This window comes from Lolium perenne, chromosome 2, assembly GCF_019359855.2.
Source record: "Lolium perenne isolate Kyuss_39 chromosome 2, Kyuss_2.0, whole genome shotgun sequence".
Classification (NCBI taxonomy): Eukaryota; Viridiplantae; Streptophyta; class Magnoliopsida; order Poales; family Poaceae; genus Lolium; species Lolium perenne.
The window spans coordinates 121,202,612-121,274,700 of NC_067245.2; the positions used below are offsets into that span (position 1 = coordinate 121,202,612).

Genomic DNA, 72,089 nt, shown 5'->3' on the forward strand with positions numbered 1-72,089 from the left:
GAACGTGTAGTGGGATCACAAACATACACGTGCCCTCGTATCGCCCTGATCCGTAGGGCAACAGCACAGGACTTTCTCCGGGGTGAAAAACCTATGGTCTTTGATGTGGGGGATGAGAGCGCTTGCGCACTGTTCCCTTCTTGAAGGCATCGCTTTTGGAGTTGATGAAATCCTGGTGTTGTTTTGGTGGTGGTTTGTCCGCTGCTGTAAGGAATTGGTTAGGACTTTTTCTTTTCTGTAATTCTTGTTTTTTTTAGCTGTGTGCATTCGTGTATGTCTATTAGGACAGTACGTTGTTATAGAGTGTATACATAATTAGCATTTTCGTGTTATAAATATATTTCCTTGATAAAAAAATTGGCTAGTGGACCGAAGATGCGAGTTTGTGCCCCAGGCCCAAGAAGAAGGACAAAATGAAAAGACCGCACATGCGAAATCCCGGGGATACCCCTACAAACCCGCACCAAAACGGCAAAACCCCACCACCACCTCCACCTCCACTGCCACCCTCCTCGCTTCCGCCGCGGCGTACACCACCGACCAAAATGGCCGGGGCAAAACCCCACTTTGCACCGCACGCCGCTTACGCCGCCTCCGCCTCCGCCCCCGCCCCCACTGCCGCCCCCGCCTCTGATTCCAGCTCCAGCGCAAGCGCCGACGCCGGCGCTGACGTCATCGTCTTCCGCCTCCTCCTGCCCAGGGCCTTTGGCGACGAAGACGCCTTTCACCTCTACGCCGCCATCGCCCCGCTCCGCCGCAACGCCGCCGCGCTCCAGGTCCGCGTCGATGCCCTCCAAGGTTACCCCGAAGACTCCGCCAGCCGCGTCGCGGTCGTCCTCGGCCCCACCTCTCCCAGCCGCCGCGTCGAGGCCTCCTCCTCCTCCTCCTCCGGCGAGCCCCTGCAGCTCTCGCCCGTGCAGGAGGCCCTCGTCGCCCTCGTCGACGTCGGCGGGGTCCTACACCGCGTCGTGGGCCGGGGCCCCGAGTTCGTGACATGCCTGGTCCTGGTCGAGGCCGCCCGACTCGACGACCAAGGGAGGTGGACTCTGAGGGCAATCACCAGCGAGACTGGCGCTGAGATTCGCTTCAAATCGTTGGCAGGGGACGCGAAGCCGAGCCTGCATTCTCCCGACGAGGTCCTTGAGGTATAAAGCTCCTCCCTTGATGATTCAATTGCTATCGTACGTGCACCCCTGGTGCTGGCCGGTGGCATGGTGCGCCATTGAACCTATTCCTTGTCAAGGGAAAAAGCATGATCCTAAATTTGTGAGTGCTAATTGCTCTGCAATTGTACTTCTCCAAGGGGAACTGCAGGTTGAGGCCAAACAAGGGGAGGATGCGTACTAGTTGCATGCTGTGAAAATTATTTCTTTGTAATTCTAGCTAGGGATACCTGCTGCCAAAAAAAACTGCTGCTTTCGGACTATGGATATTCCCACTATGATTACTCTTTCACATGCCTTCCGTTTGAATTCTGGTTTGCTAATCAAATTCCATGCGGACTTCTCAAGATTATGCATGTTTTTCTCTAGTGTGTGAAGGTGAAGCATCTTTGCATGTTAATGTTATACGTAACTGTTGTTACTGCCTTGTTTTGTAATCAATGGAAATTTTTCCAGCAGCTGTAGGTGTTGTTTTCAGTTATTCACTTTTTTGGCATGTGCTCCATAATTTGCTGTAGGAGTATTTGTTATGATGCATTTCTTACTATGAGAAATTAGGTGAGTATAGTGCATTTTTGTTTCACTTCTGAATATATGCATCACAAACCTTTTCATCATTCTCACCAGGACAATAGAGCAATCATTTTTTTTCCAGATATTGTGTTCTGTTATTTTGTTGTACTTTTGTGCGGTGCATGTCTTATCTTCTGGAACGTAAATGGCGAGTGTTGTTTTTTCCCTTTTAGTTATGAGTATGTGGTTGGCCACCTTTTCCATTGTTCTCACCAGAATAGTGCTTCAACAATAAGCTAATCCAAGTTGTGTTATGTGAACCAAGGCAAGTTTTGTGAAGTTCATATAACTGAACCACGTGGTATTGTGGAGTGCAAAGAAGCAGAGAGCAACTTGTGGATGCCCAAGCTTCCATTTATTTTAGAAAGATGAAGTTGGTTAGGAAGATACAGACAAGATATGCTTGATTAGTGTCTCCTCTCCCAAGTTTGTTCAAGTTCTTAGGAAGAAATCTATGTATCCGCTCCTGAATTCTTTATAGAAATTAAGCAATAGTTATACCAAGTTATTTGTCTATCTCGCTCCCTCCCTGCCTGTGGTGTAGCTGGCTCATGGTGCCATATGGCTACTTCGGTTCACAGCCAATTAGTTCATAATGTGTCATATCTATCTCTCTATTTCTATGTTATCAACCTAATTTTGAAATGATTGCAGTACAATTTTAGCGGTTTGTAAGATGAATACAGAGTCTGGAAGACCTTAGATTATTCTTAACTTTGACCATGTTCGATTTTGTTGTACTGGATACTTAACATATAGAGTCATGGGGAAATTTGGTTAGGATAAAATGAAAAACTTAACAGGGCATTAAGCATCTTTCTCCTTGTCCTGTGCACTTTCTAAATCATCCTATGGTTTTTTTTTTAATATTTCACGTCTTCCTTTTGAAAATTTCAGATAACTGGAGATAGAACTACCATAAGGAAAGCTATTGTTGCTTTGTCTAGCTATGTTCAAGGTGATTTACACGCTGGCACCTTAACAAATTCTGTTACGACAGCAAGCGCAGAGCTCCCGAGGACAACTTTGGAAGTGCCTGAGACGAATTTCGGAGCTTTGCACTCAGGGGGGTCCACTCAGTATGCAAAGAGCAGTATCCCTAGGATTGATAGTCCACAAGGTGTTACTGGAGATGTCAAAAGTAAACATCAACAACAGATTTCGTTTAGACTTCTCTGTCATGTCAATCTTGCTGGAGGTTTGATTGGCACGAAGGGCCTGCTTATCAAAAGCTTTGAATCCGAAACTGGAGCTTCGATTGACGTCGGTAATCCTTACAGTGGTTGCACGGAACGTGTGATAACAATCTCTGCCCTAGAGGTTTGAACATTAAAAATAGCACTTCCTCATTTTTTTGTTCTATATCTTGTCACGAGTCTAGGAACTTTTTGCTTATATTTATCATCTTAAATGTCTTATTTTGAGATTCGTAACCAAGACGTTCTTATATTTTGGTTAATCCTATCATGCAGTCCATCCATTATGTTTTTTGTTTCTATTGCCTCATGTAGAGTCCAGGACCATACTCCACAGTGCAGAGGGCAATGCTTTGTATCTTCGAAAGAATGGAGGAGGTGGAAAGAAATGGGCACTCTACATTCGGCAAGCCAGGGTACTCAACCAGGGTGCTTGTGCCCAAAAGCCAATTTTATTGGTTAGTTGGTTTAGGTGGTGCGGTAATCCAGGAAATTGTGAAGTCAACAGGAGCAGGAATTGAGATAATGGATGAGGCAGATGTTCCAGCTTGTGCCTCACACTGTGAACGTGTTCTGCAGGCAAGTATTTTTCTTGAGCGAAAAGGCATCATAACTGTACTCTTTTTATATTTTCTCGTCCTTGTTTCTGTTTTGATGATAGTCTGTTGATCTTCAAAGAAACATCAGTCACAAACCAGTAGTAACATGATCCATGTGAACCTAACCTTTTGTTTACTGTTTACTTCCTAAGCAATGATACATAGAAGTCGTTCTTGTTTTTGTTTTCCATTTCATTAGATACCAAATGCCTTGCTGCTCATTTAGTTCTTCTCATAATGGTCGTGGCTTCCCTCAGATTTCAAGAGCTATATTACTACCAGAGTACTTGGTCCACTCTTATGCTTCATGTTGTCACCCCTAGTTATCTTTGACTCGTGATTGCTGCTGTTTTCTGATGCCGCTATTCCCATGGTCGTGTTGGATAGCTCCATACTTTTTTAAATCTTCTTATCTTACAGATCACTGGGGAATTAGTGGATGTCAGAAAGGCTTTAATAGTTCTTAGTGACAAACTTCGTGATTATGCTTTCTCTTCTAAGAGCACCAAGTACGATGATGCTAATGCTACATCTTCAGATATTACTGAATCAACTCCAAGCAGACAGGTCAAAATTTTTTCAACCAGCTACAGTTCAACTGTGAATTTCCCAATGATTGATCATGGGCCCTCTTTAAATCAAATGAACTCAGTAGAGAACTCCTTCTGTGCCTTCCACTTGGGATCTCCTGGTTCTTCAGAACTTGAGGTCATGTATTACACAATGTTATGCCTATCTGCTTATCTATAGTTCAACTATTGCTTGTACCATGTTCGGAATTTTCATCCTTTATGAGTTTGTTTGTGACAATAGATGTATTTTGATATTACTACTGTTTTGAGAAGAACGTAGTTGTGGAATGGACATAGTGTACTGAATTTTTCAATGGCATTAAATGCAAAAGGTCAATTTAGTGAAATGTTGTATTTAAAATTTGTGTTAAAGGATCATAATATTTCATTGGGCAAACTTCCTAGGAATAATTTTATTTAATCCACATAGAATACCTGTGAACTTATTTTATTCGTTGCAAATTAGCATTGGAGGTAGCACTGAAACAAATTGTCAGAAGGTAAATTTTAAACCAGGCCCATATTCTGGTGTTACAAATATTATTTAAGACATCATCTCATAGAAAACGATGCAAGCACTTATAGGTCGCTCTTACTTTTTAATCTGGAGCAGGGTTCGTAAATAGATGTCCTTGTATTTCTTTCTAAAATTTGTGCGAAGTAATTTTTTATTGCTATGTACTCCCTCAGTTTCAAAGAATAAGGCGCCCTCGTTTTTCATGCTTTTTTTTACCAAGAATTGCTTCAAATATAAAAACATTGTTTCCATGAAATCAGCATCATTAGAAAGTACTTTTCAATACGAATCCAACGATACTAATTACATATAATATAATCAAGATTTTGTTACTTATTTTTATGGTCAAAGTTCGTCTTGGAATACGCGTGCGCCTTATTCTTTGAAACGGAGTTAGTAAGATACATCAAAACTCCTGCCAATTATTTGCCAACTATAAAACATTTTCAGTCCTTTTGGAATGACCTGTAATCTCTTTTCAGCATTAAGTTCTGATCCACATTTTCTATTTTTTGGTACTAAATAAGTATTTGGATGCAGAAATCTGCTAATGCGAATGACGTTGGTATCATGAAATCAAAAAATGCGGTACAGAAATCTGCTGGCGGGAGTGGTGCTATTACTATCACTGGGGTGCAGAAACCTGCTGATGGGAGTGGTGACAGAATTAATAACTCATGTATCGGGATTACATCTCCAGAGGACAACAAATTTTCGAGGTGATAGTTTAACTGCTTCTTTACTACCTAGTAGTGTGCCTTCACCTTTAGAATTTGATCTCTGCAAGGAGGTTACGATTATTTTATTTCAGAAATGGGATATGTGCTACTTCAATATTGCTTGTAAGTCGAGAATCATCTGGGATTGCATTCTACTCCCTCCGTCCCATAATATAAGATGCTATTACAACCAATATAGTATTTGTTGTAATAGCATCTTATATTATGGAACGGAGGAAGTAGTTAGTAACAATCTCTACTATCCAGCTGCTGCTGCTGCCTGCTAACACTCTAGCAGCATACAAAAACCTAGAGCAGTTAGTAATTGCTCTTTTCAAATATTTCCTAGCTCTCTTATTTACACTATCTTAGAAATCCACGCCATTTATACTCTTGGTTAAGCGTTGTCCAGGAAACATGAGGCGTTAAACTTCAAACAGATCATCAAGCATTTTCCAAATGAGATATACCCTGGTAAAAATGAAAAGAACAGCTTTCACTTAGTGTTCTGCTAACCTTATGGTGGTGGAAAAAATTAACTATTGAATGTGCTATCTATGTTTCTGTGTCAACTTTACCACTTTATCATTTAATGTTTAAGATTTTTGAAAAACGAAAGTTGTTACTACAGTGATGAATTTGCAGCCATGAGCAGATTTACGTGTCCTGCTGTTAGAGTACGTCATGGGCCTGGCTATAGCCCATTAGTCTTAGGGTTAATTAGAGATAAGGGTTGCTTGCTTAGGGGTCAAGTAAACCTCTCTATATAAGGAGAGGAGACGTATCAATCTAATTAAGCAAGAATTAAGAAGGAAATCCCTTCCCTCTTGCCACCGGCCGTGGGCCGGCCGGCCCTCTCGCGCCATCCCTCTAGCAGCACCATAACACCTGCGCTTTTCTTTTTAAATAACATACATACCTTTTCATGTTAGTTGATCCTGAAATAGGGTGGCTCGTGTTCTAGCTTGTGAGGCTGAACATATTTCCGTGGCTGTATGGGTTAGTGTGGTTCTCCGGATGCAATCCATGCTATTATTTGTAACGACACTAGGATACTTACACCTTAGCTAATGATCGGAACTGATGTACAAACTACCAATTGCATCAATGCTCAAACTCCAGGTCCTTTTGTTCTTTGTGCTGTGCACGTTTTGTATGTTACTATGGTGCAGAAATTAATTATTTCTATCTGACATCTCACTGTCATAATTCCTGTTTCCAGTCACCAGAGAATCAAGGATCCTGTTGTAATTAGAATGACATACGAGGTTGCTGCTTGTCAGAGGGTTTTATGTATTCTCTATGGAGATGACGGATACTACCTGGCCCAGCTCAGACAGGTCTTGCTACTGAACTATGAAACTTCATATGTTTATATCATCACCTTATTAGATTCAGTTCATCAATCTGGCTAAAATCCTGATTGGTATTCGTTATTTTAGTTCTAAAACTAACGAAAACACACTTAATATCTCTTGTTTAAAATTTCATATTTGGCATCCCTGACATTTCTTCATTTCAAGTCTGCTGCTTTGGGTTTTCCTAGAGTTACTACATGTAGGCCGGGGTAGGTACCATATCAAATAAACATCTAAAGTTGTATAACTCTTACTAAAAGTTGTGACCTCTTAGGATTTGAAATCCAATTACTAATACTATGCCTTTTCTGTTATGAAAAGGCTTACTGCAGTTACCCTTTAATATTATATTGTCAATTTTCTATCCCACCCCACCTATTTTATTATTGTAGGGTTTCTTCATGCTGTCCTGTAAGGTAGGAGGACTGTATTTTATAGTGCATAATTTGTATGAAACCATAGGAACTTACATTACCATCATAGAAGTGACAATTGCTGGATCTCAACGTTTACTTTTTGTGAAATTCAGATCTCTGGTGCAGACATTACCGTTTACGATCCACCTCCAGAGACCAGTGATGGTAGCATTATTGTGATATCTGGAACGCCAGATCAGGCGCAATTAGCCCTGGCTGCACTCATTGACCTGACCAAGAAAATGACGTCATCATCATCAGATCCCCAAGCTTGAGCACAGAGTCTGCTAACTTTGTGATCATAATTTTTGAGGAATGAAGATGCTAAATTTGTGTGATGCCAATAGATATTACTGGCGTAAACTTGCTATATTTTATATGTAAATGTGCCTGGTGGCGAGGGGGGATATCTGGAATCACGTGGCAGAGTGGTCTCTGACATGCGTTTTGACAACGACTATTTTTCGTCTCGTCACCTGTTACGTACTTGCATGTGGAGCTTGCCTCTTTGCAACAGTTTATTTTTGTCGTCTAGAGTTTTCGGTGTCCTTGCGCTTGCACAGTTGCACTCACAGTATTTTTGAAGTACTCAAAGAATACTTTAGATTCTAAAAAATACTGAAGTGTTAAATGCTTCAGGATGTTTGGATCCAACAGTACTATGGTTTAAAAACACCTTTCCTAAATTTCAGCTAGCTGAAATCACAATTCGTGTCAAGTCAGATCGCTTCCCGCTCGTTTCTGAACTATGGCACGGATCTCGTCGTGCACTTGTCTCCCCACCGTTTTTGTGATCCTGGTTTTGTTAGTTGGTCCGGTTTTTTCCTGGTCTCTCTTGTCGGCAGCTATTCCCTTCATGTTCCGTCTCCCCTTATCTCTTTCAGGGGAGAGAGAGTGTCAGTCGGGGTGGTGGTGAGCTCTCTCATGGCGGAGGGATGGGGTTCTCCCGCTGGGGGAAGGTGAAATCGGTGAAGACCGACGGAGCGAGCAACCGGGAGGAATCCGCTCGCTCTCTCATCCACATGTTTTATCGCTGTCTGGGTGTGCGAAGAAGAATGGGTTTGCGTGGAGGCTGGGGAGCTTGATTCCTCCATGCCGAAACTTCGAGCAAGGACCACTGTTTCGAGGCGGTGGTATGAGGCAGCTTCCCTGGGCGGAAGTGTACCTTTCTTCTTCCTTTGCGTCCCTTTCTAATCTCGGATGCATGCCCCCGTGATATTTTCCCCCAATTTTTTCTACTGTTTTTAGGCCATGCTTGCGACTGCAGCTGCTAGGCGTGTTGCGAGGTTCAGTTAAGAAGTTCGGTTTAGAAGGAATGTTCTTCAATACGACAGTGATTGTAGTGCTAGTTTCTAATATGTACACTTGCATCACCTCAGCCAGTGTATATTTATATGAAAATTCCGTTCTCCTCTTCCTCGCCCAGTTACGCGGACAAAAGACTTGTTTGAGAAGTACCCAGTTGTTCACTTACAGGAGATAGAGCAGTTTCAGTACATGAAAAAATGTACTTTCATTTGGTTTATTTCCTTTCGTATAAGAACAAAGACTGTGATCAGTTTACCTTTCTATGTGATGCCGTGAGCATCTGAAGATTTGATTGCCTCAATATTCAACTACCCGTACCCTTGATTCAGAATGCTATTCTATTTGTGAAGTTGGCGAGTTGCCGCGCCATGAGGTTTTTGCTGGGTCAAACTCTTATTGGACAATACTTATAATTTGCCCGTGGACATTGAATGGAAAAGTTGAATTCCCAACTGCAAGTAGTGTATGTTTTGCAGACATGTTTTTACTAAGTAACTGGAAAGAAGGCTAAGAAAATATAGATCAAAACTAGTGAAACTGACCCTTTATATGTTTGTGGTGCTGGTAGTTATTTGTAACTTTCATTTTCCTAATGACTCTTGTGAGTTCTAATCAGTAGAACACCTATTATAATATGGGATATTGCTTGGTCCGTGGTGCTGTATTTATTATTATTTCTTCTTCAGTTTTCATTTTCATCATGCATATGGCTTTTTTCAGTGTTTACTGTCCAGTGAGTTCCACTATGGTCTGTCACTAGTGGAGTATTCGGTTCATTTGTTCGATGGCCTTTGTCTATAGTCCATAATCAATAAGCTGCATGTATGTAAATCTTTTTTTGGTTGACAAGTACTCTATGCATCATTAGAAAAATGATTATCATTATCTTCTACGAGTAATATAGAAGATGATCCTTGCTTTTTGTCGTGTGTTGATACCTGAACATCAACTAAACTTTTTTTGCTTGCTTGATTATTTTTGATATTGGAATCATGAGCCAAAACCTGGAATTTTGAGCCATTATTTATTTTGGTAAGCAACTTGTGATGATCTCTGATTTTTCTAGTTTAGGAATTATGAGTGAAGAGTTACCTGAGCATAGTGTTTCAATGCATTGTAGCATCTGTTATACCACGAAGAAGCAACCCAATGTATTCTCTCGTTTTCTCTCTGTTCTTTGTCTATGTCTCTTGGTCCTTAGTCCTATTCATTCTTTCAGTTTCTCTTGGTTCTCAATATTTGTACTCTTTATCTTCTCAATTTTCGTTCTTCACTCAAACTGAGAACTCAAAGATAGACATTCATTCACTTAGTCAAATATCTCAGTTTCTTTTTTATTTTAATTTCTATTTATCAGTTCTCAGTCTTGAGTTTATCTTTGAGTTCAGTCTTCATTTTATCAATTTCTCTCAGTTGCTTCTTAGTTTGATTTTCTTAGTCTTTCTTTCCTTCACTCCTTAATTTTATTCATTTCTTCTTATTTCTTCATCTTCTATTTTTTTTCATTTTTCTGAATTTTCTCTCAGTCTCTTCTTAGTTTTATTTATTTTCTAGTCTTTCTCACGGTTTGTTCTTAGTTTTATTTGCTTTGTATTTTTCTCTTCCATTCTCTTCTCAATTTAATTTGCCCAGTCTTTCTTTCTTCAGTCCTTAGCTTCAAGCTTTTTCTTCATTCTCATTCTCTCATTTTCATTCTTGTCAAATTCTCTCAGTTCCTGGTTCTCTCATTCACTCATTTTACTTCTCTCAGTCTTATTTTCTCATTCTTGTTCATTTTAAACGTGTCTCTTTCTTCATTCTTCACTTTGAATATTCTCTCAGTTTCTCAGTGTTATTCTCTCAGTCCTTGTTTCTTAATTTTGTATCTTCTTCGTTTTGAGTTATTCTTTAATTTCTCTGCCTTTCAGTTTTAGTTTCTCCTAGTCATTTCTTTAGCTTTGTCTTATTTCCTATTGTTTATTTGCTCCATCTTTTCTTCTTCATTTTCTTTTGCTTAGTTTATGGTTTATTTTCTCCATCCTCGGTCCTATCATTTCTGTACCATTTAAACTTTTGATCTTTTTCTTTTTGTATGAATTCCTCTACTGAAGTTTTAGTTTCTCATAGCCTTCAGGTTTTCTTAGTGATATTAGTCTTTTTTTCTTGTACGAATAGGCTTTAGTCTACATAAGTGGCGATGTTGGATGCCATGGCGACTTACAGTTTGCTAGGAAATGGCCGATCGAAAGAGGCCCATGTGCGCCTGGTAAATTTGTGTATTCAATGTTGATTTAGTCTTCTTAGTGATCTTTAGTATTCAATGTAGATTTAGTACCTGGCTACCTACCCCCTTTTCACTATTTTTTGCATACTTTAAAATTTCTTCATTCTCCTTCCTGCGCCTTTCCACCATTTTTAGTATTATCAGGAGCTGAGTATTCCCACCTTAGTTGTCCTAGTATTTATAGTATTTGATCAACTCCTGGCTACCTGCCCACTTCTCACTTTTTAGCCTATTTTGATTTTTCTTCAACTCTGTTTACTACTTATTAGAGCTTAGATTCCTGGGCTAGTGGTTTTTCTACACCCAATGCTAGTGCTTATTAGTACATGAATAAATCATTGCCCAAGCCAATTTTGTGTTGTTTCATTATCCGTAGTTACAGAATAATAGGTTTTGGTTTTTAGTAGCGATCTTGCTCATTACACAGGACAATTTTCAGAAATGATTGCAGCCTTCTGTGTTTTTACTCATCAATGCTAAGATGCATGGCTAGGGGCTTTTCCTTCTCTTAAGCATGAGGGTTTTTGTATTGTTTCATATGGGTGGCTAAGCCATCGACTATTTTCTATGAAGATGAAGACAATTAACACAAGGTTACATTTCTAGACAAAGATTGATGCAAATAGAGGTACTAAAACGGAGAAGGTGTGCGGGGGTTGAAGTACTTATGCAGAGAGTGGATGAGATCGAGAAGTTTGCCCATCTAGATCTTCCTTCTTCAGTTTGCTGCAGGTTCTCTCATTCTCCTCCATCATATGTCACTTGTTTTTCTATGGATCTTTCTCTCTTTTTCTCTTGTGATTGATCCTCGTCTTGTTTTTTTCTATTTTGGTGGCAGTGAGCGGTGGTGCAGTGTATCTTTGCATGAGGAGGAAGAAAAGTGATGACGTGGTGGTAGTTGGTAAAAGATACCCAGAAATAGGGACCTTTTGTGCTCATGTGTAAGACCCAAAATAGAAATATCGGGCTTTCCCTTTTTTTACCCCGTGTGTTTCATTACCAGGAGCGAATTTGATCACTAGGAAGACTTCCATCTAAAAAAACCGGGTAGAGAACCAGACTCAAGTGCAATGAATGGATTGGTTTATTTTCAACTCACAGATTGATCGTAATTAGGATGGAAGCGAGGACAAATGAGTTATGAGTACTACTGTAGCTGAAATCTGAGAGAACAAACGAGTTATGAGTACTACTGTAGCTGAAATCTGACTTGAGCCGAATTGCTTTTTCATCTAGATGAAGGTTAGACACTCCCAAAAACACTTTAAAAAACAAGAATCAGCTGGCTGATCCCGCACATGGGATCAGCTGGCATAACATCCGCCCGATGCTTTTGTTCCGGAGCGTGAGAAACGGAGCGCGAATTCCTGCTTGTTTTCCTGCAAGATTTTTGGTACTATATGTTGGATAATTAGACACAATTTTCATGGTAAATTCCAGAATATTAAGCATGACTACAACAACTACTAACATGTGAAATTCGAATATTAATTAAGATGAATAGTAGCAGGATAAAACAACACAACATCCATCGCTAAACAGATCGAGATATTAATCAACATGAATAGTAGCAGGGCAAAACAACACAACATCCATCACTAAACAGATCGAGATATGTCGTACGTACCGCTCTGGTGGAGGTGGTGGCGGGCGGTGTAGCAGTCACAGATGCAGCAGTAACGTTTTTTATGACAATGTTGTTGATAACTGAGAAAATTAACTCAGACTAAGAGACACATCGACGGGGTACATCGCCTATGGTCTCAAAATACCACTATTCGTGCTACAGCTTGATCCCCGGGCCTCTGCAACAGCAAATAAAACAATAATAGCTGAGCAGAAAGAAACTGAAAGAATGAAGATGGAAAGATTGAGAAAATAAAGAAAAGAAACTGAAGAACGACAACAGACAGAGAGAAACCGAAAGAAATGGGACCAGCTTTATAAAGCGAGGATTTTTTCTCAGCTTTTCTTGGTTGTTCGTTCACTCTTTCTTTAGTCTCATTGCTAGCTCAGTCTTTATTACTTTCTCTCAGCACAGCGCTGATTATTTTGCCGTCTCCGTTTCGATCCCTGAGAGGAAGTGCACGGTGGAAAGAGAGCTGAGCTTCGCGGAGGAGGACCTGGGTGGGGTTGGCTCGCCTAGTCAGTCCTACACAGGGCCAAACAGTGCTATGCAGCTGGTCCCACGGGACGCTGGATGTGGTAAGGATGGGGAACAGGAGATAGCGCAGAAGGAGCGAGAGGAACAGGCACAACAGGCCAGCGACAAGCTAGAGCAGGAGAGACAAGAGTTAGCACGTGTCAAGGGCTTCTGTGCGTCGATCCTGAAGACGCTCGCCCCACCGTTGCTGCATGAGATTGAAAGGGCCTCTAAGCTTCGGGCTGAGGCGGAGCCTTTTACCCCCAAGCGGGTGACTAGGAGGACCGTGGCAACCAACACCTCCACGCAGGTCAAGAAGGCCTCAGCAGCTGAGAATGCGCTGCTGAAAGCGCTTGGGATATGCCCGGAGAACCTTTCGGTTAGTGAGGAGGACTTGGCGAGATTCAGAGGCATCTTCGACTCCCCGATCCGCGACTCACACCTACGGGTGCTTGCGTCCATCTTCGGGAAGGAGCTGCCGTCGAGTTTTGCACCACAGGAGTACTGCCGGATGGCGGTTGCGGCGCACTGAGGTGCTGGCAGGCGTGGAGTGTTAGTATGTCTTTATGGATATCTTCCTAGAGTTGCTGTGCTGGAATGTTCGTGGTCTGAACGATCCAGCCAAGAGGAGTGCTATACGGGAGTTTGTAGCGACCATGAGTTAGTTTAGTTTGCTTTCAGGAGACTAAGTTGAATGTAATTGATGATTTTATCGTAATGCAATGCCTAGTTCCATCGTTTGATGGTTATGTTTATGTGCCGGCGGAGGACACTCGTGGGGGGATCTTGCTTGCGTGGGACACTTCGGTCCTGGAGGTGGATAGGGTTAGCCTAGACCCACATGCGATCACTGTGGAAGTGATTCCTCGTGACAATAACAGGTGGTGGCTAACCACGGTGTATGGTCCTCAATCCAATGAGGACAAGATTGAGTTCATGAGAGAGTTGGCGGAGAGGAGATCCTTGTGTCCTGGACCTTGGATGATCCTCGGAGACTTTAATATGATCCTGCACGCGGAGGACAAGAACAATGATAGGCTTGACCGGAACATGATGGCGAGATTCCGACACTTTGTGCATGAGCATGAGATGAGAGATCTATACCTGCATGGGCGTTTGTACACATGGAGTAATGAAAGGGAGAGCCCTACGCTCACGCGCATTGATCGTGCCCTGGTCTCGGTGGATTGGGACCTACTACATCCTGATGCTTTCCTCCAGGCGCTATCGTCTTCGGTATCCGATCATGCCCCTATCCATCTTGGGCTTAGTGCGGCCTTCAGACCCAAACGTAGGTTCAAATTTGAGGCCTTTTGGCTCAAATTGGAGGGTTTTGACGAGGCACTTAAGGAGGCTTGGAGATGTGACCGAGGATGGTCGACCCATTCAAGCGTTTGGACGCACTTTTTCGCAATGCGGCGGAGTTCCTACAGACTTGGGGACAGAGGAGGGTGGGAAATGTGAAACTTAAGATCGCTATGGCGAACACCTTGATCTTGAGGTTTGACGTGGCACAAGAGTCGAGGGAGTTGTAATCGGCGGAGGCTTGGCTGAGGAAGACGCTTAAGCAATCGGTCCTAGGATTGGCTTCCCTTGAGCGGACGATTGCTAGGCAAAGATCGAGGTTGAGATGGTTGAAAGAAGGAGACGCCAACTCCAAGTTGTTTCATGCGGTGGCGAATGGGAGAAGGACGAAAAACTACATCGCGGCGGTGAGGGTGGGGGAGATGTTAGTAACGGACCATGAGCACAAAAATGAGGTCTTCAGAGAGGCATACACGGAGCTCTTGGGAGCAATACATAATAGAGAGCATGGTATTGAGCTTCAGGCCCTGGACATCCCCACCAGGGACCTACATGAGCTTGATCGCCTTTGTTCGGAGGAGGAAGTGTGGATCACAATTAGGGAGATGCCATCGGACAGGGTCCCTGGGCTGGATGGGTTCACATGCGCTTTTTACCAGCAGGTCTGGCCGGTAATAAAGCACAACACCATGGCTGGTCTTTTGAAACTTGGAGTGGGGGATGGGAGAGGGTTCGGAAGACTGAACCGAGTGCTGATTACATTGATCCCCAAGCGACAAGATGCGATGGAGATTTAGGACTTTAGACCTATCAGTCTGGTCCATAGCTTCTCTAAGCTATTCTCCAAGATCTTGGCGAATAGGCTCAGAGGGAGACTGGGAGACCTCGTGAGTATGAATCAATCGGCGTTCGTGAAGAGTAGGAGCCTGCATGATAACTTTGTGCTTGTGCGACAAGTGGTCAGGAAGATAAAATCGAGGAGGAACACGGGAGTCTTACTTAAACTTGACTTGTCACGTGCTTTTGACTGGCTGTCGTGGAGCTTCCTGTTTGAGGTGCTGAGGAAAATGGGGTTCGGAGACAGGTTCCTTTAGTGGATAGCAGTGCTCCTATACACAGCAAATACGAGAGTGTTGGTAAATGGCGTGCCGGGAGAGCGCATAGTCCATGGGAGGGGACTGAGACAGGGAGATCCCACCTCGCCCATGCTGTTCGTGGCCGCAATGGAGGTGTTGTCAGCTATCATAAAAAAGGCGGTGGTGGACATATTCTCCAGTCTTGCGAGCATCTCGCCGCTGCAGAGAATATCCATTTATGCGGACGACGTGGTACTCTTCTTCAAACCGGAGAGACAGGAGATGTGGGCTATTAAGCACATCCTGCAAATTTTCGGAGAGGCGTCTGGACTCAAGGTCAACTTCGCAAAAACCACGACAACGCTCATTAGAGGGAGCAGGGAGCAGGAGTTGGAGATTGCAGCAATCCTGGGATGTGAGCTGGCCCAGTTCCCCATAAAGTATCTGGGGCTGCAGTTAGCCTTAAGGCCTCTTACAAAGGCGGAGTGGCAACCTCTGTTGGACCAAGTGATTAAATGTGTGCCGGCTTGGCAACAAGGCCTCATCAAGAAAGAGGGGAGGCTGGTCCTAGTCAACTCGGTTGTTTCGGCAAGGGCGGTGCACCAAATGGTGGTGGCCGAGGCCCCGACATGGTTATTAGAGGAGATAAATAGATGGATGCGATCTTTCTTTTGGGCGGGCAAAGATAGAGTGAACGGAGGCCAGTGTTTGGTGGCTTGGGAGAGTATATGTAAACCTAAGGAGATGGGAGGGCTAGGCATTAAATGCCTACGGTTACAGGGGCTGGCCCTGCGGGTGAGATGGTGTTGGTTGAGACGCACGGACCCCGACAGACATTGGCAAGGTTTGCCGGGTTTAATTGATAAGGAGGCGTAAGAGGTTTTCAGGAGTCTGTCGAGCTTTAGCATTGGTGATGGCTGCAAAACCCTCTTTTGGCGCGATCGTTGGATCAATGGTTTTACGACAGAAGAGCTTGCACCGGAGGTGCACGCCAAAGTTCCGACAAGGCGCAAAAACACTAGAACGGTGGCGGAGGCTATGGAGAACAATCAGTGGCTGAATGACATTACAGATGAACTCACTGTGATGGGAGGAGCGCAGTGCATCCGGTTGTGGGAGGCGGTGGACACAGTGGAGGTGGACGCGTCGAGGCCGGACCATATTAGGTGGAAAGGCTCGGCAACGGGAGACTACTCCTCCAAAAGAACATACGAGATGCTTTGCATGGGGAGCACGAGTTGGAGTATGAGCTCTCCCATATGGAAGTCTTTTGCCCTTGCGAAATGCAAGATCTTTGCATGGTTAGCCCTCAGATACAGGCTTTGGACCTCAGATTGGAGAGCGAGGTTTGGCCTCCAGGAGCATCCGGACCCATGTGTCACATGCCTACAGGAGGAGGACAAGGTGGATCACATCCTTACCTAGTGCCCATACGCGAGACAGGTCTGGTTTGAGGTACTACGCAGCGCTAGTCTCAACATACAGGAGCCGAGATTGGGATCGAACTTGGAGAGATGGTGGATGGAGGCGAGGAAAAGAGTGAGAAAGCTCGACAGGAAGAGGTTTGACTCCATGGTCATCATCACTGCGTGGACTCTATGGAAGCAGAGGAACGCGAGGGTGTTCGGCAATGTTCGAGAGCATAAGAACCCCATACAGGCTTTGGTGGCTATTAGAGAGGAGTTCCAACTGTGGGAGCTAGCTAGGAGAGGAGGGAGTTCACAGATAGCGCGAGAGTAGGCTTTTGTAAGCGGGGGAAGGAGGAGAAAAGTGTGAGTGTGTGTAGGCACTGATGTCTGTATCAGTGCTTTCTTGTAATTTATGTTCTCTCTTCTATAAAGATAAGGCAAGCTTAGCGCATGCTCTCTAAAAAAAAGTTTTTCTTGATTGTTCTTTCACTCTTTCTTCAGTCTCATTGTTTGTTGTTCTCTCCCTTTATCACTCCTCGGTTCCTCTGTCCTCACTTTCTTCATTTTGATGTCATCACTTTCTCTCAGTTTTTCTATGTTTATCTCAGTTTATTCATTCTTTTATTCTTTTCATTTGCTCTTTGTCTCTTCCAATCTTTCTTCAGTAATTCATTCACTTCTTTCCAGCGTTCTCTATTTTTCTCAGTCTTCTCATTCTTATTTCTTTTTAAACTTTCTCAGTTTTCTCATTCACTTCATTCTTTTGTTTGTTTCTTTTCTCTTTCTTCATTTCCCTGCTTTTTCTTCAGACTCCATTTTTTCGTACTTTGATTCTCTAAGTTTTCTCATTTTTGTTCATATTTACTCGGTCCTTCTTTGGTTCATCTTTGTCTCTTTCTTATTTTTCTCAGTTTCTCTCTGTCATTAGTCTTATAATTATTACTTTTGTTTTTTATTTGCTCAATCTTTTCTTCTTCAATATTTTTTTATTTTCTCCGTATTTCCCTTTTCGGTTTTTTTTTTTCTCAGTCCTATCATTATTACTTTGTGTTAAGTGTGTGCACCCTTTGACTATGCGAAAGAAGATATTGACAACCATGGTCATTCTGAGGACACCACACCACCCAGGCTTCGCTATACAAGTAAGATACAATTCACTCAACAATTGCCTCTGGGTCCCGAACTCCATATGGGGAAGGAACGTTGTTGTTTGCGAGGTCTCGATCATTTACATGGAGCCACTTCTCATTCCATTTGTGAGAATTTGATGATTTACCTGAAGATCGAACTGCAGCAGCGGTGGTATTCCGAGACCATGGATGGTAGCTGCTTGACCCGTATGACAACACCCAACACGCTCTTCTCCATCGCCAGGGTTCGATCTCCACGCCATTGTTGCTAGGATTGAGCAGCCATGATCACAGTGTGGCTAAGTCGGCATTGATGTCGGTGATACCTTCGCTGGTGACGGGAGGCATTGTTACTCCGGGCCGCTTGAAACAAGATATTTTTCTCTCCTGTAATAAGTGATTACTAGGAGATGTTCAGTAAAATCTTGTCAAAACTTATCAAGATTTAATTCTTCAGTTTTCATTCTTCTCTTACTTTTTTCCATTTAGTCTTAATTAGCTCAAGGCGTTAATTAAAGAATGTAAACTGCAAAGGCAACATAGATTTCTTGCTAGAAACAAAGGCAACCTCGAGTTTTCTCAAGGTGATTTGTTGTATTTAGATGGTGGCATGGTCTTTCTTTTTCGTTGGTAAATTCAGTGTGTCCGTTAAGTTAGTATTTAGTTGTCCTGTACTTGTCTCTCATAAATTTGTCACTCTCACAAAACAGTTAGGTTAGTTGGGCTTGCATAAAAGTATTTATTATTATCCAAGCAAGGGACTGTCAAGGCTGCCAAAACTCGTCAACCATACCACACCTTTAGTTAAGGAAAATTTCAGGCATTTTGACAGGCTGCTGCATGCCATTTAAGTCATAAACGAAACAGCTGCTTAGTTTTGGAATGTCAGTGTTCCAGTGTTTTACTGCATGAGGACTTTGGGTGTGCAAAACCATTTGTTCTGCTCAGTTTTCTAATCGGAGACATTTCTTTTTTCCTTTTACCTAGGTGCAAGAGTGTCATCTCCTTCTTAGTTACTCTCGGAGATAAACAACGCTAAATGTAAACTTTGAGTCTCCACCTAAGGCAGATTATGGCCTCTAATTTTATCAGTTTAATTAGTGTTGTCAGTTTTAATATATCTTTTCTTGGTTCTGTACTGCAGTTTATATTTTGTCAGTTATTTCTTCGGTCTGATGTCTTTCTTTTTATGTGTAAATAGGTTTCACTCTTCTTATAGATCTTAGTATCCAGTGTAGAGTCAGTACATGGCTACCTGTACCTTCTTCATTACGTAGTGTAGATTCAGTACATGGCTACCTGTCCCCTGTTCATTAGTTAGCCTACTTCGAAAGTTCATCTTCCTGCTGTTTTACATATCAGAGCTAAGATGACTGGGCTAACGGTTTTCCTATAGTAAAGGTTGGGTTTTTTCTGTACTTGTTAATACCATCGACCATTTCTGTGCAGATCAAGATAAATAAGAGAGGCTACATACTTGATCAAGACATGCAGAGAAGAGGTGGACAAAAGTTTTCCCATTTGCTACCGTCTTCTTCATTTTTGTTGTAGGTTTACTCTTTCCCCTCCATTGTAAGTCCCTTGATTTTGTGGATCTCTTTCTCTCTTTTCGTTTAGATCCTCATTTCGTTTTCCTCTATCCGCCCCTGGGATTGCAGGCGTCTTTGCATGAGGAAGAAGAAAGAATGTTGACGTGAAGGCAGAACAGGTCACGAAATAGAAGTCCCAGCTTTTCTGTTCGTGTGTAAGACTCATAAATAGCCAGATGTAGCAAACTAGCAAGAACGGAGCAGTTTAGTCCTTGTTACTATTACCAGGGCGCGAAAGGAGGCTGAATTGTTTGGGAGCTGGGCTAGTTGCGGTTAAAAAAACCAACAAAAAAAACCGGACTCAATAATAATGAACAAATTGATATTTTGCAACGTTTAAACTGACCGGAATGAATATTGGAGCGGGGAATACTACTAAAGTCAAAATCTGACTTATGCTCAATTGAAATTTCAGCTACATGACCATTAGATGCTCCCAAAAAGAAAACCAATCTGATGCTCGCCTCTACAGCAAACAGACCCGAGTTGACCCAGAGCGCTAGGGTTCCTCCATGGCACCGCTGCCGCGCCCCTGCATCAGCCGCCGCTCCCCTGCATCCTCCGCCGCTACTCCACTGCTTCTCGGGCGCTCCCCCGCAGCAGACGCCGCTCCTCCGCCGGTGTCCCGCATCCGCTGCCGCTTCTCCACTGCTCCTCGGCCGCTCCCCCGCAGCATACGTTCCCCCGCTTCCGGTCGTGGACTGCCTCTACGCCCGTGGCAGGGGTTGTTGCCACCGGCAAGCTATTCGGCCGCTCGATGACCACACTGCAGCCGACGATACTAGCTGAATCCTCCCAATTTCTCACCTCTGTTTGCACAATGGAGTACTTCCAGTTTGGTGGATAATGCACAATTAGTTCCCTGTTAGCGATTCTAGCAATTTGTTGGATCGTGGACTCTCTAGTTTTTTAATTTTTCTTATCTGGATCGACTAGGCCATACGGAATCTTCACATTTGGTAATCGCTCCTAGCTGCAGCACAGGTAGAAAGATACTCCTAGGTTGCTAGTCTGAGACTCATTATTATGTAGATCTCGATGATTGATCTGTTAGATGTGAATGCCATTTTGTTCCCCTCTTATTCAATTATTTTGGAACACATGTTTAATTTAGGGGCATTATAGATATTCATAACTCAACACATCAAATAAGCTAAATTTCTAGAAGCCCAAAAGAATAGGAGGGGTCAGTTTCTTGGAGCTTCTTCACACCACAGTTTCTCCCCACCATTTTTCATAAGCCGGCTTATGTATAAGCAGGAGCCCAAAAGAAGCCGCCCTTAATCAAACAAGCACAAGTGGACATGACCACTTACAGGCCTATAAAGAATCAACCTGGCAAGAGATACATATTCTTTATGTGAGGCAACAGACCCAAGCAGTACTCTACTTTGCAATGCTACTAGAGATCAGCTAAGCTACTATGTTTTCCAAAATTTTGGTGATTGAAATCGACATCTTATGCATATATTGCCTATAAAATGTATCTATCTCCTCCAAGGTCACCAGTGATACCAATAGCATCATGCTCTTAGTTTCCCAATTAACTTGGAAATATTGGAAAATGCAGAAGTTTTTGTGTGAATAATGACATAAACATGAATATTGAAATGTATGGATCTTGAATGGGTGTCATAAACTAGAGAATATGTATCAAGAATTTAATTATTTATTAAACACGAGATGATTCCGAAATAAATAAATAAAAATAAATTTATTTTGTAGAATATATAGGCAAATAATTTAGAAAAGGGCAAAACATAACTATAGCTGCATGAGTAGTTCCTTTAGTCGAACTTAAATTGCCCTGAATCATTTGTTTGCTTGATAGCATGAAGCATGAGCTTCTTATTCAGCCCTCCTATTTTCCCACGATGCATCACCAGATTATCTCATTTTTCCATGTCTAAAATACTTCAGAAAACATTCCATGTTATGTAATTGTTGCTTTAAAAGAACAAAACAACTCATTTCAACATCTGCAACCAATTCAAATTTTGAATTATCACCACAATATAGTGTTATACAGTTGGCGTGGTGTGCCGCCGCGCCCATTTATGCTAGTATAACTTATTCTAGGACATACAATGCATTCCCAAGCATACCATCATTCCCCTTAAACGGGGTTATTCCGTTTCACTTTAAGAAGGACAAAAAAAACTAAGGGTGAATACTTAGTAATACGGCAAAACAGAGCACACAAGGAAACCGTAGACAAGGAAGCCAAATAAGTACAAGAAATAATTTAATTCGTGAACAAACTCATTTTGATAAATGTTGTAATTCCAGATAAATCATTGCCTCAAGACATAAAGAGGAAGTCACAAGCGTTACTGTGACATCGTACTAAAAATGTAATCATCATTCTGCCAGAAAGACAAGCAGGTAATTCATCAGACTATTCAGATCCAGAATCAATAGCAGCACCAGCACCGGCAGCTTCACACTTTATTTTCTTACACCAGAGGTACGTTGATGTACTAGTATACCCTCAAGTTAAAAAAATGATGTGCACACTGCTGCTGCAAAAACATTCTATGATTCAGAATTGCAGTTCTGGCCTCTAGGGACACAACTTTTTTATATAGCACTAAAAGTAATAGAACAACAATATGAAGATCATAAACGAGGAAAAAAGAAATATTGTTACAATGTAAGAATAAGTACACCCAACCATTTCATAACATGCAACGGTGGCCATCATCAGCTATGTCGAACCTCCCCGTGAATGGGAGAAACCCCACAGCTGCAGGAAAGAATATGTCACTGTAACATACAAAGTGATTCTTTCAATATCGAGATTGATCGCATGGTATATTCCTTAACAGAAATACTTGACAAATGCAACGAATAGCCAAAGTAGGACCTAAAAATAGTGGGAGGTTAGAGATCTTGAGGGGCCCTCCTTTATCTGCCCGAATTCCGTAGAAACTTTTTTTTTTTGCAATTGCAGCCATAAAAACTTGCTCCAAGAGCACGCAGGATAAGGCAAATGACACACGGTGGCCAACCCCCCTCCGAGCCTGCCGCTGTTCACCACCTCGGCTGCCACCGCGACCTCCCAGGCGCGCCCTCGGTGAATTGGAGGCAGCCAGCACTTCGGAGGCTCGGCTGCAAGCGGGTCGAGCTGCCACAGCCTGACCGAGCTCGCTGGCACCTCCCGGGCCGGTGGCCTGCGCCACCGTTCCCCAAGCCACCCCACATCCCCTAGCCGCCTGCGCCGACGTTTTCCACCTCGGCTACCTGCGTCGACCCAATTTGACCTTGTCGCCTACCACCTGTTTGTCTCCAAGATATGTTTTTCTTCTTTTGTATTTTTTGCAAGTTAGTATATAGATGAAAGAATGATACGGATTCTTGTTTCTTGTTAGAATTCTATGAACTTTGTGATTTTCTTCATTAGAATTTTGTTTCATTAATGAACATACCGTTGTAATAATTATCTACTATTTGTTCTGATTTTCCCGAATTTATTTTACTCAATTTAAATTTATTACTGAGTGATTCGGACTACATTTGCACAAATAAAACTAGGAGCTCAAAACTTGGCACTCTAGTTTTACCAACCCAGTTTTAGGAAGGCTTGACTTGCAAAGCTGATTTTTTTTTTGTTTTGCTTCCTTAACATTCTCTCTCCTCTACCCATAACCAATTTGACATCCTAAATTATAGGGGAGCTCTTAGAGATGCCCTTAAAGAACAAGATTTGCAACAAGAGTCCAGAAGGATCACTTTTTTATCAAGATAACACTCAATCTATAAGCAGTACCCATTAGTGTGCTGGGCGTTTCTTAATTAATATGTATTTGAGTCATGTGCTAACATCATTAAACATGACTGTAAATTTAAAAAACGTACCTCAACATTCTTCATTTCAAAATCGGGACCATGAGCCAAACATGAGTTCCCAAATGTCTCACATGATCCACTGGTTCCATGTATCCTATTAAGCAAAAATCAAGATATCATGCTAACATTACTGTTCTGTCAAATGAGGAAAAGTATAATCCAACATCACAACTTATAAATCGCCAAAAAAAACATCACAACTTACAAATCTTCATCAAGTCGCAACGCAAAGTTCCCACCACCTCCAAATGCCAAAGTATCTTTCAAGCACAAATAGTAGTACCTGTTTGCACCTGGATATGAATCCATGTAAGCTCTTTGGATTAACAGAAAAACACAATACAACTTAAAATTGATTGTATTAATTAACTATACACACAGTTTTCTGGTGACTATCATGAAAACAAAATAAAGCTGTTTCCAAATTTCATCTCATGCTTACAAATATAAAAAAATCATGTTGCCTTGCCATGCTATGTTGTAGTTGTGTTCATTAAGATTTGTCAATATAACTTATATCCTATGAGTGTGTCACATACCGAGCCTCATTTATTTAAAGGTCATATTAGCATGCATTCGAGTTTTCTTATCATATAAAACAATGGATCACCTAAAGTGGCATCATACAGAATGCCTAGTACCGACTTATAGACTAGTTGAGCGACTCCTAATCCTTGATATAAATGCAGTAAAATAGTGTACGTTGAGACAGTATATTTTACTAAGAATTCACTGTTTTACTATATTCCGTAAACTATTTCATTACATTCTGTACAGCATTTTACTAGGGGTGTAAAATAAGCTATTTTAGCTAAGGCGTACCATTTGGGTATACAAAAAGTGTGCCGTGTTCTCACATGTTTTTTTTTGCAAGATGGTACTTACCAGTTGGTCTAAAAAGTCTTGGTTCACCATAAATAGTTGTGAATACAAATGTCTGATTTGTCCCCTGCTCCATCAGGAATATAATTAAAATTACTAGAAAGCAGGGGGAATCGTGGGGAGATGTGGTCAATATACATGCATGATTTGTTAACGCAAGTGCAGAATGTGTCAGTCAACTATAGCTGACCTGATATTTCCTTTTCTCTGTAGGCCTCAAAGGACCATTCAGTAACCCACCAAAAACAGCCCCTTGCATGTCCCCTACAATCTAATCAAACATGAGGGATGAGAACAGAAGAAAGCCCAATTTTGTGAATCAAACATTCTAAAATAAACTATGCCACAGGTAGCAATAGCACCTTAAAAAGGTAAAATAGTTGGACATACCAATAGGCATGGACCCTGAAGATGCTCACTTCTACGAAGAAGTGTTCTTAGAGATATTCCATGCTTCCAAGTGCTGCACTTCATTTGCCAAAAACAAGAAGGGACCGGGAAATTAAAAGGCAACATTATGCAATGGACGTTCAGAGACAAGAAGTTTGTAAGCATGACATGATGATTTAGCAGTTTACCTATAGAGCAATACCCAGTGGCATCCCTTTAAAGTCCCAGGGAGTGAAGACTGAAAGAACCCAAACAATTTTGGGGATACAAATCTAGACTTTTCCGTTAAATAATAAATAGAGCCAAAGTGGTCTGACGTTGATGTTTCCCCATTAGCATTATGGTTATCCTCGGACCTGTGTGACTCGAGGATATGGTTGTTATTAGAACTTCCATTCCTTTCATCTCTCTCACTTTCAGAACCAGACCCTTCGGTCAAGTCTAGCGGACGATCTTTCCATGAGAAATTATTCCCTCTCCATCGCTTAGCAAGTGATTCAGGAGGTAATGGTCTCATACTTCTAGCAAAAGGCGAGGCATCTTCATGTCCTGAGTTTGAGGTTGGCAGAAGGGACATCACATAAGATGATAATGATCCTTTGCTGGGGGAAGTAAAATGCTCTGCTGGAAAAGGTATTGCCTGGAAACGCAATTCATTAGAACAGCTGAACAGAACAAAGTTAGATATGCACTATTTACACTTAACTTGCTGGTGGAATGCATAGTTCAGTTGTACTACCAAAAGTTAATTATAGACAAGTCTATTTGTTAAGTTTGAAACTCCAAAGCGCGGATCTGGTTAAAGATGAGCAACCACGGTAAGCCCCATAGGCGAAAATGTAGAAAAACTGAACAAGGCACGTGCATAGAGCTACTTGTATTGGATGGCTAAAACATTGGCAGGTCCCACAAGTGAAAATATCTGAGATACCAATGCTTAAATTCCTCAAACTAAGTCAAGAGCTTAAGCTATCGGTTTACGGGGCACACATATTTTACAATAAAGCTGTCGTTTTTTTTAATCAAGTCAGCTTCAGATTGATTACATTGAACATTATATATCTGTCCCAACATTTTCCATTTCATCCGTAATATAACCTGGTTGCGGACCATATATTTTTTTAAATATGGTTGAAAGCGGTACTTCTCATTCCAATAACAAAAATGTAGCATTCACATTTGCTCCTGAATATCAGTCTTGATGCCCAGTTGTCCGAATATCAGAAAATTCGCATCAACCAGCAACGTATTTTATGACATAGCAGCAGAAAAGTTCCATCATTTGATCAGTCTTGGTGAGCACCCATATTAGCTGGCCCCATTCGGACTGAAGGAAAACTTTGATATGTGTCTCCGTGGAAACAAGATAATTACTCTCTAGGTGAGGGGCATGGCCAATGTTTCTCAAAGGTAATGTTAACCCTATTCACTAGTCCGCACATCGATATGACAATATGCCGACAGAAACCAGCGTTTCTCAGAGGATTCCACTTGCGTGCCTCCAAGGAGGCGGCTTTCGTCCAGGGCAGTAATCCAAGATCCGGGAACCTCCAAGGTCCCGCCTTCCCGTGTTCCAGGAACCTCCGTAAAGCGAGCAATTCTATTCTACCACGAGATCCAAACCTCCCCAAAGAGGAAAAGCAATAACAACAGAAAAAAAGATCCGACGCAATGTGAGGCAGGCGTGCCGCTTGCAGATAGGGGTATCCCAGATCACTCACCTGCGGCTGGACGGCGGTGGAGGAGGTGGGAGGGGAGTCGGCCAGGAGGCGGGCGAGCCTGTCGGCCACCTTCTCCTTCCACGCCAGCATTGCCTTCGGTTTTTCTTCTCTCGAAGGGAGTCGGATTTGTGACGAGGAAGCGGCGGGGAAAGGAGACAAGGGAAAGTTTGGTTTGGTAGGTAGGTAAGTTCGGCACGTCCACGGATACAACAGGCGGATCGATCGGCGCGTCTGAATCGAATCAACATTTTTTTTTGGAAAGCGCTGAGGATCCTTCGGAGGCTGCAAAGCCCCCGGCCTCCGCGTCGCCCACCGTTGGATCAAATCATTTTAAACCGTTTAAAGTAAAAGCGGAATTCAAGTAAAATAGAAGGAGAGCTGCAATGACTTTTTAGACTTTGTTTTATCGCAGCAAAAAAGTCCCACTTTTGCTTCATTGAAGCAAACAAAGGTTTGACTAAAATTGAATGAGAGTTACCACTCGTTCAGGCTTTGTTTCGTCGCAGCAAAAAAAATCCCACTTTTGCTTTATTGAAGCAAAAATGGTTCGATTAGGAGTAAATAAAAATGATCCATCAGACGTCGACCTCATCGGAGACATAGCCGGAATCCTTGTAGCAACAAAAATATATTAAAGTAGTAGAACCACAAAACATCTATAGAAAAACATTTATACTATTGTAGCATAGTGAACTACTCGTCGGCTCATTGCCGACATCATTCTAACTCCGGCTAGCAGCACCACCACTTGCTTGTTGGTGGCACCACCACTCACTCTTGGTAGCACCGTTGACAACCTTTTACAACACCACTGCCAAACCGTTGCAGGACCACCGCCGACCATTTGTAGCACCGATGTTAGCCGTTAGCAGCAAAACCTGAGACAGCTGGAAGCATCTGCCATCGCCGGTGGGCAGCACCTCCATCACAACTGCACACATCCAGTAACAGTGCACCCTCTGTTTGTAGCATCCCCATCGGTAGCACCACCGACAGACGATGGGATCATCACCGATGCCCATTTGCAGCACCACCGCTGACGGTTTGCAACACCATCGACGCCCATTTGCCGCCCCGGCGAGCAACCTTTGCAGCTCCGGCGAGCAGCCTTTGTAGCACCGCTGATGCCCATTTGCAGCTCCGACAAGCAGCCTTTTTGCAGCACCGACTTTCTTCATTCACGCCTTCGACGGGCAAACCTTTGCAGCACCATCGGGCGTCCTTTGCAGCTGTGGCAACAGAGGATTGGCGGCTGCCGGAACACCATCAGACTGTTGCGGTAGCACCGCGGACTCAACTCGTAGCACCGCCGGACACCGGCATGTCGCAGCATCGTCGGCCTGTTGCCAAAGCTCCATCGCCACGCCTGGAGGCACAGCCCCTTGCACCCTAGTATCAGCTTGTCTGGGAGCCATCCCCGTGTGGTCCACCTGACAAGGTTGCCGGCGCCGAGCGAGCTTGGGTTATGGGCTTCCGTCTCCAGCGACGGCGAGTGGGGACAAGGGATTCGGACTCCGTCGCGGTCTCTATCTCCGGCGATGGCGAGCGCCGGGGGAACAAGGGCATCGGACTCCGCCGCGGCCTCCATCTCTGCGCGACGGCGGGCCGCCCACTGCTAGAGTACTATCCAGACTGATGTCCCCCCAAATCCAGCCGCCGGCACCGGCAAACCAACTCCAGCTGTGAGGGGGCGTCTGGAGTGCGGCCAGTAGGAAGCGACTCGGCGGGATCAACACACCAGCGAGTTCGGCAACCTCGCCGCACTCGACTCCTACCGGCGGCACGGTGAGGCGGGACGAAGCACGATGTCGGCGAAGGAGCATGGCGAGGCGGGCGGGTCGGCGCGGGAGGTAGACAGGGCAGGCGCGCCAGCGGAGCTATCCGTAGGCGGGTGCTCGAGGTCCTCCAGACAGCGGCGCGATGGTCGGGGCGGCAGCCTGCATCTACGTTAAGTGCTACTGGAGAGATGAGAAGGAAAAATGACCCGCAGATGGTGCATGCAAAATGGGGCGAAGGTGATATCACAACCGTTCCTGTTATTCATGTGTCTTGAGATTCAGTCCGGCACGACCCCACATGAAAAGAGAATCTATAGCTGTCATATGTGTAAAACTAACAGTACTTCTGACAGGACTGTATGTACCATCTAATAAATTTGGACGGACTCTATAAATTTAGCACGCCATATCGCAGGACTACATAGTCATGTCGTAGGAACTTCATGCGCAAATAATAGAGGACTCTATAGATATAGATCACGAAATAAATTTTAAAATATTAAATATTAGACTCATTTTGACGAGCTCGTCGCCAGGAAGTCAAATATGCAAACAAAATCTCATTTACATTTGTTCCGTGAAAGTTATGCTCGTTTTTTAATTCGTAGTGTAGTTGGAGAAGGGAATCTCCTGATACGAGTGGTCACATGGGTGGTCCCCAGTGGTGGACATCCCAATGACATGCAACGGCTCAGATTTCACTTGCGCCCCATTTCATAAGTGACAACGCATTTTCGAAGGAAAAAAGAAAAGAACGGAACGGAGAGGAAGGTGAAGTGATAAGGCTAACCGTGATGCGGCCATCCGTCGCTGGGTCCCACACGAGACGCGTGTCGCAAGAAGGAGCCGGAGGCCACGACCGCGGGTTGCCTCCGAAGGAAATCAAGCATTTTCCTTTTTTTCCTCGTAGCATAGAAAAAGTATATTTTTTAACAATCAGTACCGCATACATTTATCGTAACAAATACTACATGATACAATGATTGGAAAATCAATACATATACCTAATAATAAAGAAAATAAGGTTTCTTGCGAGATTTTCGTCCAACTTTAAAATACTCCTAAAATTGATGAAAATTACCCACACGTGCCACCCTAAGTGAAAAAAAAACATTGGTTTCGTATTGTCTGTTCGTGTGTAAGTCGTCCGCCCGACAGGAATCCATCCCCGTATTCCTCTCTGAGCCTAGACCGTGTCGTACTCGAACCCGCGATGGAAGATCAAGTCGTATGAGTCGGTACTATACATAGGCATCGATCGATCCATCGTCATGAACACAGGCGTCTGAACACGAAAACGACGGCGACAAGCCGTCGCACACCTAGCCGAGAGACGAGTTCCTAGCCACCGAGATTCTCTCCCGGATACCTGTCTCGACTTGTGGCTCTGCCGCCGCCTCGACGAACTAGCGCTCGCACATCGTGCGGTACCTTTGCTACGAGTCTAGTGATGGCCTGGCCGCAGGGTTCACCTGCCACACGTGCGACTTCATCTTCCCCACCTTCACCAGCAACCGCGTTGTTTGATCGCCGCCCACCGGTCACGCAGGTACCCCGGCACGTGCAAGGGCCCGTGCTCCACACCACATCCGTCCGATGAGGGCCCCATCGACGACATCATCTTCAACCATGCCACCAAGAAGGAAGACAAGGGTCTGATCATGCAAGCCGTGTTGCTGATGCTTCGTCGGGTTCAGATAAGACTTTTCGTGCAAGGGTGTGCATTGACCATGAGAGCGGCAGCCATGCAGGCAAAGGAGACGGAGGGCTTGAGTGCTTATTTATTCATGGAGGAGGATCAAAATAGGGAAGATATCTTTATTTTTGAAATGGGGTGAGCCCCGGCCTCTCCATCGGTTGATGCACGCAACCTTTTATTAATGAACTGAATATTCAAAGTTTACAGATCAGGGATCAACGAGGGTTGATACAAAAATCAACCACCAAAAAAAGAGGGTATTGCTAAGCAAACTAGGCATCATGTAATCTCTTAATATGCCGCCAAGTAGCCTGGTAGAAAATATCCTGGGCAACTATTTGAAGGCGGTTGCATCCAGAAACCATGCACTCCCGCTGGTCCTCCGGGAGCAAGAAACGCCAAAGCTGGATCCAATGAACCATAGTGTGGATAACCTGTAAAAAAATAGTAGAGTCCTTTCTATTAAAAACAATATCATTCCTGCAATTCCAAATTGACCAACATAAAGCCGAAACACTAATGTGAATCCTAGCTTTATCAGTTTTGTCAGTTCCATTAAGCCAATTCCCAAACACGCTCGTAAGGAGTCCTATTGAAACCAAGAAATATAGGCCTACTTGCCATCCACACCATAATAGATAGAGTTTTCCGAAGAAACCTGCTAGTGGAGGAAGGCCTCCTAGGGATAAGAGACATAGGGCTAAAGAACACTTCGTTCCACACTTCACTAAAAAAACTCCTTTTCACGCACTGTATGGGTACCCACCACCCATGTTAAGTGAAGTAGCCCTACCTGGACCAATTGATGCTGATGCAAGCAAGTTCTTACAAGAAAGCAAGCTTTACTGTCAAGGTTAAAGGACAATTTGGCCCAAGCTCAATCTCGCATGAAGAAATATGCTGACAAGCAGAGAAGTGAAAGATCATTTTCTGTGGGAGACATTGTGATATTGGATGGAGGTGGAATATTATATGCAGCAAAAATCACTCGCCAAATAGGCCTAGCAAAAGGACAAGAAATAAACAAATGTTCAACTGATTCCTCAGCGTCACAGAAAGAGCATTTCGTATTTCCATTCCAATTCCTTTTTGCTAGATTATCGCAGGTTAAGAGGACTCTCTTGCTAAGGAACCACATAAAGATTTTACAGTGGGATTTTTATTTTCCAAAGATATTTACGAAGATATCTAGTATGCCCATTTAACAAATCACCATACATAGATTTAACAGAGAATTTCCCTGAAGATGTTAAGTCCCAAACAAACTTATCTTGATCTTCATTTAGATTTATCTCCATTAATCTTTGGCATAGATGTACCCATTGATCCCATTTATCACCAATCAATCTTCTCCGAAAACCAATATTTAGCGGAGTTGAACTCATAACATTTGCCACCGTATCATGCTTGCGATTGACTATGTTATATAAATGGGGATACTGGGATGCAAGGGTCTGATCACCTAACCATCTATCTTCCCAAAAACGCACTCCTTCCCCAGAGCCTACTTTAAATTTTCCTCTACTAAAAAAACCCTTTAACCTACATTAGTCCCTTCCAGAAGGGTGAATCAGTAGGCTTGCTTTCAACTTCAGCCAAGGTTTTCTGCGAAAGGTATTTGTTTTTAATAGTTGTTGCCATAACCCTTCTTCAGAAAGAAGTTTAAATAACCATTTATAGGCAAGCATTTTTAATCTTAAGGACTTCAATTCCAAGACCACCTTGGTCCTTAGGTCTGCAAATAAGGTTCCACTTAGTTAACCTATATTCTTTTTGTTTTCCTCACATTGCCGAAAGAAGCGTGATCGGAAAAAATCTAATCTCTTCCTTATCCCTTTAGGTAAATCAAACAAAGATAGCATAAACATCGGTAAACTAGTAAGAACAGAATTAATCAATACAAGGCGATCCCCATATGATAATAATTTTCTAGCCCAACACCCTAGTTTTCTCTCAAATCTACCTTCCACAGGATTCCATTTAGAGTTTTTTAACTTTCTATAATGGATAGGGATTCCCAAATATCTGAAAGGTAAAGAGCCAGATTCACAACCAAATAGTTGTTTATACTGCTCCTCTTCCTCTTTGACCTTACTAAAACATAAAATCTCACCCTTGTGAAAGTTAATTTTCAGTCCTGACAATTCTTCAAAGAAACGCAAAATTAGTTTCATGTTTACAGCCTTCTCAAAGTCATGTTCCATGAAAAGTATCGTGTCATCGGCATATTGCAATATAGAAATTCCTCCGTCAACTAAATGAGGGATAAGGCTTCCTATCTGACCATCCTCCTTCGCTCTTGCTATTAGGATAGCCAACATATCTGCAATAATGTTAAACAACATAGATGACATTGGGTCACCCTGTCGAAGACCTTTCCTAGTTTGAAAATAATGACCAATATCATCATTAACTTTGATCCCTACACTACCTCCCTTAACAAATTTATCGATGAGTTGACACCATTTGGGATCAAAACCTTTCATTCACATAACTTGTTGAAGGAAAGGCCATTTTACTTTATCATAGGCTTTCTCAATATCAATTTTAAATATCACTCCATCCAATTTCTTCCTGTGAAGTTCATGAATGGTTTCATGTAAGGCAACTACTCCTTCAAGAATATGTCGTCCTGGCATGAATGCCGACTATGTAGGACTAATAACTGTTTCAGCAACAGTATTAGCTCTAATAGTAGCAACTTTCGTGAATAATTTAAAACTAACATTGAGCAGACAGATTGGTCTATACTGCTGGATCTGAACCGTGTATACTCCTCACTCAGTGTGAGGGTAGAAGCAGTTGGCTCTCCAAACATCTTCTTGTAATATTCAGAGATATAAACTTGTAAATTTTCATCACCCACTATGGTTCCTTCCTCTTGTTCTAATTAAAATATTTTTTCCTTCGGTGTTTTCCATTTGCAATTAGATGAAAATATTTTTTATTATTCCCTCCTTCTTGAATATGTTTTACCTTGGCTCTTTGTGTCCATTTAGATTCCTCGTCTCTACGAAGCTTTGTTAAATCATCATTTGCCTTTCTTAACTTTGCTCTCTCATCATCATCTAGAGGAAATGACTCGGCTTTCAAGTCCAACTATCTATTAATAAAATCAATTTTTCTTTGTCTTTGTTATATTGTCCGGTTAAACATTTTGCCCAACCTTTAAGAAAACGCCTCAAATATCTGATTTTATTCTTCCATATGGCAACTGGAGTATTCCCACGGGTCTCAGTCTCCCATTCAGCTCTCACTACCTCATAGAAATTCTCATGTTTCAACCATGATGTTTCAAAAGAAAAGTGAGCTTTATTGCCAATATGAGCGTGGTTGCCCGAATAAATTGACAAAGGAGCATGGTCAGAACCAGTCCTTGTCAAAGCTCTAACTGTGACTTAAGGAAATTTTTGTTCCCACTCAACTGTCGAAAGGATACGGTCAAGATTCTCATAAGTTGGATTTTCCCTTCGATTAGCCCAGGTAAATTGCCTACCTGAGAGAGCAATCTCTCGCAGATTTAGACTCTCAATAATGGCATTAAAAATGAAAGGCCAGTGTGGCTTGAAGTTATCCTTATCCTTATCTTCTTTTCTCCTAAAAATGTTAAAATCACCTCCAATAAGAGAAGGTGTGGAACCCGAATCACCCATCCTGGCTAGTTCGGATAGGAATTGTGCTTTATGGGCATCTTGAGCAGCACCATAGACTGGCACCAATACCCACTCAAATCCGTCATGTTTGCATTGAACATGTAATTTGACACAAAAATCACCTGTTTCAACTAAACCAACTTGTAGTGACGCATTATTAATTCCAACTAAATACCTCCAGACCTCCCATGAGGAGGGAGACAAAACCAATAAAATTCTAGCCCATTTTCCATTTTTTTAAGAAAATGTATTGAAAAATTAGATCTCCCCATCTCCAGTAAGGCGATAAAATCTAATTTTTCCTCCCTCAATTGTTCTTTGACAAACAAGTGTTTTCCAACATCACCGAAACCATCTGAATTCCAGAATAAAGCTTTTATTGAACTCATCTTAACTTGAAGATTTGTTTTTGAATCTAGCACTCCTACGTACCCCAGACAAGTCAAAATCTTTCCTCTTACGAGATTTCTTAAGTTTAATTATAGGCACTACTACAGAATAGGCTATTAGTGACAGGCTCAAAATGTCCATTAGTGACAGGCACATCGCCTGTCACTAACGACTAGTCACTGGTATAAGGTTACTAGTGACAGGAAAAGTGCCCGTCACTACTATGTGTATACTAGTGACAGTCAAAAGAGATGCATGTCACTGGTTGTGGTCGTCGGTAATAAAAAAAATTAAATGTGTTTTCCACGAATATTACAGATGGCTATAGGCTAACGAAGGATTTTTTTCTTAATTGGTTATGTAGCAGTTTGAACAAACAATACCCCACGGTACATGTGTTATGGTCATATGCATAACTACAAGTTCCTTTCATTGTTCTACACTTCCATCATCTTGTTGAGGTGCAAATCCTTTCATTACATCGTCCTTTCCTTGTATGACGTGCTTAACCTGATGATAACGCGTGAAGCACACGTCCGTTGGGAACCCCAAGAGGAAGGTGTGATGCGTACAGCAGCAAGTTTTCCCTCAGAAAGAAACCAAGGTTATCGAACCAGTAGAAGATGAAGGCCACGTGAAGGTTGTTGGTGAAGGAGTGTAGTGCGGCGCAACACCAGGGATTCCGGCGCCAACGTGGAACCTGCACAACACAATCACAATACTTTGCCCCAACTTATCAGTGAGGTTGTCAATCTCACCGGCTTGCTGTAAACAAAGGATTAAACGTATGGTGTGGAGAATGATGTTTGCTTGTAGAAAACAACAGAGAACAGAGATTGCAGTAGATTGTATTTCAGATGTAAAAGAATGGACCGGGGTCCACAGTTCACTAGTGGTGTCTCTCCAATAAGATAACTAGCATGTTGGGTGAACAAATTACAGTTGGGCAATTGACAAATAGAGATGCACATAGATATATCATGATGACTACTATGAGATTTAATCAGGGCATTACGACAAAGTACATAGACCGCTATCCAGCATGCATCTATGCCTAAAAAGTCCACCTTCGGGTTAGTGATGTCTACGCGCGCTTCTATTCCTGTAGACAGTGTTGGGCCTCCAAGAGCAGATGTTTGTCGAACAGCAGCAAGTTTCCCTTAAGTGGATCACCCAAGGTTTATCGAACTCAGGGAGGAAGAGGTCAAAGATATCCCTCTCAAGCAACCCTGCAATCATGATACAAGAAGTCTCTTGTGTCCCCAACACACCTAATACACTTGTCAGATGTGTAGGTGCACTAGTTCGGCGAAGAGATAGTGAAATACAAGTAGTATGGATGTATATGAGTGTAAATAGCAATCTGAATAAAATATGGCAGCGAGTAAACATGCAACAGAACAGTAAATAAGCGGTGTTTGCAGTATTGGAAACAAGGCCTAGGGATCATACTTTCACTAGTGGACACTCTCAACATTGATCACATAATAAAACCACTCTACACTCTCTTGTTAGATGACAAACACCATTAGTTGTGTAGGGCTACAAGAGCACCTCAATGCCGGAGTTAACAAGCTCCACAACATTCGATGTTCATATTTAAATAACCTTAGAGTGCATGATAGATCATTGCAATTGAAACCGAGAACTAACATAGCGCATACACTGTCACCTTTACACTATGAAGGGGGAATAGATCACATCAATACTATCATAGCAATAGTTAACTTCATAATCTACAAGAGATCACAATCATAACCTACGCCAAGAACTACACGATGCACACACTGTCACCATTAAATCATGAAGGAGGAATAGACTACTTTAATAACATCACCAGAGTAACACAACTAGATCACAAAGAGAGAGATGAACCACATAGCTACGGTAGAGCCCTCAGCCCCAGGGGAGAATTACTCCCTCCTCATCATGGAGACAGCGATGGCGGTGAAGATGGCGGTGGAGATGGCTTCCGAGGGCAATTCCCCATCCCGGCAGGGTGCCGGAACAGAGACTTCTGTCCCCCAGATCTTGGCTTCGTGATGGCGGCGGCTCTGGAAGGTTTCTCGTACCGTGGTTTTTCCGTATCGAAGATTTAGGTCAGGGAGCTTTAAATAGGCGAAGAGGTGGAGTCGGAGGGGTTACGGAGCCGCCACACAATAGGGGGGCGCGCCCCCCTTGGGCCGCGCCAGCCTAGCGTGTGGGCCCCCCAGGGTTCCCCTCTGGTGCCTCTCTGGTGTTCTGGAAGCTTCGTGCAATTATAAGATGTTGGGCGTTGATTTCGTCCAATTCCGAGAATATTTCCTTACTAGGATTTCTGAAACCAAAAACAGCAGAAAACAGGAACTGGCACTTCGGCATCTCGTCAATAGGTTAGTTCCGGAAAATGCATAAAATCATCATAAAGTGTGAACAAAACATGTAGGTAATGTCATAAAAGAAGCATGGAACATAAGAAATTATAGATACGTTTGAGACGTATCAAGCATCCCCAAGCTTAGTTCCTACTCGCCCTCGAGTAGGTAAACGATAACAAGAATAATTTCTTAAGTGACATGCTACCAACATAATCTTGATCAACATTATTGTAAAGCATATGAGATGAATGCAGCGATTCGAAGCAATGATGAAGACAATGAGTAAACAACTGAATCATATAGCAAAGACTTTTCATGAATAGTACTTTCAAGACAAGCATCAATAAGACTTGCATAAGAGTTAACTCATAAGGAATAAATTCTTAGTAGAAGGCATTGAAGCAACACTAAGGATGATTAAGTTTCAGCAATTGCTTTCAATGTATATCTCATGGATAGTTGTCTACATAAAGCAATATAACAAGTGCAATAGGTAAACATGTAAGAATCAATGCACACAGTTTACACAAGTGTTTGCTTCTAAGATAGAAAGAAGTAGGAAAACTGACTCAACATAAAGTAGAAGAATGGCCCTTCGCAGAGGGAAGCATTGATTGCTATATTTGTACTAGAGCTTTTATTTTGAAAACATAAAGAGAGCATAAAAGTAAAGTTTTGAGCGGTGTTTGTTGTTGTCAACGAATGGTAGTGGGCACTCTAACCCCCTTGCCAGACAGACTTTCAAAGAGCGGCTCCCATGAAATTTTATTTTTGGGTGACACTCCTTCCAACCTTGCTTTCACAACCCATGGCTAACCGAATCCTCGGGTGCCTGCCAACAATCTCATACCATGAAGGAGTGCCTTTTTATTTTAGTTTTATTTAGATGACACTCCTCCCCACCTTTGCTTTCTCAAGCCATGGCTAACCGAATCCTCGGGTGCCGACCAACAATCACATACCATGGAGGAGTGTCTATTTGTAACTTTATGAAAGTTAATTAATTTGGGGCTGGGAACCCCATTGCCAGCTCTTTTTGCAAAATTATTGGATAAGCGGATGAAGCCACTAGTCCATTGGTGAAAGTTGCCCAACAAGATTGAAAGATAAACACCACATACTTCCTCATGAGCTATAAAACATTGACACAAATAAGAGGTAATAAATTTTGAATTGTTTAAAGATAGCACTCAAGCAATTTACTTTGGAATGGCGGAGAAATACCATGTAGTAGGTAGGTATGGTGGACACAAATGGCATAGTTTTTGGCTCAAGGATTTGGATGCACGAGAAGAATTCCTCTCAATACAAGGCTAGGCTAGCAAGGTTGTTTGAAGCAAACTCAAGTATAAAATGGTGCAGCAAGACTCACATATGAACATATTGTAAGCATTATAAGACTTTACATCGTCTTCCTTGTTCTTCAAACACCTTAACCAGAAAATATCTAGACTTAGAGAGACCAATCATGCAAACCAAATTTTAACAAGCTCTATGTAGTTCTTCATTAATAGGTGCAAAGTACATGATGCAAGAGCTTAAACATGATCTATATGAGCACAACAATTACCAAGTATCAAATTATTCAAGACATTATACCAATTACCACATGCGGCATTTTCTGTTTCCAACCATATGACAATGAAAGAAGCAGTTTCAACCTTCGCCATGAACATTAAAAGCAACACTAAGAACACATGTGTTCATATGAACGAGCAGAGCGTGTCTCTCTCCCACATAAGCATGAATTTATTCAAACAAAACAAAAACAAACAGACGCTCCAAGTAAAGTACATAAGATGTGACCGAATAAAAATATAGTTTCAAGAGAAGAAACCTGATAAGTTGTCGATGAAGAAGGGGATGCCTTGGGCATACCCAAGCTTAGACGCTTGAGTCTTCTTGAAATATGCAGGGATGAACCACGGGGGCATCCCCAAGCTTAGACTCTTCACTCTTCTTGATCATAGTATATCATCCTCCTCTCTTGACCCTTGAAAACTTCCTCCACACCAAACTCGAAACAAACTCATTAGAGGGTTAGTGCATAATCAAAAATTCACATGTTCAGAGGTGACACAATCATTCTTAACACTTCTGTACATTTCCCAAAGCTACTGGAAGTCAATGGAACAAAGAAATCCATCCAACACAGCAAAAGAGGCAATGCGAAATAAAAGGCAGAATCTGTCAAAACAGAACATTCCATAAAGACGATTTTTTTAGAGGCACTAGACTTGCTCAGATGAAAATGCTCAAATTGAATGAAAGTTGCGTACATATCTGAGGATCACGCACGTAAATTGGCAGATTTTTCTGAGTTACCTACAGAGAACCCTGCCCAAATTCGTGACAGACAGAAATCTGTTTCTGCGCAGTAATCCAAATCTAGTATCAACTCTACTATCAAAGACTTTACTTGGCACAACAATGCAATAAAATAAGATAAGGAGAGGTTGCTACAGTAGTAACAACTTCCAAGACTCAAATATAAAACAAAGTTGCTGTAGTAAAATAAACACATGGGTTATCTCCCAAGAAGTGCTTTCTTTATAGCCATTAAGATGGGCTCAGTAATTTCAATGATGCACTCCCAAGAAATAAGAGTTGAAGCAAAAGAGAGCATCAAGAAGCAAATTCAAAACACATTTAAGTCTAACCCACTTCCTATGAAAAGGAATCTTGTAAATAAACAAATTCATGAAGAACAAAGTGACAAGCATAGGAAGATAAAACACGAGTAACTTCAAAATTCTCAACATATAGAGAGGTGTTTTAGTAACATGAAAATTTCTACAACCATATTTTCCTCTCTCATAAAGATTTTCAGTAGCATCATGAACAAACTCAACAATATAAGTATCACATAAAGCATTCTTATTCACATGCATAAAAGTATCATTACTCTCCACATAAGCATAATCAGTTTTATTAGTTGTAGTGGGAGAAAATTCAACAAAGTAGCTATCATTATTATTCTCATCAAGTGTAGGAGGCATAGTATAATCATAATAAAATTTACTCTCCATAGTAGGCGGCACCAAAAGACTACTATCATTATAATCATCATAAATAGGAGGCATATCATAATCAACATAAACTTTCTCCTCAATACCCGGATGACTAAAGAGATCATTTTCATCAAAACCGACCTCCCCAAGCTTAAATTCTTCCATAGCATTAGCAACAATGGTGTTCAAAGCATTCATACTAATAACATTCCCATTAGCATGCATAAGTTCCATGGGTTTTTTAATTTTCTCTTCAAACACATCATGTCCTAATTCAAGATAAAGTTCATAAAGATCTCTCATTTTGTTGTTGTCTTCCATTAAGCCTTACTAGTGAAACAAGAAACAAAAAGATGCAATTGCAGGATCTAAAGGAAATAGCTTCGAGCACTTACAACGGCAACAGAAAATAACTTAGTTACCTGGGACCGGAGTGTGAGTGCCTTTTACCTTTCCTCCCCGGCAACGGCGCCAGAAAAGTGCTTGATGTCTACGCGCGCTTCTATTCCTGTAGACAGTGTTGGGCCTCCAAGAGCAGAGGTTTGTAGAACAGCAGCAAGTTTCCCTTAAGTGGATCACCCAAGGTTTATCGAACTCAGGGAGGAAGAGGTCAAAGATATCCCTCTCAAGCAACCCTGCAATCACGATACAAGAAGTCTCTTGTGTCCCCAACACACCTAATACACTTGTCAGATGTATAGGTGCACTAGTTCGGCGAAGAGATAGTGGAATACAAGTAGTATGGATGTATATGAGTGTAAATAGCAATCTGAATAAAATATGGCAGTGATTAAACATGCAACAGAACAGTAAATAAGCGGTGTTTGCAGTATTGGAAACAAGGCCTAGGGATCATACTTTCACTAGTGGACACTCTCAACATTGATCACATAATAAAACCACTCTACACTCTCTTGTTGGATGACAAACACCATTAGTTGTGTAGGGCTACAAGAGCACCTCAATGCCGGAGTTAACAAGCTCCACAACATTCGATGTTCATATTTAAATAACCTTAGAGTGCATGATAGATCATTGCAATTTAAACCGAGAACTAACATAGCGCACACACTGTCACCTTTACACTATGAAGGGGGAATAGATCACATCAATACTATCATAGCAATAGTTAACTTCATAATCTACAAGAGATCACAATCATAACCTACGCCAAGAACTACACGATGCACACACTGTCACCATTACATCATGAAGGAGGAATAGACTACTTTAATAACATCACCAGAGTAACACAACTAGATCACAAAGAGAGAGATGAACCACATAGCTACGGTAGAGCCCTCAGCCCCAGGGGAGAATTACTCCCTCCTCATCATGGAGACAGCGATGGCGGTGAAGATGGCGGTGGAGATGGCTTCCGGGGGCAATTCCCCGTCCCGGCAGGGTGCCGGAACAGAGACTTCTGTCCCTCAGATCTTGGCTTCGCAATGGCGGCGGCTCTGGAAGGTTTCTCATACCGTGGTTTTTCCGTATCGAAGATTTAGGTCAGGGAGCTTTAAATAGGCGAAGAGGCGGAGTCGGAGGGGTTACGGAGCCACCACACAATAGGGGGGCGCGCCCCCCTTGGGCCGCGCCGGCCTAGCATGTGGGCCCCCCAGGGTTCCCCTCTGGTGCCTCTCCTGTGTTCTGGAAGCTTCGTGCAATTATAAGATGCTTGGCGTTGATTTCGTCCAATTCCGAGAATATTTCCTTACTAGGATTTCTGAAACCAAAAACAGCAGAAAACAGGAACTGGCACTTCGGCATCTCGTCAATAGGTTAGTTCCGGAAAACGCATAAAATCATCATAAAGTGTGAACAAAACATGTAGGTAATGTAATAAAACAAGCATGGAACATAATAAATTATAGATACATTTGAGACGTATCAGTTAGCATCCGCACCCCTTCCAGTATTAAGTTGCAAACAACAGACAATTGCATTAAGTATGGTGCGTAATGTAATCAACACAAATATCCTTAGACAAAGCATTGATGTTTTATCCCTAGTGGCAACAACACATCCACAACCTTAGAAATTTCTGTCACTGTCCCAGATTCAATGGAGGCATGAACCCACTATCGAGCATAAATACTCCCTCTTGGAGTCACAAGTATCAACTTGGCCAGAGCCTCTACTAGCAACGGAGAGCATGCAAAAACATAAACAACACATATATGATAGATTGATAATCAACTTGACATAGTATTCAATATTCATCGGATCCCAACAAACACAACATGTAGCATTACAAATAGACGATCTTGATCATGATAGGCAGCTCACAAGATCTAAACATGATAGCACAAGAGGAGAAGACAACCATCTAGCTACTGCTATGGACCCATAGTCCAAGGATGAACTACTCACGCATCAGTCCGGAGGCGGGCCTGGTGATGTAGAGCCCTCCGGTGATGATTCCCCTCTCCGGCAGGGTGCCGGAGGCGATCTCCTGAATCCCCCGAGATGGGATTGGCGGCGGCGGCGTCTCTGGAACTTTTCTCGTATTGTGGCTCTCGGTAATAGGGTTTTCGCGACGGAGGGATTTTATAGGCGAAGGGGCAGCGCAGGGGGGTGCCCGAGGGGCCCACACCATAGGGCGGCGCGGGCCCCTCCTTGGCCGCGCCGCCTTGTGGTGTCGCCACCTCGTGGCCCCACTTCGTATCCTCTTCGGTCTTCTGGAAGCTCCGTGGAAAAATAAGACCCTGGGCATTCGTTTCGTCCAATTCCGAGAATATTTCATGTGTAGGATTTCTGAAACCAAAAATAGCACAAAACAGGAACTGGCGCTTCGGCATCTCGTTAATAGGTTAGTGCCGGAAAATGCATATAAATGATGTAAAGTGTGTATAAAACATGTGAGTATTGTCATAAAACTAGCATGGAACATAAGAAATTATGGATACGTTTGAGACGTATCACCTGATACAAACAATGAAATACGCATATAATTGTGAGTAATGGCACCAGTTGGATAAAACACCTTTTGAAGAATAACAAATGCCATTGGTAACTGTCACTACAAGAAAAGTTCTGATAGACAACGTCCCAAAATCGTCCGCTAAGGGGTATTTTTCGTCGCCTATGGGCCTAACCCGACGATATGGGTTCTGTTGTCGAAACTGCGTCAGGCAAAGTCCTACGACGATTTTTTCGGTCCGTCGCGCTTGGGCGCCATTCCGCCACGGAAAATTAGACCGTTGCAGAAGTGTTTCCGGGAGCCCGTTGACTGCTGACGTCATGCAAACTGACACGTGGTAGACGCCGTTAACTGGCAGTTAACGACGTTCACCGGCTGAAACCCTGTTAACACCCGAATTTTTCAGTCCAGATGCCTGTCATGTCATACATCGCAATCCCAGGAATATTGTTGTTGCGAGACATAACAGTTGAATATCATAAGTCATCATTCATTACACACCATAGTCGTCTTACAAATAGAGATCACTTGATCCAATATTACACAAATAGTTGATCTATTGATCAACGGACACAAAGTTCATAGCGGAAGCGTAAATAGAAGGGACTCTATAGTCCACAGGCCAACGTCTGACGTCAGAAGATTCCCTAGTTGTCGTAGACATCTTGGTTGCCGTCATCTTGATAGTTCTGCTCCTCTTCATAGTCTGGCCATTTGAATAGCCAGGGACACAACCGTGAGTACTTTAAAGTACTCGCAAACTAATACTAATGTAAGTGCTAACAGTTCTAGTAAGGGGTGCTAAGCTCTAGTTTATTTGCATAAAGCCAATTTTAGTTCACAAGTATTTGAGAAAAGACTTATTCAAAGAGCTAACTAACTCAAGTGGGAACATTAGTGTCATTCCCACAACTCAATTGTGATTCAAGTCAAGTCACCCTTCACTTCATCAACATTTTCAAGAAATATCTGACACCGGTAACAGTATGGCCTTTCCAACCGTCCGTAACCGTGGACACGGCTATTTGAATAGGTTTACACTCTGCAGAGGTTGCACACTTGTGCCACAACATTTGATTTCATCCGTCGGGATAACCCCGAATCATCGTAACTCAGTACGCGGATCATCAACCATAACCTTTCACTTATATATCCTAGTATAGGTACCTCTCCCCATGAGCTTGGCCTCCCAGTGAAGACCAACTGTCAACCTGGGAACTGCACAGGGCTTGGCCGTACAATTCACCTCATTTCACATCATTTCTCATACAACGGAGGCAGCCTCGGCATAACCCCTATGATGCTTGTCCAGAGGGAACCCATACTAAGATGTATAAACTTCCAGTTAAGCCCTACCCATAATCAGGTATTGTGGGGGTACTCAAAAATTGGAAAGGTATCGCATCCAAACCAATATTAGTTTTAATCAAAATTCACCATATCTTTCAAGTCATATTCACCTTCAAAAGATCTTTCAATAGAATGACTTCATCATTCCAAGGTTTTCAAAATTCATTTCAAACTCACAAGTTCCCATCTAGAGTAGTCAATTTTATTTATTAGCACTAGCAACTAGTCATGAGGGGTGCTACTTAACTCATAAGCTTCTTAGGCTAAGTTTGATATGCTTGCTCTACTCTATACTTAGACCAAAGTTAACTATAAAAGTAATCTTTAAATAAACCAAGTAAAAGCTTGCAATATAAAACTTGGGATAGGATTATTGACATCAAGTAAAGTGGAGGGGTGCCTTGCTCAACAGAGCTTTGCACTTGCAAGAATATTAGCTTGCAACAATCGAACTTGCAATTGTGTTAGCTTGCCTTGGTAGTTGAGGTGATCAAAGTGCTCTTCTTCTTCTGGGTAGAATCCTTCCTCTTCCTGGTATTCTCCGGTACTAGCGTCTATACACGAATACGAGGATACAATCACCAAACAATACTTAAGTAGCCTTAATTAGCCTTAATGGCTCACTCCAAATGATCTAGCATCATCACTTAGTATTGCTACCAAAAATTATTCTAGGGTTTTCTTACTTAGTGTTAGAGAAATAATTTCCTCTCATTACATATGTAAATGATAGTTTCCATTTAGTTCTTGAGGAATAATTTCCTCTCATTGAATCTTCTTAAGATTTAACTTCTCAAACAATCATACATGAAATCATGTTGACCTAAGTCAACCATTCATCATTATCATTTGAGAAAATGATTTAAATGAGGTAGAATACCTCATACCATTTAACAATTCTAAATATGATTTAAAATCACCAAGTATTTCATGTGAGAGTATTTGACCAGGGGTCCAAACTTCATATGAAAGTACTTGGGACAAGATTTAAATGAAGTGAAATACTTCATATGATTTGCATAATAGTTTTGGACAATATCACTTAACTAAAATAGCCATATAGTCCTTTATTTAATTTGGGCCATGATCACTCAAGATAACCATACCATAATTTTGGCATAAACAATTAGTGTAAGTGAAATGTGAGCTATGAGAGTTGAAATCAACTTAATAGCACTTTTAGTTGATTTTTAAGATTTATTTGAAGTTGCAAAAGTCTCTGCCTTGTTCTTTTTATCACATTAAGTCTACAAAAGATTTCAAAGTGGGACCAGTGGGGTTGGATAGATATGTTTGCCAGCTTTCCATCAATATAAAGTTCATCAAAATTGGTTGAGTAGATTTGAAACTATTTAATTTCTAAGACAGGACCAGTATTTGAATTTCTCTGAATCAATTTAAATTGAAAAGGGACTAATGGGCTAGGCGGGAACTAAACGGGCCGAAAGATTTAAAAATGCCAGAAAGGCCAGCCCAGTAATGCTTCACACGCCACGGGCCGCCTGATAGAGGCGCCCGCACGTCAGCGACTGAAGTTTGCCGAAGCGGTACCGTTTAATGTGATCCGTTCGATTAGACGAAGATCAGACGGTCGAGGCTCGTCGTCTCCGTCGAGGGGAAGAGGTCGCTGCCGCGGTGGAGGTAGGGGGTCGGCGGCGCTCCTGGACTCCGGCGAGGGGCGGCGTTGACGCGAGGCGAGGTTGTCGTCGACGGCGAGTCAATTGGTACCGACGGCGAGGCTTGAGGTGGCCTGTAGCGGTGGATTGATCCGCGGTTGCTTGCGGGTCTCCGGCGAGAAATTGGCTGGCTAGCGGCGGCGATGTGCAGTGGAGAGGAGCGGAGGAGGTTCAGAGAGAGGAGGGGAGTGAGTTTGCTGTGGAGGTGAAGGCGCGGGGATGGCTCCTTTTATAGGATGCGAGGTGGCCGTGAGGGGTGCGGCAGGGTCGACAGCAGAGCGGCGGCTCCAGCGAAGGAAGGGGGTCGGCGACATCAGCGCGAGGTAGGCGGCATCACGGCGGTCCTTTGAGCGTCAAAGGCGCGGCGAGGCGAGGCGTACGACGGTCGGGCGGTTGCGTGTACTACCGCGGCCATGGTGGGCGGGCGCGTCCTTTCCGGCGACGGCGGCCGCGGGGGGGTGACGCCAGCTTATCCGGCGGGCTCCGCGTGGTGTGGCGGGTACTAGGGCGAGCGGAGGTGGTCGGCGTTGCCGTGGTATGGCGGGGCTACAGGTGGCCAGGTGCCCGCGGCATGCGCACGTGCCACGCCAACGGCATCCTGGGACAATCTGGGCGCGCGATTTCCGGTGATGGTCGGCGTCCTCCTCGACAACGACATGCATAGGCAGGTGTAGGGAGGCGAGGTGGAGGTACTGGACAGCAGGGCCAGGGTAGGGAAGGAAGGAGAGGAGAGGTGGTGCTGCATGGTGGTGACATGGCCGGCATGGCCATGTCCTTGCCTCCATAGGGTTCCTCCTAGGGTTACTATGCATGGAGTAGGGTGAGAGGGGACAGGGGAACATGTAGGGTTCAAGTGGTGCTCAGAGTTGGGAATAGTGTTTGAGATTTGGGCAATTTTTCGATTTCAATTTCTTGTCAAATTTGGTCAAAGCAAAGTGATTCCAAAATTTGAAAATGGTGCATTTGGATAAGTTGCAAATGACCAGAGGCAACTATGTGTGGTGGTGGAATTTTAAAAATCCAAGAATAGCTAAATTTGACAAAGTGAGATTGTTGCTCATGTTAAAAAGTCTCAACTTTGCATGAGCATGGTTTTTGATCCAAGATGATTTTGGCATGGTGGTCTTTACCAAAGTTGTTCACCTTGATGTGCTCTTGGATGACATGCAAAGAATGGGATTTGTTTAGTTTAGAAATCTTGAAATCTAGGGGTTCAAAGTGGTGACCAGATTGTAAATGTCAATTTTGACCATTATTCTATGTAACCATATTTTGAGTTTGGATTTGGTTTGAATGGTATTTCTTTGATTCCCAAAGTTGTAATAACTATTTAGTAACATATTACAAGTAATGGTGAAGGTCAAATGGGTCTAGGGTCAAAGTTGGCAAAAATGGCATATGCCATATGTTAGGGTTTTTAGGGTTTTATTCTTATTTGATTTCTTTCTCTTTTTGGTTTATTTGGTTTGTGATCTTCACTTGCTCACTTTAGGGTTTTAGAGTTTATCATATAAACAACAAAACAATCATCATGGCATATCACTCAAAATGCACAAGTCCTATGCATGGCACTATATGCAATTTAAAAGTTTTTGTTGGTTCTGAATTTTGGATCTCTGGAATTCTTCTTCTTCCTTTATTTGAAATTTGGGATGTTACAAACCCCGTGGTAGATGGTAGGCCCACACGAGGCCTGCCACGTCTTAAGTGGGCCGGCCCATTAAGTTTGCGGGCTGGGCCAGCTGACTTAGTTTGATCGGTCAACTATATAGCTGGGCTGGTCCATTAGTTATGTGGGCCGGGCCCTAACCTCTAAGGTTGACTGGTCAAAACTTTAATGGGCCGGCCCGCTAAGCATGTGGGCCGGGCCGAATGCACTCATTTGACCGGTCAACAGGCAAAAGGGCCAGCCCACAAGACATGTGGGACCATCTTTCCTATTATCGGTCCGGCCCATTTACCAAGTGGGGTCCACCTTAAAGCAAGTGGGCCGGCCCAAGAAGTTATTGGGCCGGCCCAATTAGCATGTGGGTCCCACTTTCCTGCTATCGGGCCGGCCCATTTAGTACGTGGGGTCCACAATAGATCAAATGGGCTGGCCCAACAAGCCAGTGGGCCGGGCCAAAAACACAGGTGGGTCCCACTTTCCTGTTAAAGGGCCAGCCCATTTAGTATGTGGGGTCCACCATATAGCAAGTGGGCCGGCCCAACAAGATAGTGGGCCGGACCAAAAACACAGGTGGGTCCCACTTTCCAGTTAAAGGTCCGGCCCATTTAGTATGTGGGGTCCACCATATAGCAAGTGGGCCGGCCCAACAAGATAGTGGGCCGGGCCAAAAACACAGGTGGGTCCCACTTTCCAGTTAAAGGGCCGGCCCATTTAGTATGTGGGGTCCACCATATTGCAAGTGGGACGGCCCAACAAGATAGTGGGCCGGGCCAAAAACACAGGTGGGTCCCACTTTCCAGTTAAATGGTCGGCCCATTTAGTACGTGGGGTCCACCATATAGCAAGTGGTCCGGCCCAACAAGATAGTGGGCCGGGCCAAAAACACAGGTGGGTCCCACTTTCCTGTTAAAGGGCCGGCCCATTTAGTATGTGGGGTCCACCACAAAAGCAATTGGGCTGGCCCAACTAGTTAGTGGGCCGGCCCAATTAGTATGTGGGGTCCACGGTAAATCAGGTGGGCTGCCCCGACGAGTTAGCGGGCCGGCCCAATAAGCTTGTGGGTCCCAGTTTTCTATTACAGGGCCGGCCCAGTAGTGTGTGGGGTCCACCTTAAAGCACGTGGGCCGGCCCAATTAGAGTGTGGGGTCCACCGTAAATCAAGTGGGCTGGCCCAATAAGTAAGTGGGCCAGCCCGTTTAGTTGCTATTTATATGCCGGCATAATAGGCGCTTTAGGATTTTGCGGGCCGGCACATATGTGATTTCGCTTAATTGGGCCGTTTAAGGGATGGGAATTTGTGATTTAGATACTGAGAATATTTACGCAGCACCGATTTCTATCGGATAGCCTCACTTACCACAAGCACCAAAGAAAAAATGCGCGAAAGAACTATAAAGACTAACTAAATATTACATCAGCTGCAAGGCTTTGAAAAAATATTACAGAACCCAGAGAAATTGAATGGTAATTAAGCCTAGCAATACAATGAAGCGATCCGGCAATCTTTTAAGTTGTCCATGCAGCACCTATATCTGAAACAAAGACATTACAAGTTAAGGCAGCAACAATGGAAATGCAAAGACACTACAATATTGTTTGCCCAAGAATTTGGAACTCATCATTTCGTCGTTATAACAAGATCATTGTAATGCGCACAATAAGCAAACAAAGAGTGCATGCCGCATACCAACAACCAATATAACAGAGCATGTTAGAATGAAACAGCAGACTTACTACTGTCGAGTCCCATGCAAACCAACATGTTTAGGGAGTACAAATTTGGCATGAACAACAACGTAGCAGGCTATAAATTTTGTAACAACGACTGAGCAAGATGAAGTTATGATGGCTACATCTACAGAGCAGGGAATGTAAACCAAAAATAGAAGTTACGATGGCAAAAGCTAAAGAGGAGGGAATGTGAACCAACATGTGCCAAGTGCAATTACTTCATTTTGGCCGTGAACTAAATAATACTCCTGAACTTATAGTGAAGGGGATGCAAATCAAGATGTTTCGGGATATAAACTTGTAATGAGCAACACATAGAGGATATTTAATGCTGGAGCTTAGGATGGACCAGATACAGAATATAGTGGGATCACCTGTGAACTTGTATAAGAGGGAATGCAAACCAATATGTTCAGCATTCCATATGTGAGTGTCATGCCAAGTCAGAGAAACAAGTCAATAATGCAGCTTTTGAAGAACAAGATGGCACGCAAAATTATTATCTAGTAGTATGAGAAGTTTATTTGTACTACAGGCTAGATAGCAGAGTGATAGCATGCCAAACTAAGTCCTTACTTTGTTAGCTTACAATGAACTAGATACAAAACAATGGCATCACCTGTAGTACAGGGAATGCAAGCCAACATGTTCATGGAGTAAAAAATTGGCACAAACAACATAGTAGCAGGCCATAATTTTTGTAACAACGACTGAGCAAGATAAAGTTATGATGGCTAGATCTACAGAGCAGGGAATGTAAACCAAATATAGAAGTTACGATGCCAAAAGCTATAGAGCAGGGAATGCGAACCAACATGTGCAATTACTTAAAATTGGCCATGAACTAAATAATAGCAGGATGTTACTATAATAGCTAGGAATAAAACAGATAGGAGTTATAATGGCATCACTCATAAACTTGTAGATAAGGGAAACAAATCAATTTGTTTCGGGATATAAAGTTGTAATGAGCAACACATATAGGATAGTTAATGCTACGGCTTAGGATGGACCAGAAACGGAATATAGTGGGATCACCTGTGAACTTGTAGAAGAGGGAATGCACACCAATATGTTCACCATTCTATATGAGCGCCATGCCAATTAAGAGAAACAATTTAATATTGCAGCTTTTGAAGAATCAGATGGCAGACAAAATTATGATGGAAGTAGCAACTGTGACGAGTTCAAATAAATTTGTACTGCAGGATGGCAGAGCGATAGCATGCAGGAACTAATAGCAGGCAGTTACTTTGTTAGCTTACGACGAAGTAGATAGAAATAACAATGGCATCACCTGTAGTACAGGGAATGCAAACCAACATGTTCAGGGAGAACAAGATTGGCATGAACAAAATAGTAGCAGCCTATAATTTTTGTAACAACGACTGAGTAAGATAGAAGTTATGATGGCTACATCTATAGAGCAGGGAATGCAAACCAAAATGTTCAATCGCTTAAAGTTAGCAATGAACTAGAAAGTAGCAAGGTGTTACGGTCATAGCTAGGAATGAACTAAAAGAGCTTCAGACAAACAAGCATCTGAACCCAGAACATGGCGCTAAAACAAGAGACTTACATAAGGAGAAGCACTCTGTGGGAGTCACAGCAGATCTTCCTGGGGTTGATAGATCCGGTGATGAAGTACGCTACATGTGCTACTTGGGGTTGGAGAGACGGCCATTACACTTCATGGTTACTCATCTCATCTGCAAAAACGTAACGGCGCGTTGTTAGCACAAACAGGTTCCCCCAAGATTAAACAAGAACTTGCAGGCAAGCAATAGAAAAGCGACAGTAGAAGAGTTTAGATCATGCACGGCGTCGGTGAAGCAGATCCGGTTCATGCACAGCGGTGTCGGTGAGCAAGATCCGATGCGGTGGACGAAGGATCCGGCGAAGCGGCTCCGGTGGGGTGGACGATACCGCAGCTGAAGCGACTGCGGTAGACTGCTGGATGAGCATATGGTTTCGAGGTTCGGCGGGGATGATCCGGTCCGGTTGATGACGGCGTCGATGAAGTGGCTCCGGCAGGCAGCCGGACGACGAGGATCGCGAGGCCTCGGGAAGGCCAGGGAAGTCCGGCGGGGATGTTCCGGTGCGGTGGTCGTGGAGGTGGGAGAGAGGGACTTGGGAAGTTCCGGTGGGTGGTCTGAGGGAAACGATTTTTTTTGGGAGGGTTTCCGGGCTAGGGAGGTGGTGATCAAAAAAATGACGGCAGACCCCCCACCAACCGACTTTGCTGCCATCTCCACAGGGGTAGAATGGGAATTTGGAAGCGTGTGAAATTTTTGTATTTTGTGGGCGGGAAGTTTTGCCGCTATGAGATTTTGAATTTGGCTACCGTCCAAGTATAATGATAAAAAATTGTGAGACCGTACTAGTACCTCTGTTCAAGGCCGAGTGCAAAATCAAATCATCATCACATTAAATATCGGTCACTACCATGATCATGATCTATCTCTGAAATTAGCGTATCCGCTAGATCTTGCAAAGTATAATGGTAAAAAGAATTGTGAGACCGTACTAGTACTTCTCTTCTAGGCCGAGTGCAACAGCAAATCATCATCACGTTGAAAATTTGTTACCATGATCATGATTTATCTCTGAAATTGGCGCATCCGCTATATCTTGCAAAGTATAATGATAAAGAATTTGTGAGACGGTACTTCTGTTCAAGCCCGAGTGCAACATCAAATCATCATCACATTGAAAATTTGTTACCATGATCATGATCTATCTCTGAATTTGGCGCATCCGCTCAATCTTGCAAAGTATAATGATATAGAAATTGTAAGACAGTAGTAGTACTTCTGTTCAAGGTCAAGTGCAACATCAAATCATCATCACGTTGAAAATTTGTTACCATGATCCTCTGAAAATGGGCGCATCCGCTAAAACTTGCAAAGTATAATGATACAAAATTGTGAGACCGTACTAGTACTTATGTTCAAGGTCGAGTGCAACATCAAATCATCATTACATTGAATATTGTGTTACCATGATCATGATCTATCTCTGAATTTGGCGCATCCGCTAAATCTTGCAAAGTATAATGATAAAAAAATTGTGAGATTGTACTAGTACTTATGTTCAAGGCCGAGTGCAGGATCAAATCATCATCACGTTGAAATTTGTTACAACGATCATGCCATATCTCTAAAATTGGCGCATCCGCTAAATCTTGCACGCGGCGCATCTCGGTGCGGAGCAACAGGTCAGTGATATCAAGGTTGAGGCGTCGGTAGCGTCATCGGGCTCTCTTCTCTTGATAGATCTTCTACATGGCGCGGCGCACCGCCCGCCGAGAAGAAGTCACATGTGAGACCGAGGTGGAGACGTCGTCGGCATCCTCGAGGCGCGACCGCCCTTCTACGAGCCAGCGTCGACTCAAGGTATGAATCCATGCGTTGTCGCACCCTTCTGCCGATGAAGTGGGGTGCCTTAGATTTATTGTTCTTCTCTTACAATTATTTCAAGCCGAACATGTGTGCTCTTTCTCTGAATATATTGCTTGAAAAGCTAACCAAGTTACTTAAATTCACTTTGTTCTTAATCTGCGTGCTAATTTTGTTATTTTTGCTGACGGTGGTGCGCGCAATGAGATTTATTTGTGGGTGTGTTGAGCTATTAGGCCTAAGTCGAAATCCTCAGCTAAACGAGGCCTCAGCTTAACACATAAAAAAAGGTGTTCAATCTCGCCCACAATGTCCTCTTCTTTCCTCTTCCTTTATTGGAACTTGTTTTGCAGACAAGGAAAGTGGCACGTGTAATGTGAGTAAAACCCTCTTAGCCAAAATCAGCTACGAGCAAGATTTTCTGTATTGTAGATGCCCCAATTGACTCTCATCCCCAATGTAGTCTTTTTTTTATGTCAGTATAGACTTCTTTACTGGATGTATACTATCGTACATGGCATGCATTTGCCTAATGAGCAGCATTGTATTGCTATTCTAGCCAACCTGATCGATCTGTCAAGCTTCATGCACGAGATGCCATGTTTAATTTACTCCCTCGCTCTGAACTTTAAACAGGACCAGGAGCATGAGGGCCACATTAACCCACGATCCTGAAAAATTGTTGGTCTATCCTGAGAAACGAGGAGGTTTAAGGAAACGAGGAGTCCAGCGCGTGCGGAAGGTGCTTTAATCGTGCGAGCATGTAGGGTAAAAATGAGGAAACTAGCGATTACTTTCTCTCCTGCCAGTCTTATACCTTAATAAATGGGCAAACTGAGCACGTTGTAGTGATGTCTACGCACGCTTCTATTCCTGTAGACAGTGTTGGGCCTCCAAGAGCAGAGGTTTGTAGAACAGCAGCAAGTTTCCCTTAAGTGAATCACCCAAGGTTTATCGAACTCAGGGAGGTAGAGGTCAAAGATATTCCTCTCAAGCAACCCTGCAATTATGATACAAGAAGTCTCTTGTGTCCCCAACACACCTAATACACTTGTAAGATGTATAGGCGCACTAGTTCGGCAAAGAGATATTAAAACACAGGTGGTATATATGGTGGTAATATTGCAGGAAGTAAACATGCAGTAGAACAGTAAACAAGCGATGTTTGCAGTATTGGAAACAAGGCCTAGGGATCCTACTTTCACTAGTGGACACTCTCAACATTGATCACATAATAAATAAATAACTTCTCCTCACTTGTGCTACATATACTCTTGTTTGATAACAAACACCATTCATTGTGTAGGGCTACAAGAGCTCCCTCAAGCCGGAGTTAACAAGCGCCACAACATTCGGTGTTCATATTTAAGTAACCTTTAGAGCATAATAGATCTTTGCAATTTAGACCAAGTACTAACATAGCATACACACTGTCACCATTACACTATGAAAGGAGGAATAGATCACATCAATACTATCGTAGTAATAGTTAACTCCATAATCTACAAGAGATTACAATCATAACCTACGCCAAGAACTACATGATGCACACACCGTCACCTTTACATCATGAAGGAGGAATAGACTACTTTAATAACATCACTAGAGTAGCACATAGATTAATAGTGATACAAAGCTCATCATATGGATCTCAATCGTGCAAGGCAGTTCATGAGATCATTGTATTGGGGTACATGAGAGAGAGATTAACCACATAGCTACCGGTAGAGCCCTCAGCCTCGAGGGAGAACTACTCCCTCCTCATCATAGGAGACAGCAGCAGCGATGAAGATGGCGGTGATGTCGATGGAGATGCCTTCCGGGGGCAATTCCCCGTCCTGGCGGCTTGCCGGAACAGAGACTTCTGTCCCCTGAATCTTGGCTTCGCGACGGCGGCGGCTCTGGAACTTTTCTCGTATAGTGGCTTATTGGTCTCGAAGATTTAGGTCACAACGACTTATATAGGTGAAGAAACGGAGTCGGAAGGGGTCTGGGGGTCCCACACACCAGGGGGCGCCCCCCCTCTGGCCGCGCCGCCATACTGTGTGGGGGCCCTGGGCCTCCCCTCTGGTCCCTCTCCGGTGTTCTGGAAGCTTCGTGGAAATATAAGATCGTGGGCCTTGATTTCATCCAATTCCGAGAATATTTCCTTACTAGGATTTCTGAAACCAAAAACAGCAGAAAACAGGAACTGGCACTTCGGCATCTTGTTAATAGGTTAGTTCCGGAAAACGCATCAAAACATCATAAAGTATGAACAAAACATGTAGGTATTGTCATAAAACTAGCATGGAACATAAGAAATTATAGATACGTTGGAGATGTATCAGCATCCCCAAGCTTAGTTCCTACTCGCCCTCGAGTAGGTAAACGATAACAAGAATAATTTCTTAAGTGACATGCTACCACATAATCTTGATCAACACTATTGTAAAGCATATGAGATGAATGAAGTGATTCAAAGCAATGGTAAAGATGATGATTAAACAACTGAATCATATAGCAAAGACTTTTCATGAATAGTACTTTCAAGAGAAGCATCAAAAGTCTTGCATAAGAGTTAACTCATAAATCAATAAATTCAAAGTAAAGGCATTGAAGCAACACAAAGGAAGATTTAAGTTTCAGCAATTGCTTTCAACTTTCAACATGTATATCTCATGGATAATTGTCAACACAAAGTAATATGATGAGTGCAAATAAGCAAGTATGTAAGAATCAATGCACAGTTGACACGAGTGTTTTCTTCTCAGATGGAAGGAAGTTGGTAAACTGACTCAACATAAAGTAAAAGAAAGGCCATTCGCAGAGGGAAGCAGGGATTAAATCATGTGCTAGAGCTTTTCAAGTTTTGAAATCATATAGAGAGCATAAAAGTAAAGTTTTGAGAGGTGTTTGTTGTTGTGAACGAATGGTAGCGGGTACTCTAACTACCTTATCAACCAGACTTTCAAAAGCGGCTCCAATGAAGGACATTATTTCTACCACCAAGGTAGATCATCCCTCTTCTCTTTTGTTTACGCATGCATTTATTATTTATGGATGACACTCCTCCCCACCTTTTCTTTCTCAAGCCATGGCTAACCGAATCCTCGGGTGCCTTCCAACAATCTCATACCATGGAGGAGTGTCTATTTTTTTCTTTTCTTTTTCTTTTTGCAAAATTAAGTTGCTCACTCATTGATCAGGGCAAAGCATGTGAAGAGAATTATTAATGCAAGTTAATTAATCGGGGCTGGGAACCCCATTGCCAGCTCTTTTTGCAAAATTATTGGATAAGCGGATGAGCCACTAGTCCATTGGTGAAAGTCTGTCAGAAGTAAATGACAAGATCGAAAGATAAAACACCACATACTTCCTCATGAGTATAAAACATTGACACAAATGAGAGATAATAACTTTTGAATTGTTTAAAGGTAGCACATGAAGTATTTACTTGGAATGGCAGAAAAATACCATGTAGTAGGTAGGTATGGTGGACACAAATGGCATAGGTTTTGGCTCAAGGTTTTGGATGCACGAGAAGTATTTCCTCTCAGTACAAGGCTTTGGCTAGCAAGGTTGTTTGAAGCAAACACAAGTATGAACCGGTACAGCAAAACTTACATAAGAACATGTTGCAAGCATTATAAGACTCTACACTGTCTTCCTTGTTGTTCAAACACTTTACCAGAAAATATCTAGACCTTAGAGAGACCAATCATGCAAACCAAATTTCAACAAGCTCTATGTAGTTCTTCATTAATAGGTGCAAAGTACATGATGCAAGAGCTTAAACATGATCTATTTGAGCACAACAATTGCCAAGTATCAAATTATTCAAGACCATATACCATTTACCACATGAAGCATTTTCTGTTTCCAACCAAATAGCAATAAGTGAAGCGATCAACTTTCGCCATTGAACATTAAAAGTAAAAGCGAAGAACACTAGTGTTCTTATGAAAAAGCGGAGCGTGTCTCTCTCCCACACAAGCATGATAGGATCCGATTTATTCAAACACAAACAAAAATAAAAACAAACAGACGCTCCAAGTAAAGTACATCAGATGTGACGGAATAAAAATATAGTTTCACTAGAGGTGACCTGATAAGTTGTCGATGAAGAAGGGGATGCCTTGGGCATCCCCAAGCTTAGATGCTTGAGTCTTCTTGAAATATGCAGGGATGAACCACGGGGGCATCCCCAAGCTTAGACTTTTCACTCTTCTTGATCATAGTATATCATCCTCCTCTCTTGACCCTTGAAAACTTCCTCCACACCAAACTCAAAACAAACTCATTAGAGGGTTAGTGCATAATCAAAAATTCACATGTTCAGAGATGACACAATCATTCTTAACACTTCTGGACATTGCAAAAAGCTATTGAAAGTTAATGGAACAAAGAAATCCATTCAACATAGTAAAAGAGGCAATGCAAAATAAAAGGCAGAATCTGTCAAAACAGAACAGTCCGTAAAGACGAATTTTTCTGGGGCACTTAACTTGCTCAGATGAAAAAGCTCAAATTGAATGAAAGTTGCGTACATATCTGAGGATCACGCACGTAAATTGGAAGAATTTTCTGAGTTACCTACAGACGGGGCTGCTCAATTTCGTGACAGTAAGAAATCTGTTTCTGGTATCAACTCTACTATCAAAGACTTTACTTGGCACAACAATGCAATAAAGTAAAGATAAGGAGAGGTTGCTACAGTAGTAACAACTTCCAAGACTCAAATATAAAACAAAATTGCTGTAGTAAAATAAAAAACTTGGGTTATCTCCCAAGAAGTGCTTTCTTTATAGCCATTAAGATGGGCTCAGTAATTTTAATGATGCACTCGCAAGAAATAAGAGTTGAAGCAAAAGAGGGCATCAAGAAGCAAATTCAAAACACTTTTAAGTCTAACCCACTTCCTATGAAAAGGAATCTTGTAAATAAACAAATTCATGAAGAACAAAGTGACAAGCATAGGAAGATAAAACACGAGTAACTTCAAGATTTTCAGCATGTAGAGAGGTGTTTTAGTAACATGAAAATTTCTACCACCATATTTTCCTCCCTCATAATAATTTCCAGTAGAATCATGAACAAACTCAACAATATAACTATCACATGAAGCATTCTTATTCTCATGCATAAAATAATTACTACTCCCAACATAAGCATAGTCATTCTTATTAATTGTAGTGGGAGCAAATTCAACAAAGTAGCTATCATTATCACCATAATCATCAAATATAGGAGGCATAGTATAATCATAATTAATTTTCTCCTCAATAGTAGGTGGATGATAGTCATCATTATAATCATCATATATAGGAGGTAAAGTATCATCGAAGTAAAATTTCTCCTCCATGCTTTGGGGGACTAAAAATATCATGCTCATCAAAACCAGCTTCCCCAAGCATAAATTCTTCCATAGCATTATCAACAATGGTGTTCATACTAATAACATTGCTACTAGCATGCAAATAAGGTTCCATAGGTTTTTTAATTGTCGCATCACACAATTTATGTCTTAACTCAGGAAATAGATTAAGAAGCTCACTGTTATTTTCCATTATGCCTAACTAGTGAACAAGAAACAAAAAGATGCAACTGCAGGATCTAAAGGAGATACCTTCGAGCACTCACACACCGGCAACAGTGCTAGGAAATAGCTTAGTAGTCGGAGGATGTGAATACCTTTTACCTTACCTCCCCGGCAACGGCGCCATAAAATAGCTTGATGTCTACGCACGCTTCTATTCCTGTAGACAGTGTTGGGCCTCCAAGAGCAGAGGTTTGTAGAACAGCAGCAAGTTTCCCTTAAGTGAATCACCCAAGGTTTATCGAACTCAGGGAGGTAGAGGTCAAAGATATTCCTCTCAAGCAACCCTGCAATTACGATACAAGAAGTCTCTTGTGTCCCCAACACACCTAATACACTTGTCAGATGTATAGGCGCACTAGTTCGGCAAAGAGATATTAAAACACAGGTGGTATATATGGTGGTAATATTGCAGGAAGTAAACATGCAGTAGAACAGTAAACAAGCGATGTTTGGAGTATTGGAAACAAGGCCTAGGGATCCTACTTTCACTAGTGGACACTCTCAACATTGATCACATAATAAATAAATAACTTCTCCTCACTTGTGCTACATATACTCTTGTTTGATAACAAACACCATTCATTGTGTAGGGCTACAAGAGCTCCCTCAAGCCGGAGTTAACAAGCGCCACAACATTCGGTGTTCATATTTAAGTAACCTTTAGAGCATAATAGATCTTTGCAATTTAGACCAAGTACTAACATAGCATACACACTGTCACCATTACACTATGAAAGGAGGAATAGATCACATCAATACTATCGTAGTAATAGTTAACTCCATAATCTACATGAGATTACAATCATAACCTACGCCAAGAACTACATGATGCACACACCGTCACCTTTACATCATGAAGGAGGAATAGACTACTTTAATAACATCACTAGAGTAGCACATAGATTAATAGTGATACAAAGCTCATCATATGGATCTCAATCGTGCAAGGAAGTTCATGAGATCATTGTATTGGGGTACATGAGAGAGATTAACCACATAGCTACCGGTAGAGCCCTCAGCCTCGAGGGAGAACTACTCCCTCCTCATCATAGGAGACAGCAGCGGCGATGAAGATGGCGGTGATGTCGATGGAGATGCCTTCCGGGGGCAATTCCCCGTCCCGGCAGCGTGCCGGAACAGAGACTTCTGTCCCCCGAATCTTGGCTTCGCGACGGTGGTGGCTCTGGAACTTTTCTCGTATCGTGGCTTATTGGTCTCGAAGATTTAGGCCACGACGACTTATATAGGTGAAGAAACAGAGTCGGAAGGGGTCTGGGGGTCCCACACACCAGGGGGGCGCGCCCGCCCTCTGGCCGTGCCGCCATACTGTGTGGGGGCCCTTGGCCTCCCCTCTGGTCCCTCTCCGGTGTTCTGGAAGCTTCGTGGAAATATAAGATCGTGGGCCTTGATTTCGTCCAATTCCGAGAATATTTCCTTACTAGGATTTCTGAAACCAAAAACAGCAGAAAACAGGAACTTGCACTTCGGCATCTTGTTAATAGGTTAGTTCTGGAAAATGCATCAAAACATCATAAAGTATGAACAAAACATGTAGGTATTGTCATAAAACTAGCATGGAACATAAGAAATTATAGATAAGTTGGAGACGTATCATGTAGCTAATCTTTTTATTAATTAAGCAGCTATATTAGTCAATAAGATTGCCTTAGGGCATGTACAATGGTTGATAAGACTGTCTTATCTTAATCCTGCCACGTAATCTAGATATAACAATAAAATATGATGTACATTGGGTTTTTAGTCTTATATCTTTTGTAACGAGACATCCTAAACTTGTGGTGAGAGAGATTGTGCTAAGAGATGATCTCTTAGCGAAGAGAAGGCAAAGTCTTTTTTTATCTTTCTCTTTCCTCCACCTCAGCGTTCACCTACGTGGCAGTGCTAAGATATCACCATTGTACATGCCCTTATGTTTTTCCTCAGTTTTCCCCAAGCCCTTATTTGTAACCCACATAAGGAGCTCAGACGGGAGGATTCCTGTTTTGTTGACCGTTCCGTGCTGACGTGTGGGGCTAGTAGAAAGGGACCGCGTGGGACAGGACGAGACCGCGTTTGGTTGTACATGAGCAGGAGCTGGGTTCTGTCTCTCTCGGCGCGAATTAGCATTTTTAAGAGCACCTTTTCCCCCTCTGTCTCTTTGTCTTTTTTAACCAAATTAGTATCAAATCTAGAGAAGCTTGCATTTCTGTCTTTCTTCAATTATTATTTGTGCCTTTTGGCCCTCGTTGTTTGCCCAATATGGCAGCAAATCTAGTAGGAGTACTCCCTCTGCTCCATATATATGTACTCTAGTTAAATCTAGAAGCAAATCTCCAGGGTAATGTACGACAAATTCACAGTCATAGTAACTCGAGAAAACAAAGTAGGGCCAACAAAATATAGTAGAATAGGGATAGATAATAGGGATCCCTCCCTAGATAATAAGCTGCATACACAACAGCCAACATAGTAACAGGTTCGAGGTTCTTCACAACACCATCATACTAACAACATAACAACAAGGGATCCCTAGCTAACAACAAAATAGAAGCTGCTTTGCAGCAGCAGCACACGTCCAGGACTCCGCTTACCCCATCTGCCTCTGCCTCCACTTGTTGCTCCCCTTGGGAGCCTTGGGTGTCGAGGGTGCTCCTCGGCAATGCCCTCCGATAGGGGCTTAGGGTTGATGGAATCCTGCAAGCTGACACGAGACATCGGTACACAGACAAGCGGGGAGAGTGATTTACCCAGGTTCGGGGCCCTCGATGAGGTAAAACCCTTACGTCCTGCCTGTCTGTTCTTGATTATGATGAAAACAGGTTACAATGGGGTGCCGAATAGTTCGGCTGTGATCTCGTCGAGATGCTAGTTGCTAGGGTAACCTAGTTCTAAGCTTCTGCTGGCTAATATTGCTAAGGTTGATTGTGTCCCTCGATAGCCCCTCTCCTGGCCTTTATATAGGTGGCCAGGTCTCGAGAGGTCTAATCGAGTACGAGTAGGTTTACAGTAGATCTATCTCTAATCTTTCCTTGTTCGGCTTCTTCCGTGTCTTGTACTTCAAGTAATCTTCTACCGCACCGTCCTAGTGGCCCATCTTGCCATCGGGTACCTTCATGGGCCTCCAGCTGGACCGTATAGGGTAGAGCAACATTGGTGTCCCGAAGGGTAATGCCCACGTCAGTAGCCCCCGAGTGTCTAGCCGAACATAGTTCGGGTAGAGACTGAAACATGTCTTCTTCCGAAGTCCTTCTCCTTGATCGTTTTTGCTTTCCTCCTGTCTTTTATCGGGTGCGCGTCAGTGCTCCCGATGGGAGTAGCCCCCGAGTCAAGGTACGGATGCTTGCAATCCGTGCGTAGGCTCAAGTTGTACCACTCGAACATCTTCTTCTGCCGAAGTCTTTCCTGCAAGTCATTGTAGACCATCCGATATATTTTCTTTATGCAAGGGATAACGAATAACGCGCCCAACTTTTGTTGGTTAACTGCCGATGGCAAAACAACGTTACCCTACACAGAATCAAGTCCCAGGGCATGATCCTGGAGTGCGAAAAAAGTTCTATCAGGTGCGGGTCCAACGCTCCCGATGGGATTAGCCCCCGAGTCTGGGCACAGGCGATGGATTAAGTTTTTCCTTCGAGTCCTCATTCTATCGGGTGCGCGTCCAGCGCTCCCGATGGGAGTAGCCCCCGAGTCTAGGTGCGGATGCTCACAATCCGTGCGTAGACTCAAGTTGACCACCCGATACTTTCTTATCTCTTCGTATGCAATCATTCCTCATGACATCATTGATGACGTTTTTATGACACCTCGATTCTGTTTGACAAGACGCGATCTGCCGGCCCTTTTTTCGAGCAATTCCTGCTCCTCTTCCACGATTAACGAGGCACCTCCTTGATTTCCGCAACCATTAACTGTAGAAAAGACCCACTAGCAGTACGAGGCTTTCCTTAAGTTTCCCAAGAGATAGAAATCCCTAATCTCTTCCTTCATTCATCCCTTCGTTGTTCTTCCTCTTCTCCCATTCACAACTACTTGCGCCGCCACCACTGCTTTCCAGCTTTTCCCGGATCTTGCGATGGTGAAGAAGAAGAACTCTAGCGCCGCCGCCAGCTCTACGAGCGGAGGCACCGCCGCCAAACCTTCCTTGATTCCTCCGAAGGAGAGCGCTCCAAGCGCTCCTCCCCCAGCTCCGGCGCCGCCGGCGCCACCAGGCCCAGTGCCCAGGCCCGGAGATTGGATAGCTTCGACCGTCACCAGGTGTGACGAGAAGAGATCCCGAAGCCTGGGATTGATCTCCTCCGATGAGGGGAATGTGATCTTTCCAGGTGCGATTTCCCGACCTAATCCCCCTGCTGGTTTTACCGTGATGTTCTTATCGTTCTTATATCGAGGTCTTTCGCTTCCCGTTCACGAATTCCTCCTCCATCTCTTGCGAACTTACGAAATCCAACTATGGCAACTCACCCCCAACTCAATCCTCCACGTTGATGTGTTTATCACCCTCTGCGAAGCATATCTGGGCGTTGAGCCTCATTTTGGGTTGTGGAAAAAGATCTTCTATGTGAAGAGATACAGCAGTAGTAACCGATCTTTTGTCACCGGAGGAGTGGGACTTGTAGCTCGTTCGGATGTCAACTATTTCAATTTCCCAATGAGAGAGTCCGTGCAAGGGTGGAGATTGAAGTGGTTTTACGCCAAGGATTCCCTGTCACCCGAATCTCAGCTTCCTCGCTTTGTCGATGTCCTTGAAGCCAAGCCTAAGAATTCCTAGAAAAATATTCTCTCTCCCGACGAGAAAGCAGCAGCCGATGAATTATTTACTAGATTCCTTCGGATCAAAGAAGCTGATGGCCAAACCATGGTCGGCACTGAGGTAGCGGCAGTGTTTCTGAAACGTCGAGTCCAACCAGTTATGGCTAGAATTCGCCCAATGTGGTTGTATTCGGGTCCGAAAGATGAGACCAGAATTAACGCTGCCGAACTGTCGGAAAAAGAACTGCTCGATGAAGTTCGTCGCCTCACTTTCTTCAGCCAAGAGGACTTGATCCCATTGATTTCTCCGTATACTCCCTTCGATGCCGATCATCCACCACCAGAGGTAACTTCCCTTCTCAAATTCTTATTGTGCTACTATTTTCCTAGTTGACATAATTACTGTTGTTCTCATCTGTCTTTTCTTCAACAGACCCTCGCAGCCTCCGGGGACCCGCATAACTCGCCAAATGATATTTCCGAGGGAAGAGGCTCTTCAGAACCTGTTGACTTTCATACTGTTGAGCATACAAGCCCAACAAGCGATCACGATGACCCGATAGATTATGAAACCGTTCATACCAATCTCCCTCCATCAGCCGATGACACTTGCGACACAGAGGGATCAGTGCGCGATGATGACGCTGATCACGATGCCTTTGTTAATGTAGCTGCGGAGGAGACCAGGGCTCCGCCTACGAAGAGATCAATCGGCGGCTTTGCCGATGAAGATGATCTTCTTGACATGTAAGTGTTTTCCTTCTTTTTACTATATTCAGCTCCTTGGTCTTCTCATATTTTTCTCATAACTTTGGTCGATCAAATCCTCCTTGTAGTGACGAAGTTCTCGCTGAGCCCCCGCCTAAGAGGGTCAGATCTGATGCTGTTTCGCCGGCCGCCGTAGCTTCCGAAGCTTCGGCTCCTAAAGCTGCTCCCGCGGCGCAAGCATCGACTGCCTCCTCCCTTTCCAAAGGGAAAGATGCTCCTGCTGCTACCATAGCTCCTCCTTCTGTAAGTCTTTTTCGGATATAACAGGAATCTTTTTGGAATGTGTCTTGCCTAATGATCTTAAAACATTCCCTTTGTTCAAGGATCTACGAGGTGTGATATCCTCTTTAGAAGCCTTCGCCTCTCAATTTACCTCTCTGGAGGCGGACAAGGTTCGACTGCAGGAGGAAGCTAAGTCTTCCTCTTCAAAGTTAGATGGTGCCATCAAAAAGGCTGCCATAGCTCGCCAGGAGGTCGACTCCCTAAAAGATGAGCTGAGCAAGCTGAAAGAGAGGCTGAAGGAAGAGGAAGCTCGAGCAGCAGAAAAGGATGAACTCCTTCGTCAATCTGCCTTGGCTCTACTTGGTAAGCTTTTTCATACATCTCTTGTAGATTATTACTTTTTATGGATCCGTTTCTTCATCAATGATTTCCTTCAATTGAATTTCTTGCAGAAGCCGCCAGCACCCTGCTACTGCATTGGACAAAGTTCCGACCAATTCCCCGGCAAATGGTGTGTCGATGGTTCTTGCCACCCACCAGCTTACCCGGGAGCTTCTTGACAAGGGAAAGGGCGCTCTGGCGCGGATGCATTCGATGATATTCCCCAAGATCAAGCAGGAGAAGACTCTGGGGAAACTGATTGATGCCTTCGCAGTCGACACCAAGGAAGTTATTGAGGCATTCAAGCGTACCTCGCGTACCTATGGTGCCCTCCTTGCCTTCCAACTTATGATGGGTTACGGCTTTAAGGCTGACATCGAAGAAATGACTAAGGAGCTGCCGAGAGAAAAAGATGGGCGATTTGTTGACTTAAGCGTCTTTACAGTGTCTGCCCGTACTTGTGCTCGCCAGCTTCTTGAACTAGTTTCGTCAAGAAAGACATCGGCTGGCCCCAGCCTGTCGACTCAAACTCAGGCTCCTTGACTGTTGTAACGATTTTATCCTTGGGCTAGTATGAAACATTATTCTGTTGCGAGAACTTAAGTTTGTAATGAACACTGTGCTGGCAATGTTGCCAGCACACTTTTGTCATAATATCTTCGTTTGTACTTCTCTTGATAGGAATTTCTTGTACTTCTCCCGATGGGAGTTACGTTGGATGCTTAATTTGTCCATATCCATCATCCTTTTAACGCTGTTGCCTGCAGTTTTTCCCGGTGCCCTCGTTTGTTGATGACTCTTCGGGTGTTCTTCCCGAAGGTGATCGAATCCAACGGATGAAGGATCGGATCACCCAGATGGAAAAGGACCTGCGCAGCACTTATGCCTTAGCTGCGATTGTCAACAAGAAGAGCGATATTGCAGCCGACGTGGAGCGGTACGCTCTTACTGAGCTACATAAAGCTACCGAGAGCTTGAGCTGTGAGTTCCTTGATCTCTGCGCCCTTTTGTCGATAGCGTCTTATCTGATCCTTTGTTTATTTCCGTGCCAGTCATAGCTCTGAACCGCGCAGAAGAGAACAAACGGATTCACGAGCGTGTGAATGCATTAACTTAGCTGTCCTCAGCCGAAGAGATTTTCTGGCGGGAGCACTCGAAGGCTTCGGCTGTCGCGCAATTTCAGGATCGGGTTCAACAGGTCCACCACTTTTTTGACAAGTGCTACAAGGCTATGAGGGTGGTTTGGAAGACAATGTTCCCTTTGAGCGCAGTTCCCCCGACGCTCCTTGCTTTGATGTCTGAATTTGGTAATGCCAAGAAGATTCGAGACTTGGTACGTGCGCAAGTTTTTGCGGGGGCCAGGTTTACACTTGCCCTTGTACTTGCCCGTTATCCTTCGGCAGGTTTGCTGTCGATTGCCAACGCGACTGGAGACTTGGAGGCACTGTATCCGAAGGTATTGTTGCCTGCCAACATAATTGTCGACAAACTCGAGGAGGACTCAAGGGTGCCTGAAGAAAGAGGAACTCCGCAAGGGTGATTTCAGGGATTTAATGTCTGTTTTGTAAATAGATAATTTGGCTACTTTATCCAAGTGTTTGGATTATGTAATGATGCCTTCTTATTCGGTAGATACATGCATATGTACTTTTACCATGTTATTGCCGTTGGCAAGTTTTGACTTGAGCGAATCTTAGTTGCTCGTTTAAATGTATGTATATTGGTTGGTTAGCAAATCATTTGAGTGATCAGCTCATGTTGCAGGTTTTGCTAAACCTGTTGTATGCGCAACTTTGCTTTCAACCGTTTTAAATTTCGACAGGCACTCCCGAATATTTCGGGTGTAGTGGTTCTGCCGATGAGCCCGTTGTTCCTTGATATTTCCATAAGTAAAATATCAAACGTGGGTTGTTGTTTATATGTATTTCCAAACTCTTGCTATTTACGGCACTCGTAGAGGCATCTATAGCGGAGGGAAAGGTGAACGTCTTTTAGCACTCGTAGATGCTTTTTGAAGTGCGATCTTCTGCCTCGTACTATGTTTGCATAGTGATGGGGCTTAGAAGTTTGTAGTTACTGCAATGCTTAACAAGAAATTGAAGCTTTAAGTTCTTATTTAATAAGGTAAGCACGAGGCTAGAGGGCGAAAAAAGGAAGGCCCTGTTTAAAATAAAGGAAAAAGGAAGATAAAGGCTAGTAAATTGCTTAAGCAAGGAAGGGGTTCTTCTCTTCTTCTGGCTTCTTCACCGCGTTAGTGGTTGCTGCAGCGTTGCTGGTTTCATCAGGGGTTTGGGCAGTTGTTGTCAGTGTCTTGCTGTCTCCTTTTGTGCCATCAACTGCCGAATCTTTCGCTGCCGAGGCTTCTGCTGCCGAAGCTTCCGCTGCCGAAGCTTTAAGGGCAAGAGCGGCTGGCTTCTTCTTGGTTTCCCTGATATCTTTTTCCTCCTTGATTTCACGTAATGACAGCTTGGGTAAGGGGTCGATGATTTCTTGTTGTGACCCGAACTTTGCAGCAATCCTCTGAAAGTCGCGATCACAATTGTCCGAGCGTGAAAAACTTCCATAGACTGTGATGTTTGTCCCGTTGTTCCCAGGCATTTTCAGCTTGAGGTATGCATAATGCGGCACAGCCATGAACTTGGCATACGCTGGTCTCCCGAGTATAGCGTGATACTGTGACTCCCAGTTCACCACTTCAAACTCGATCTTTTCCTTCCTGAAATTGTCGGCTCTGCCGAAGATAACATTCAGGTAGACTTTGCCAAGAGAGTAGCCCAGTGCGGTTGGAAGGATCCCATGGAAGCAGGTGTCTGTTTCTTCCAGCATCTTCATGGTGATCCCCATACTTCTGATTGTGTCGACGAATATCAGATTTAGCCCGCTTCCACCATCCATGAAGACTTTACTCATCTTGAACCCCCCAATTTGTGCTTCGACTACCAAGGCGGCGTGTCCTGGTTTTGGTATGGTCGTCGGGTGATCCGCTCGACTGAACGTAATGTTCTGAGAAGACCACTCGACATACTCGGGGATGTTTGCCATGATGCTTTCTGCCAGGTTGATCTCTCGGGTGAGTTTTTTCATCTCCCTTTTCGAAACACCTGTCCTGTGGATCATGCTCATCTGCCCACGTGGTGGTGGGAATGCCTCGTTGGGTTGATGAGGTTGAGCCTGTTGGACTTGATGCTGCGGTGGAGGTGGGGGTGGCGGTGGTAGCTGTTGCTGGCCTGACTGCTGGATGAGTTTGTGCATGTCTAGGAACTGCCGACAGTCCCTGAGCAGGTGACTCGACTTTGTTTTGCCGTCCTTGGAATCGACATATGAATGCAGGTAACAGGGGGCATTGATCTGCTCAGCGTAGGGTAATTCAGGAGTCCTCTGCTGTCGTGGTTTATAGCTGCCACGGTTCCCAGAGTTGTTCCGATTACCGTCGTGTCGATCATCTCGATCGTCCTGTCGATCGGAATATCCTGCGGCTACCAGATTGTTATCATCATAGTTGCGGTTCTTTCTTCTTTTGTGACGGTCCCTTCGGCCGCCCGAGTCGTGCTTCGGCTGGTCATCGTCTTCGTCGTCACTGCGCTGTCGTGGCCTTCGTACATTGTCCTCGCCATCAACCCAACTGTTGGCGATTTCCATTAACTTGGTTATAGTTTTTGGCTTTTTGCGCCCAAGTTCTTCTATGTAGCTCTCCCGCTGAATGCCATCGCTGAAAGCGTCGATTGCTCTGTCGACAGATACATCTTCGGCAGCGTTCAGGAGTTTTGTGAATCTCCCGATGTATGAACGCATCGACTCCTTCTGCTTCTGTCGGCAATTCCGCAACTCTTCGATCCCAACGGGCCTCTTGTATGTTGCCTGGAAATTGGCAACGAAGGCATCTACTAGGTCGTCCCATGATTTAACGGAACCTTTCGGCAGCCCCCTTAGACAGGCTCGCGCTGAATCCTTCAAGTAGAGCTGTAAGCATTGCATTGCTGCTATCTGGTTTCCTTTGTGGAGGATCACAGTCTGCAGGTAGTCGTCTATCCAGGATCTTGGTTCTTGCTGCCCATCGTACTTGGCAGCATCGGTAGGGGTAGGCTTAAACTTTTTGGGTGGCATCGTTTCGTGGATCTTGTAACTTAGACAGTCGGCTCCCCTGAGCTTGCCGTCGTACTCCTAATCTTCATCCGAAGAATCGCTGTCGTTGTCCTTCCTAGCGGCGCGTCGTCGCCTTGCTTTGTTGATCTTGCTCTGGGTAATTTCGTCCCGAGCATCTCTCGCATGATGTTTCGACCCACTGCCTTGTATAGTTGTCTTTTCCTTTGGCGGGACTAGGTTGTTCCCCAATATCGCGAGACTCTCCAGGGCACCTCGATGAGCTTGAGCCATGGATCCTTCGGGGCGCTGGTTGATGAGGTATGCAGCGAGGTTGGCCGTTGCTCCTGCAACGGTTTTCGGCCGTGGCATGCCGGCGGTATCCATAGTCATAAAGGATTTGGTCAGATTCGACGTTATTTCTCTGGCATCATCTTCCGAAAGCCTGGATAGTCTCGACCGGTGCTTGCCTATTCCCTGAGTGTTTCGGGAGGCACTCCCTTGCGAGCCCCTTCGCCGTTCGCTGGATCGATCTGCCGCAGATAGGCGTCTCTCGAGGGTGGCTTGCTCTTTCAACAGGTGCTCCCGGTTTTTCTCTAGTATAGAGCGATAAGCATTGAGGGTTCCAACCGAAGTTCCTGCGGGGAGCGGTGTGTTGTTGAGTACTGCTGCCCTTGCTGCTGCCCACTCCTCATCTGCGATGGTGTAATCGCTATCGCGGTTGCTGGCACTGTTTTCAAAACTTGCCCTTCTACTGGAACGGGGAGTATGGTCCTCGTCTCCTCTGCGTTGTGTTTCCCGTGTTATTGGCGACATAAACCTGATGGTGTGCCGTTCTTCGGGTGGTTCCCTGGATGACGCTATCGATACTGTCCTCTCCCGATGAATACTGGGCATTGCAGATGAACGGTGTGTCGCTCGATCCCAGCCCGTGCCTGGTGTCGCAGTTCAGGCAGTAGTACGAAGTTAATTCCAAAGACGTGGGATCATCAGACCCTACCGACATGGAGGACACCGAGCGGGGAGTCGAGGGCATGGGTGAGCACGTCGATCCCGTCAGACCAGCCGATAGGTCGAGTGACGATGGCGCGCTTGAACTCGTCGATCCGGAAGTGGGGGATTCCAGCAATCGAAGGATTCCTTCTGCATTGACGTTGTAGTGGACGCTGCCGAAGGTCATCTCCATGTTCCCTTGTAGATCTGAAAAGTTCGAGCGGGAGGAATCGCTGTGTGGAGTAAACTCATAGGAGCCGAATCGAATCGGGCTTCCCAGGGTTGGTGATGATGGTGTCGACGAAGTTGCTGATGAAGTTGCCGGCGAAGCCGCCGGTGTTATGATTGAATCTGCCGATGCCCTGCCTTGTGCCGGCAGGGTTCCCACAGATGGCGCCAATTGTCGAGGGTGCTCCTCGGCAATGCCCTCCGATAGGGGCTTAGGGTTGATGGAATCCTACAAGCTGACACGAGACATCGGTACACAGACAAGCGGGGATAGCGATTTACCCAGGTTCGGGGCCCTCGATGAGGTAAAACCCTTACGTCCTGCCTGTCTGTTCTTGATTATGATGAAAACAGGTTACAATGGGGTGCCGAATAGTTCGGCTGTGATCTCGTCGAGATGCTAGTTGCTAGGGTAACCTAGTTCTAAGCTTCTGCTGGCTAATATTGCTAAGGTTGATTGTGTCCCTCGATAGCCCCTCTCCTGGCCTTTATATAGGTGGCCAGGTCTCGAGAGGTCTAATCGAGTACGAGTAGGTTTACAGTAGATCTATCTCTAATTTTTCCTTGTTCGGCTTCTTCCGTGTCTTGTACTTCAAGTAATCTTCTACCGCACCGTCCTAGTGGCCCATCTTGCCATCGGGTACCTTCATGGGCCTCCAGTTGGACCGTATAGGGTAGAGCAACATTGGTTACCCGAAGGGTAATGCCCACGTCATTGGGCTTGAGCGGAGGCATGCGCCTGGCGGAGATCTCCACCCGCTGGAAGCTGCGGAGGTGCATGCCGAGCGCCATGTGCTTGGCGCGGAAGGAGTGGGGGTTCACCGTCGCGCCGACCTTGGGGAAGGTGTTGCCGATGTTCTCGGCATGCATGAGGAGGCAGTTGAAGTCAGTGCCGCCGAGCCTCCGAGTGCAGAAGGGGCACCTGTAGACACCCTTGGCGAAGTAGGAGACGTACTGGCCGACCTGCAGCCTCCGCAACACCTGGCGAGTCATGATGTCATGGTGCTCGTCGTCGCTATCGACGTCGCTGCCAGACAGCTGATCCATATCAAACGGGAACTATTAGTGAATGAGTTGCAACGATGACTAACGTGCATGATAACAAAGTAAGGAAAAACAGAGCCAGCCTCAGTTAGAGTGGACACGATTATATGTCTACAGGGATGGTGTTAACGAACCAAAGCTCATGCACAACAGATTTGTACACACCAATGGTTCGCTGAACCCACCCTGTAAAAATTTGTGCCCAACGATTCATCATAGGCAAAGAAACAGATTCCAGATCTGAATTTGAACAGATTCTAGAATATTTGCAAAATTAAACGGTTGATATCTTTTGATTCGTGCATAAAATAACTGACTGAGATCCCATAAATTAACTGATTGAGATCCCATTATTACTTGCATAAATTAACCGAACGGCCGAACTCCAAATCTTAAACAAAATCAAGAAGGGATCAAAGCAAAATGGAATAAAATCGGCGCAAATATTAACCCAATACTCATCCATCTACAGATTGGCACTAATAGTTACTAGGGAACCAGCAAAAATAGGGTTCAAAGAGGAATGGGGAACAAAAATGGGAGCAAACCATAGTTACCTCGTTCCATGGGTCGTCCATGCAGGTGTCGTAGGGGTTCGGAGGCGAGATGTACGACACCTCCTCATAGGGGTCCCATCCCAGCGGGATCCGACCGCCACCGGCGGCGGTGACGACCGTTGAGGGGACGGCGTCGAAGAGGGAGGCGTCGCGCTTGGAGCCGACGACGTCATGGAAGATGGGATTCGCATTCTCCTTGCCCATCTCGCCGGCAGAGAGGGAGAGGGGTTTTTTTGCATTGGAGAAGATGATGGGACGTGAGAGGAGGCGTTGCATGAGCTAGTGAGAGTGACAGAGATAGTGCGAGGAGGCGTCTATAAAGGTGAGGGGTGGTTAATGCAACCCGCGTCCTACGCGTCCACCATTGAACGTCTGCACGTCTTGGGCTTCTGCAACGCGACACGCGTCCACGATTGCACGTCTTCGACTTCTGCACCGCGACCCGCGTCTACGCGTCAACAATTGCACGTCTTCCACTTCTGCACCGCAACACGCGTACTCGAGTCTAACCCTGGAAATTTAGCATTTTTTGTGTGCTCAGTTTTCCCCTTGAGTACTAATACTGGCTAGTGCAATATACTCAGTTTTACCTCAAGTGGATGGTCAACAGAGAGTCAACAAATGGGATTATCTAGTTAAATGAGTCAACAAATGGGATTATCAAGCTTACTTATTCGTTTTCACATGTTAAACTTGTCTAAATCTTTGTCAAACCTAGGATTTGACCAAGAATCAAATGGGCAGAAAATTCAAAAAAAAAAACAGAAAAATGAAAAACCAAAGCACATAGTCTTGTTATGTCATATAGTAAGCATTACAGTTGATAAACAAGGTCTAGACATATTCAAACCATACAAATCATGTATCTACCCTCTAACCCCTAAACTATGTCTTATGAAGTCAAGCATGAAGAGAAGTGGTTTTGGGTTTCAAGCATGGAAATTTCAAAAACCTACCAAAAACTTCATTTTAGAGTGACTAAGAAGGATACATGCTTCCCTTTTCATTTTCATGTTTTAAACTTGTTTAAATCTTGGTCAATCCTAGTATTTGACCAAGATTCAAATGGGCATCAAAATTTTAAATAATCAGAAAAATGAAAAACCAATGCACATAGTTTTCTTATGTCATATAGTAAGCATTCAAGTTGATAAACAAGGTCTATACATATTCAAACCAGACAAATAATGTATCTATACCCCTAACCCCTAAACTTTGTCTTATGAAGTCAAGCATGAAGAGAAGTGGTTTTGGGTTTCAAACATGGAAATTCAAAAACCTCCCAAAAGCTTCATTTTAGAGTGACTAAGAAGGATCCATGCTTACCTTTGCATTTTCATATTTTAAACTTGTTTAAATCATTGTCAAACCTAGGATTTGACCAAGATACAAATGGGCACAAAATTAAAAAAATCAGAAAAATGAAAAACAAAACCACATAGTCTTCTTGTGTCATATCGTAAGCATTCAAGTTGATAAACAAGGTCTAGATATATCCAAACCAGACAAATCATGTATCTACCCCCTATCGATCTTATGAAGTCTAGCATGAAGAGAAGTCATTTTGGGTTTCAAACATGGAAATTTCAAGACATCCCAAAAGCTTCATTTTAGAGTGACTAAGAAGGATCAAGGCTTACCTTTTCATTTTCATGTTTTAAACGTGTTTAAAT

The 72,089-nt window shown here is 43.6% G+C and overlaps 2 protein-coding genes across 7 annotated transcripts; one reads left to right on the forward strand and one right to left on the reverse strand.

Annotated features, from left to right (window-relative positions):
• The first annotated feature begins 483 nt into the window (after positions 1-483).
• On the forward strand, positions 484-11,778 carry LOC127333530 (KH domain-containing protein HEN4). Of its 3 annotated transcripts, none has more exons than XR_011751911.1 (9): positions 484-1,145; positions 2,634-3,056; positions 3,248-3,511; positions 3,952-4,239; positions 5,161-5,339; positions 6,562-6,679; positions 7,227-8,246; positions 11,291-11,416; positions 11,523-11,778. XR_011751911.1 is itself a non-coding variant. In XM_051359909.2 (7 exons), the coding sequence occupies exons 1-7, from the start codon at positions 546-548 to the stop codon at positions 7,386-7,388; spliced, it is 2,034 nt and encodes a 677-aa protein (XP_051215869.1). In that variant the 5' UTR covers positions 484-545; the 3' UTR covers positions 7,389-8,708. The 3 variants fall into 3 exon arrangements, 1 of the variants encoding a protein (XP_051215869.1); XR_011751912.1 differs by having other exon boundaries at positions 3,952-4,098; XM_051359909.2 differs by lacking the exons at positions 11,291-11,416; positions 11,523-11,778 and having other exon boundaries at positions 7,227-8,708.
• Positions 11,779-21,568: 9,790 nt separating this feature from the next.
• On the reverse strand, positions 21,569-26,365 carry LOC127333528 (uncharacterized). Of its 4 annotated transcripts, none has more exons than XM_051359907.2 (9): positions 26,179-26,365; positions 24,646-25,097; positions 24,458-24,530; positions 24,258-24,338; positions 24,071-24,134; positions 23,391-23,478; positions 23,195-23,279; positions 22,011-22,082; positions 21,569-21,855 (listed from the first exon to the last, which is right to left on the reverse strand). In XM_051359907.2, the coding sequence occupies exons 1-8, from the start codon at positions 26,266-26,268 to the stop codon at positions 22,044-22,046; spliced, it is 972 nt and encodes a 323-aa protein (XP_051215867.1). In that variant the 5' UTR covers positions 26,269-26,365; the 3' UTR covers positions 21,569-21,855; positions 22,011-22,043. The 4 variants fall into 4 exon arrangements, 3 of the variants coding, with proteins under 3 accessions (XP_051215867.1, XP_051215866.1, XP_051215868.1); XM_051359906.2 differs by having other exon boundaries at positions 21,569-21,858; XR_007871269.2 differs by having other exon boundaries at positions 21,748-21,855; positions 22,011-22,102.
• Positions 26,366-72,089: the final 45,724 nt, after the last annotated feature.

Bases quoted from the DNA above. Each gene is read 5' to 3' on its own strand.
- LOC127333528 (XM_051359907.2), bottom strand. From the start codon at position 26,268: ATGCTGGCGTGGAAGGAGAAGGTGGCCGACAGGCTCGCCCGCCTCCTG. The intron at 25,098-26,178 runs GTGAGTGATCTG...TTGCGTTTCCAG, and splicing joins CCACCGCCGTCCAGCCGCAG to GCAATACCTTTTCCAGCAGA. The intron at 23,280-23,390 runs GTAAGTTGTGAT...TTTGCTTAATAG, and splicing joins TTGCGACTTGATGAAGATTT to GATACATGGAACCAGTGGAT.
- LOC127333530 (XM_051359909.2), top strand. From the start codon at position 546: ATGGCCGGGGCAAAACCCCACTTTGCACCGCACGCCGCTTACGCCGCC. The intron at 5,340-6,561 runs GTGATAGTTTAA...TCCTGTTTCCAG, and splicing joins GAGGACAACAAATTTTCGAG to TCACCAGAGAATCAAGGATC. The intron at 6,680-7,226 runs GTCTTGCTACTG...TGTGAAATTCAG, and splicing joins ACCTGGCCCAGCTCAGACAG to ATCTCTGGTGCAGACATTAC.